The 66402-nt window shown below is 41.3% G+C and overlaps 3 protein-coding genes across 16 annotated transcripts; 2 read left to right on the top strand and 1 right to left on the bottom strand.

Moving 5' to 3' along the window:
- Positions 1-3620: 3620 nt before the first annotated feature.
- Positions 3621-24607, bottom strand: TRA2A (transformer 2 alpha homolog). Of its 7 annotated transcripts, XM_070727959.1 has the most exons (9): positions 24405-24587; positions 19621-19925; positions 19217-19350; positions 18324-18483; positions 14688-14876; positions 11096-11211; positions 9183-9329; positions 4614-4681; positions 3621-4439 (listed from the first exon to the last, which is right to left on the bottom strand). In XM_070727959.1, exons 4-9 carry the CDS (start codon positions 18354-18356, stop codon positions 4429-4431), a joined length of 564 nt encoding a protein of 187 aa, XP_070584060.1. In that variant the 5' UTR covers positions 18357-18483; positions 19217-19350; positions 19621-19925; positions 24405-24587; the 3' UTR covers positions 3621-4428. The 7 variants fall into 7 exon arrangements, with proteins under 7 accessions (XP_070584060.1, XP_070584056.1, XP_070584061.1 ...); XM_070727955.1 differs by lacking the exon at positions 19621-19925 and having other exon boundaries at positions 24405-24607; XM_070727960.1 differs by having other exon boundaries at positions 4614-4678; positions 19217-19925.
- Positions 24608-27646: 3039 nt separating this feature from the next.
- Positions 27647-35710, top strand: CCDC126 (coiled-coil domain containing 126). 4 transcript variants are annotated; one of them, XM_070727962.1, is made up of 4 exons: positions 27647-27729; positions 27840-28044; positions 29879-30094; positions 32915-35710. In XM_070727962.1, the coding sequence occupies exon 4, from the start codon at positions 33601-33603 to the stop codon at positions 34618-34620; it is 1020 nt and encodes a 339-aa protein (XP_070584063.1). In that variant the 5' UTR covers positions 27647-27729; positions 27840-28044; positions 29879-30094; positions 32915-33600; the 3' UTR covers positions 34621-35710. The 4 variants fall into 4 exon arrangements, with proteins under 4 accessions (XP_070584063.1, XP_070584065.1, XP_070584062.1 ...); XM_070727964.1 differs by lacking the exon at positions 27647-27729 and adding an exon at positions 31805-32183 and having other exon boundaries at positions 27737-28044; XM_070727961.1 differs by lacking the exon at positions 27647-27729 and having other exon boundaries at positions 27737-28044.
- Positions 35711-37564: 1854 nt separating this feature from the next.
- Positions 37565-57939, top strand: FAM221A (family with sequence similarity 221 member A). Of its 5 annotated transcripts, none has more exons than XM_070729656.1 (7): positions 37565-38185; positions 43112-43285; positions 45645-45835; positions 47556-47762; positions 54841-54954; positions 55037-55125; positions 57415-57939. In XM_070729656.1, exons 1-7 carry the CDS (start codon positions 38121-38123, stop codon positions 57481-57483), a joined length of 909 nt encoding a protein of 302 aa, XP_070585757.1. In that variant the 5' UTR covers positions 37565-38120; the 3' UTR covers positions 57484-57939. The 5 variants fall into 5 exon arrangements, with proteins under 5 accessions (XP_070585757.1, XP_070585761.1, XP_070585759.1 ...); XM_070729657.1 differs by lacking the exon at positions 37565-38185 and adding an exon at positions 39253-39305; XM_070729658.1 differs by lacking the exon at positions 54841-54954 and having other exon boundaries at positions 37628-38185.
- The last annotated feature ends 8463 nt before the right edge of the window (positions 57940-66402 follow it).

A 66402-nucleotide genomic window follows, 5' to 3' on the forward strand; every position in this document is an offset into this window, starting at 1 on the left:
TTGGCCAATAAAGAATTCTATTCTATTCTATTGTTTTATTTATATTCATCATTTTTCCTTCGTTTTTCTGAAGCAAAAGCAACGTTGGTAAAAATTGGGTTTCTGTTGGTATGATGCATTTACAATTGCCAAGTAGCATGCAACAGTCATTGAACTGCCTATCCACCAAGAATTTTTATATTAAATAATTGCCTTAAGTCTATTTCATAAATATGTTGAAGTGACTGGGGCCCATCTTTGTCCATCTGTTTGGGAGGAGTTTAACCTGGTGACACCTGATGAAGTGGACAAGGCCATTGGAGCTGTGAATTCCGCCACCCGTTTGCTGAATCCGTGTCCCTCCTGGCTGGTTTCGGCCAGCTACGAGATGACACGGAGCTGGGTCCAGGAGATTGCCAACGCTTCTTTGGGGAGGGGATCCTTTCCGGATCCCTACAAGGAGGCACTTGTGCGCCCCCTCCTCAAGAAGCCTTCCCTGGAACCAGCCATTCTCAACAACTATCGTCCAATCTCCAACCTTCCCTTCATGGGAAAGGTTGTTGAGAAGGTGGTGGCGTTCCAACTCCAGTGGTCCTTGGAAGAAGCCGATTATCTAGGATATCAACAGTCAGGATTCAGGCCCGGCCACAGCACGGAAACTGCTTTGGTCACACTGATGGATGGTCTCTGGCGGGCCCAGGACAGGGGATTAGCCTCTGTCCTGGTGCTTCTTGACCTCTCAGGAGCTTTTGATACCATCGACCATGGTATCCTTCTGCGCCGGCTGGAGGGGCTGGGAGTGGGGGACACTGTTCTGCAGTGGTTCTCCTACCTCTCCGGGCAGTCACAGTCGGTGATAGTGGGGAGGGGGGTGTCAGAGGTCGATCTCTAGGTTACTCCCTTGTGGGGTGCCTCAGGGGTCGGTCCTCTCCCCCCTGCTATTCAATATCTACATGAAACCGCTGGGTGAGATCATCCAAGGGCATGGGGTGAGGTATCATCAGTACACTGATGATACCCAGTTGTACATCTCCACCCCATGTCCAGTTGGTGAAGCGGTGGAAGTGATGTGCGAGTGCCTAGAGGCTGCTGGGGTCTGGATGGGTGTCAACAGGCGGCTCAAGCTCAACCCTGACAAGACGGAGTGGCTGTGGGTTTTGCCTCCCAAGGACAATCCTATCTGTCCGTCCATTACCCGGGGGGGGGAATTATTGACCCCCTCAGAGCAGGTCCACAACTTGGGCGTCCTCCTTGATCCACAACTAATATTAGAGCATCATCTTTCAGCTGTGGCAAGGATGGTGTTTGCCTAGTGCACCAGTTGCTGCCTATTTGGACCGGAAGTCACTGCTCAGTCACTCATGCCCTCCTCACCTCGAGGTTTGACTACTGCAGCACTCTCTACATGGGGTACCTTTGAAGTGTTCGGAAACTTCAAATCGTGCAGAATGCGGCCGCGAGAGGAATCATGGGCCTTCCCACATACAGGGGTGGACAAACAAATGGAAACACCTTGCAGCTCTTCCGTGGAATCCAAATTTGTGAAGCTCCCTTCGAAGAGTTTTTGTGGAAACTGGGTTCTGTATGTGTCTATTGAGCTCTGCAGTGATTTTAGGAGCTGCGGTCTTGCAATCCGCTCTAACAATTCGCTTTAGAGTCCAACGGTCTCGTTCAGACAACTTCGACTTTCGACCAGAACTGTGCTTGGCTGAGGACTTTTTCTGTTCTCTTTCAAAAGCAGTCATTACTTTTGAGACATTACCTCTTGAAACGCCAAACATTCGGGCACTTTCTGTTACACTAGTGCCTGCCATTCGAGCACCAACAATTTGGCCTCTTTGAAAGTCTGAGAGGTCTGCCATTTCTAGAAGGTTATAACCAATTTCCTTAATTTTTTTTTAAAAGGTAGTTTAAAAAAACATATCAAATACCAGAATTAAAAAACATTAAAATATGTCAAGTTTTGATCGATTTGAACATGTTCAAACATTCCATTTTTTTGTCCACCCCCTGTATGCCCATGTCTCATCAACACTTCGTGGCCTGCACTGGCTGCCAATCAATTTCCGGTCACAATTCAAAGTGTTGGCTATGACCTATAAAGCCCTACATGGCATCGGATCAGAATACCTCCAGGACCACCTTTTGCCGCACGAATCCCAGCGGCCGATTAGGTCCCACAGAGTTGGCCTTCTCCATGTCCTGTCAATTAAACAAAGTTGTCTGGTGCGACGTAGGGGAACAGCCTTCTCTGTGGCGGCCCTGGCCCTCTGGAACCAACCCCCCCAGAGATTAGGACTGCCCCCACCCTCCTAAGTCATTAAAAACTCATCTTTGCCGCCAGGCATGGGGAAATTGACACCCCCCTAATTGTCAAAGTTGGTGTATGGTTTGATTGGATTGTGTGATTATTTTATTATAAGCATTTTAAATTGTTTTTTTTTAAATTGGATTTGTACACTGTGTTGTTGTGAGCCTCCCCAAGTCTTCGGAGAGGGGCGGCATACAAATCTAATAAATATTTATTATTATTATAATTCCATCTGGAGTTGCAAGTTTGCCCTGTTTCCATGCTCTATAAACCTTGATGGGTATAGGCTAGGGGTAGGCAAACCTTTTTTTTGACCGCATGCCAAAAGTGTGTGTGTGCACGCCTGCAATATCAGCCGTGCCTGCCGGTACTCACAATGCAATGCATGCCCCACCTGTGGATGCACGCATGACTGGCTCCTCCATCCATGCATGCTTTCACACACGTGCCACCCGATCATGCCACCCCTGCCTGTTTTGGGCCTGGAAAGCCTCCTGCATCAAACTTTGTCAGTGCAAAGGGTCTGTTGCCACTGCTCCCCATTCTCCTGCTAACTTTGCACTCAAAGCAGCGTTCAGCATAGCTGTTCATGCTGGCAAATGTTAGTGCTTTAGAAGGGAGCATTCCCAGCCAGCGCGCCTGTATTACCATTTACCAGTCGCCAGGGAAGTGGCGAAAACTGCCGTCGCCACGTATGAAGGGGTGAGGGCGGGAGGAACAGCAGGCTATGGTTTCCCTTCCTCCCGCCAGCAATCTTTCTTCTTTCCAAACCAGCTCCACATAAGTGGTGTACACACTTCAGATATAATTTTCTTTAATGTTACACAAGAATAGGTCTTCTTATTTAATTCTTCTTTTTGTTCAACATACTGTCCTATTTCAGGAAATGTCAAATCTGAGTATACCAAGGCCTGTTCTCGGTTCAAAAGCAGTTCAGTTCATGCTGATTCTGTAAGGATTAAAGACTGCTTTTTACCATCATAAAAATACAGGCATTCATAAAACCTCAGATTTTTTTCCCAATTAGGGGACCTGCACTTTTTCTCTTATTTTTTTCTTGTAACAATGTATGATTAAACTTTTAATAATACAGAAAGTGATAAGAATCATATTCTTAAATCCACTTTCATATGCTGAATTTTAAGAACTTAATTTTTGTACTGTTTTTCAGTTCAGTGTGTATTCAAGTGATTTTTCCTTGGAATGTCAAGATAGACACAAGCAGTTTGCTGTCAGCTTATCAACATGTCTAATTATTTGTTACTTTGAATTATCCATTCCTAGCTTCAAATCTAAAAAACTCTTGACAAATGATATAAATACTGAACAATTGCAATTGTACAATTTAAATTTATTTTGAAAACTCAAATAATTACAATTTCAGATCATACTACTAAATAGAACCTGCTTCTTCTTATTTTCTGTATCATATAAACTTGTAAGAACAGATCAAATATTTCTTATATCCAGTCACTTAGGCTTATCCTGATTATGGGGTAATAAAAATAGGAGGAATACTTCGCAGGTCATCTTGATATTTAACAGAAATTTCAATTTCCTCTCAGAAGCACTTTTACCAAAGCCCATTAAAGAGAGTGTGTTGGCATAAAAAATTTTCAACTTCCAAGGGATAGTCCTTCTAGTCCATTATTATTTTAATTATTAAACTAAAAGATACAGGAAAATTCTGGCTTCAGATTACATACCAAATTGGATTAAAATGAAATAAACTGGACAAGAAGATATTTTTGAAATAAAAAGATGAAGTCTTATAAAATAATAGTTTTCTACTGAAAATACGATATGCAAACATCAGCACATACCAGTTTTTTCTCCATGTTCAACAAAAATCCACTTATTTAAAAAACAAACAAATTCATGAATTACAAAATATTTCACCATTGTGGGAATCCCATTATTTTTTGTTTAAAGATATTTAAGTACATAAAATTACAACAATTACACCTGGAATATTACAGTAAGAAGAGATGAAAATGGGTATTTCAAAAGTAAATAAATCTTAATGAACCAGGAACATTTTAATTGGATACAGGATAATGGTAGGGAACCAACAGGAAAAGCTAAGTTTGGAACATGCTGTTGAAAAATGGTATTTGCTCTGTAACTGACTTCTGTTCTTAATAACGCCCTGAAAGAAAGAAAAAAGAATCCTGTAACTATTATTATTATTACATTCATATCTCCATATCAGCTCCTACATTAATTTAGTTGTCTCTGAAAGAAGAGTACATTGTATTAGCATTTCCAATGCTACTCTTAAAACCTCTCACTATATTATTCTTTAATTAATAGTTGTACTTACTTGGACTGTAGGAACGAGATCTTGATCTTGATCTGTAACGACTATAATATGGTGAAGGTGATCGCCTTCTTTGAAAGAAAATACAAATTATTTTGGTTGACAGTGGCTGATTTTCATATTCATACATTATTATACCAGTTCATAGGTATATACATTAAAGAGGTTTGAAAATATTAATTGAAAAATTGTTTGTAGGGTTTATAATGTGGAAACAGAAAAACATTTTAAAACATTAAAAAAATGTATACGGGTTGACTTATAATCTTTCATTTAGTGACCATTTGAAGTTAAAACAGCACTGCGAAAAATGACATGACCATTTTGTATATTTGTGGTTGCAGCATACCCATGGTCAAGCAAGCAAAACTGGTATGTATTTATGCCAGTTACAATATCCTGGATAATGAGATCACCTCTTGCGACTTCTGACAAGCAAAGTCAATTGGGAAGCCAGAATCACTTAACAGTCATGCTATTAACTTAATAGCCACACTTAATTCACTTAACAACTGTGGTAAGAAATATAATAAAATAAGGCAAAACCATCTTAACAACTATCTTGCAAATTTTTGAGTCAATTGTGGTTGCAAATGGACTATACACAAATAGGTAGTCCATTACACTTATTTACTATCTCAATTAGTGACCATTCAAATGCTGTGTCCTCACAATTACATAACTGCAATTTTGGCACTTTGTAACTGGCATGCATTTATGATGGCTGTGATCATGTGGATGCCATTTGTGATCTTTACAGTCCGTTTCTAACAAGCAAGGTCAATGGGGAATGCAGCAGGAAGTTGTGGTTATGTGATATTAATGAGATAGTGATCTGCTAAACAACTGCGCCGGAACTGAAGTTGCTAAGTCCAGTATAGTCATGTGATATTGTCACTTAGCAACTGCATCAATTAAAGACAAAGTTGCCAGTCCCAAATGCAATTGGTAATGTGAACTACCTATGTTGGTTTATATAACATCTGTAGGTTACTTAACATAAATGTACATTCTATTTTTAAATAACTTCCAAACATGTAGATTGATAGGATCAGGACTTTTGTGTAAAACTTCCAAATTACCCTATTTGACATCTAAGCACTTCCTAGGATATTTTCTTCCCAAATCAACTTTCTTCCATTTCTAATTTATTATTTATTTTTCACATTGTATATCTTTCCTATGATTTTGAAGTGATTTAATTATACCAATGAAAGAATATTACAATAAATAGCATTAACTATTTTGTCACAATCTAATTAAGCCTTTACACTAAACTGTTATCCATTAATCTTTATTTTTCTTTTCTTTTTTAAATGTTTGGCAGAATCAAGAACATAGCACACAGAAAATTTAAAATAGAAAATTCATTCCCTATTTATTTTGCCTCTTTCATGGGATAGAGAGTACAGTATTGTAGGCCATTAAAGCTGACTGTAGATCTGCAGGTTAGTGGTTCAAATCTCATCACCGGCTCTCCAATTCTTATCATGGCCAATGGCAAGTCGGGGTGGCGCAGCAGGTAGAGTGCTGTACTGCAGGCCACTGAAGCTGACTAGATCTGCAGGTCAGCGGTTCAAATTTGACTCAGCCTTCCATCCTTCCAAGGCGGGTAAAATGAGGACCAGGATTGTGGGGGCAATATGCTGGCTCTGTTAAAAAGTGCTATTGCTAACATATTGTAAGCCGCCCTGAGTCTAAGGAGAAGGGCTGCATAAAAAAAAATCAAATAAATAAATCCTGATAGCATCTGATAAATCTATTTTTCCTTTTAAAAAGTACAAGAGCATTCAATAAATAAGCATTCTCTTATTTTTTCTTAGAAAATAACAAAGACTGCTTGACTGATTATTTTCTATCTAACAAGGAACAAAGAATGTTCCTTGTTAGAAAATGTATCTGCTATTACCAGTTTGGATTTTAAACATGGTAACAAAGGAAAATAGTTTATATATCTGTTGGGTACAAAGTAAAAAAGCTATTCCTTCCCCTCAATCCAAATTACAAAGATTCATTCATTTTTTATGAAATGTTGTATAATATTCACCATTATGCTCCATTTTTTCACACTATTTTATTTAATTACTTTTATTATGGTATTCTGAGTATTTTAATAATATTCACTATACTGTATATCATATTAATAGCAGCCAATAAAATGGCTAAAACATTGATTGTTTCTATTCACTTCAAACATAATACAAATGAAATTTATGAGCAGCTACTTGTCTGTAAACTGTCTACTTAGATAAGGCAGGCATATAGAAATTTAGCAAATAAATAAACTCAAGTTTTCCCAAATTCTTTCTGGTAATGTCCTGGAAGAGGTAGGTCTAAACATTTTGGGCATATTTTTCACACATTTTGAGATAAATTTACAGATGATATTTAGCTTATGCAGGTTATATACTTCTGTCACATTAAATCTGCAGTGTAGATAATTGAGATTTGTCTCCCAAATTTAGTTGTGTACTGTTAGGATGGTCTAGTGTCCACAAATGGAAATTAGGGGACTCATATGATTCTTGAATTGTCCATCTTTGCTAAATGGAGAAGTGTGTCTAAGCTTCAACAAAGGAGATTTCTGAGGACCTCCAGAAAAGATGTAGATTCTTATTGGGGTGTAAAAACTTACAAAACTATTTTCTAGCAATAAAGACTACACAGCTGCAACCCAATAATTGTGTTTGCTCCCAAAATGGTTATCACTTCCAGGACTCATCTCAAATATTGCTTTAGGGAAACAGAACTTGGTGACCTCCCAAATGGCCATCCTATACAGAGGCTGATTTGTGATATCCTGGAATAAAGCCTCATTTGGGGAATGACTGCTTTTGAGAACTGTGACCACTTCCAAAATGGCACGTACAGTAATACCTTGTCTTATGAACTTAACTGGTTCTGGGACGAGGTTTGTAAGGTGAAAAGTTTGTAAGACAAAACAATGTTTCCCATGAGAATCAATGGAAAAGCGAATAATGCGTGCAAGGCTAAAACTCACCCCTTTTGCCCATTACTGCCGGCATTTGGATCCTTGTTTGGGGGCGGGGGGGACGGTGGTGGTGGACGTGACATTCCCGGCGATGCTGCTTCTCAAAGGGAAACCGCCACCGCCACTCTCCTCTTGTCCTGGCCAGAGGAATGAATCCGCCGGGACGTGGCAGCCCCGAGCGGCTGTGAAGGGGCTGGCTCGGTGAAAGCGCTCCCAGCGAAGAGGCTGTGAGAGGGTTTCCTCTGAGTGCTTCGGGAACGCCTGCCCCGCTCCTCTTGCAGCCCCTTCGCTGGGAGTGCTTTTCATCCAGAGCTGTCAGCGAAGGGGCTGCATGAGACGGGGCAGGCGTTCTCGAAGCGCTCAGAGAAAGCGCTCCCAGTTGCGAGGGTTTCTTAAGACAAGGTATCACTGTACTTCCAAGATAGTATGAAATGACCACAGAATAGATGTATAGCTTTCAACATAATTTCTCTCTCTCTCTGTCTCTCTCTCTAAAAAAAAACAGCAGAGATGGAGGGAAAGGAACAATGGCGGTGGAGACTGATTGCTTTGCTTTCCTAAAGGCAATCTTTGAAAAAGGTAAGTGAAACAAGATGGGGGAGCCCAAGGAGTCTGGGGGTCATGAAAGGCCTGGGGAATCTTAAGCAGGTCACATAGGAGCTGAGGAGGAACTGCAGTGATAAGCCTGAGCCTGTGTTGGTCTTCCTATGGACTTTCCCACCCTGAAATACCCCTTGCTCCTCTTAACAATTGCAATGAGGAGATTAGGGGGGGGTGGCCATTAGGTAAAACAATTATGTTGATGCCTTACTTAACAGCCATCACAACTTACGACCATAAGGAATGGTCGTACCTGATACGTTCTCTTTTTCAGTCATTGGCAGAAGTTCATGTGTGGGTATTTGATTCAATAGTGATTGTAAAGTAAGGACCATTTGTACTCTACAAAAATAACAATTCTGTCCATCTACCATCTATGAAAAACAACCAGTGTAAACTGAAAGGTTAATGAAAAATGTTCTGTACATGGAGGAGAGACCAAACAGAACTCTGAAAATTTGTATTTGTATTCCATCCTTGTTATTGAACAAACATGTTTAACATGCCTTGCCCCCAGTGAGCTGGGAAAGAGAGTATCTGGCCCAAAGTCACCCAGCTAGCTTTCATGGCTAAGTTGAGGTTTGAATTCACAGCCTCCTATTTACTAGCTTGGTGCCTTAATCATAAGAGTACACTGGTTCTCTAAAAGTGGAAGCATTATGAAAACAGGAATGAGCTAAAATTCTTCAGCAGTGGAACATTTAATTACAGTTATATTTAATTGCAGTTATTGTTGCCCAATGGAAACAGCCATTATTGAAATAAATAACAAATAAATGAAGAGGTGTATTTTAAAAACTGCTTTATAATTAAATTATCTATTTAATTAGGATCCATGAAGAACAGATCATGTCTTAGGTCATATTTATGCAGAAATACTGAACATTCAAAAGGTTTTACAAACTTTTAAACATCACTATCTGAATTTATTGCTTGTGTTAAAGTTTTTCATAACTTTCACATATAATTTGAATACTTACCTATAGCGATAATCATATTCTTCATATCTGTCATATCCTCTATCATACCCTCTGTCATAATAGGAATCACGTCGACGGCCAGTTCCTCCTCCTCCTCCTCCTCCTCCACCACCACCACCTCCTCCTCCTCCACCTCCACCTCCACTGCTATTTATTAAAAAGAGAGTTCAGACAGGTTACGCTGAAAGCTATACATCTATTTAAGATTTTGTATCAAGCATCAAGACAATAATTCTAATTGAAGAACTGAAGATCCATAATTGACTTAATTTCAGCAGTTATTCTGCAGTTATTATTTTCAAACTGGCATATTGAAAGTTATTTACAAAATGTGCTCAAGTCTTATCCTAAACTTAGGAAAAAAGAGTGAATAAGTATGCTTCAGGAAAAATATTGAAATCCTTAACATTTTTTAAAGCAAGCTTTCAACTCCAGTTACCTGATATGTGGTCATCCCTCTATATGTATACATTCCTGTAATATTTTAAATTGGCTTTTATTCTATAGTTTAATTTTATTCATTTTAGTTATTCTGTTGTACACCAAAAACCCAGTGGCACAGTGGTTAGAATGCAGTATTGCAGGCTAATTGTGCCCAGATTCTGGAGTTCAATCCTAATCAGCAAAAAGTTTAGAGGTTAGTAAAATGAGGTTCCAGATTGTTAGGTGCAATATGCTGACACTTTAAACTGCTCTGAGAGTGATGTAAAGCACTATGGGGCAGTACTGTAAGTCTAAGTACCTAGTAAGTCTAAGTACTATTGCTATACTGCTCAGAGTTGTAAGACTGGGGCCACGTAACAAATATAATAATCTCTGAAGCTCTTGATTAGATAGAGTGAAAGGAGGAGTGTGTTCTTCTGGCAGTTGGCAGATAGAAAGCTGTTCATGACATGCTAAAATTTTCATCTAACTATGAAAAGTACAGAATGTTGTTAAACTTGGCAGGTAACCCTGTACACATGTATTAAGAAAGCTGAAGTCAATCATTAAGGAGGAATACTATTCATGGCTTGTCCTTAATTGAAAGTTTCTTAACTGAATTAGGTTCTGAGCTATATGTCAAGAAAAGCTCCAAAAAATGCATACCACTATTGCTTCATTGAATGTTAGAACGTAAGAACATCCATGCTGAATCAGGCCAAAGCCCATTGAGTCCATCATTCTGTGTCACACAGTGGCCCATCAATTGTACATGGGAATCTTGAGGAGAAAGAGAAGGCAAGACCTCCCTTTCCCTTGACCCCCAACAAATAGTACTCAAGGGAATCCTTCCTGCCTCAACCAACATAGAGGCGGCACATGGACATCCGTTTCAATAACCATGGATACACTTGGCATCCATGAATCTGTCTAAGCCTGCCTTGAAGCTATCAAGGCTGTCAACTGTCACCACCTCTCCTGGAAGTGAATTCCACAAACCAATGACCCTCTGGGTGAAGAAGTATTTCCCTTTATGGAAATGCCATGTTATGGCAATTTTAAAAATATTTATTTATTCTTCAGGAAATAGCACAGGCTACAATTACACCTATTTCTGGAGCCCCAGGACCAAGACATAAAAGGGAACAATGGGCTTATTTTGAGTTGCATTGGATTCCTATAGCAAAATGTTGGAACTATTTATGTTGTATTGGAACCCAATCTTTTGAAACATTCTGATGGAACACTCTAGTGAGATAAATTGTTTGGAATTTGAATAAGCAAGTTTGTGTATGTTTACACCTATTCATTGGGCCCTGAAGTCTCATTTAAAATGCCAACTAGAAAATATATTTGTAGAAACAAGAGTAAAATAAAGCAGTCAAACATTGGAACATGTTTAAAGGAACTAAGCATTTTACTTAAACGGCAAATGCATTTTTCATAGTAATAGGGTTAAGACAATCTTGAAATAAAAATAATTCTCTTACTGAGTTGGTCTGCCCATATAGATGCCAGGGGTAGGTGTGTGTGCTCTCTTTGTGATAGAGTAATCCACTCTGATTCTTCTACCATCCAGCTCCATTCCATTTGCATGTTCCATTGCCTACAAGAAAGTTAAAAAAATAAAAACCCCAAACTCTTATGTCTTTATCTAGCAATCCTCTACAAATTAACTTCAACAAAGGAAAATGCTAATACAGTCTTCATATTTTATTTCCAAGCAAAGCAAAAAATGGGAGATCAGGCGAAGGAAGCGGCAGGCGAGAGGGGAATTTTGGATGGGATATCGGACAAAGAAAAAGGGCAAGCAAGTGGGGATCTTGGATGGGAGATCGGGCAAAGAAAAGGGGCAGGCAACGGGGGATTTCAGATGGGAGGCCACTTCCTTTGCCCTATCTCCCATCCGAAATCCCCCCTCGCCTACCGCTTCCTTCGCTGCACGATCTTGCTTCCAAAAATCACCTCTTGCCCGCCGCTTCCTTCGCTCATGGCCTTTTTTTTAAACCTTAAAGTTTTGGATTTTCCTAATGGGTTTGCATGCATTATTTGCTTTTACATTGATTCCTATGGGAAAAATTGCTTCTACTTACCAACGTTTCTGCTTAAGAACCTGGTCACCGAACGAATTAAGTTAAGTAGAGGTACTACTGTATTTTAAAACCTCATTAATTGTAGACTATACTGCCACCTAGTGTTTCTTTTTATTCCACAGAAATACAGTGAAATCTCAGCTAAAGACCACAATCCGCCCTGGAAATTTGGTCGTTACCTGAAATGTTCATTATCCGAAACAATTTTCCCCAAAAGAAATAAAGGAAATAGATTTAATTGGTTCCCAGCCTCTGTTGACTCGCGAACCAATTAAAAGTATTTCCTTTATTTCTCTCCCCCCATACACAGTCCCTCACTCCCCCCCCCTCTTTACCTTTCGTCTCTCTGCCTTCCTCTTTCTCTCTCGGGAAATCCTCACCAGGGGCTCAAGGAGGCTCCGCATTTTTCCTCAGTGTGATTCCAGGGCGACTTGGCAAAGCAGCTATCACAAGATCTGAGGGGACGGGATGAGATGGGAGTCGAGATCCGCCTGCTTAACAGCCTCCCAGTCTCTACCGTCTAACCACTCCAAGCTGTGAGAAGGGTGGGGCAGCGGCAATACCCAGCAGCTTTGGGGACTCCTTTCCCCTGTGGTTCGTTTTCTTACCTCTAGACAGCTACACCAACTTTTTGCTTCCCGGTGGTGGTGGCAACTGCTGAGGCAGCTCTGGCGGCTTCCCTTCATTCCCAGCGCTGCTGCTCCTTGAAGGGAATCTGTTGGAGCTGCCTCAGCAGTTGCCGCCGCCGGGAAGGAAAAGGTTGGTGTAGCTGCCTAGAGGTAAGAAAACGAACCACTGAGGAAAGGAATCCCCCGAAGCTGCTGGTATTGCAGCAGCCCCCACCTTTCCAGCAGCGTAAAGAGGTTAGACGGTAGAGACTAGGAGGATATAAGGCGGGTGGCCAGAAGGGGCGTGTCGGATCCCGACTCCCATCCTGTCTCCTCAGATCTTGTGGCAGCTGCTTTGCCAAGTGACCCTGGGATCACCCTGAGGAAAAATCCCGCTGCCAAGGGAAATGCCTTCACCCTCTGCTACTGTGGCTCAGAGCAGGGGACTCAGGCCCCCCATGTTGCTGAGAGGAGGTGTAAAACGCAGAAGGCTCACCGCAGTTCCTCGGGACATCCAAGTTACAGCTGAGCCCGCTGCTCTAAACCAGCATAGACAGCAGCGCACTTGCCTCGTGTCAAAGCGACACTTTGCTGCTGTGTATAACATTTCGGAAAATAACCAAACATTTCTGCGGCTGTTCGTATCCAAATTTTTGTTTGGTATCTGGTGCAATTTTTTACTGAAATGTTTGGTTGTTATCCGAAATGTTCGCTATCCAAAGCGTTTGCTAACCAAGGTTCCACTGTATTATATCATAAATCTTATACAATTGTGTTGTTTCAATACCTTATTGTCTGTATAACGCAGTGTTTTTCAACCTTTTTTCTTCAGGGGAACCCTTTGGTGTCGTCAGATTTCTGGCGGAACGCTCGTTGAAAAACACTGCATTAAGCTGTACATCCTGAATGTACAAGAAATAGAATTCTTTTATTGGCCAAGTGTTATTTATTGGATTTGTATGCCACCTCTCTCCGAGGACTCGGGGAGGCTCAAAGGACATACAAGGAATTTGTCTTTGGTGGAATATGCTCTCAGTGTACATAAAAATAAGATACATTTGTCAAGACTTATGAGGTACAACACTTGATTGTCATGGGGATCAAAAAAGCAATAAAAAAACAATCAATATAAATCATAAGAATACAAGCAACAAGTTATAGTCATAGTCATAAGTGGAAGATCGGTGATAGGAATGATGAGAAGACTAATAGTAATAGTAATGCAGCCTTAGAGGATGGAGGCAGAATCAGCAATTGCTGCTACTGCGTGGGGGTCTGTGGCTGCAGTGTAGCAAAGAGGGCGAGAGAGAGAGAGAGACTGCACCGTGTACCCTCGCAGGGAGTGCAAGGCCTGAGCGGGGCAATAAGTGGAGGCCGTTTGCTCCATTCCATCAAAACTACGACTTGCCAAGATTAATAAGGGACTCTATGATGCACATGCCAATGATTCTAAATAGAAATTTAACATCTTGCTCTATGCTGATATGATATTATCATACTCATAATCCTCCAGGAAGGAGAGCAGCTCGTCGGGGAGACGACACTCCCCCGTCACCCGCTTACCAGTCTCCCCAATGAGCTGCTCTCCTTCCTGGAGGATTTCTTCCTGCTGGTGGCTCGTGGCCGGGACTGACTGCTGCCGCGCCTCGCAGGACCCAGACCTGCAGCCACATCTGCATCAGCGTGCCCCACACTGGCCAGATGAGCACACCACTTTCTGGGCCCACATAGTGGGGAATGCAGTTGCTGCTGGCTGGGGCGGTGAGATTTGCAGAAGCAGAATCTTGCGTGCACAGCCAGTGATGACAGAGCTGCGCAAGCAGCTCCATTTCCACCGGTGGAACAGCGTTCCATGCCTTTCCACTTGCTGCCCAACCCTGGCTGGATGCCCTGGATTTATACTCTGAGTTAGCAATGTTTTAGCTATCACGTTTTAATATAAAAAGGACACATACTACAAAATTATGTACACTTACAAATAAATAATACGGTTAATGTTGTGCCAAGATAAAACTATATCATTCGCAATGTTTTTTGTACACCCACCAAGCCACGCCCACAAAAACGGTAGTTAAAAAAATGGAGTCAGGGACTTTCTGCATAGAATAGCCCAACCCACATCCAAGATGGATCCTCTGCTCCTCAGAATAGTTATTAGCTTTTATTGGATAAAACAATAAAATCTGATATAAGGTTCTGCTTTAAAAAACATAATCAAGATTAGCCATATATCTAGGATCCTACATAAGCTAAACTATAAAGTCCTCCAAAGAAGCCATTTATTTCATTATATGTGATTACAGAAATTTATCAGAAAGTTTGAAAGTTAACAAATTCCATTTTTTTGGCAAAATAATCTGATAATTTCAGATTTTTTTTACCTCTTTAGAATCGTCTATTCTTTCAAAGTAAACAAATGCAAATCCTCTTGATCGCCCAGTCCGTTGATCATACACCACGTTGACTCCGCTCAATGGCCCGTAACGGGAAAAGACTTCTCGAATATCCCTCTCAGTAGTATATAAGCTGAGGCCAAACACTCCAAGACATGTATTAGGATCTGGATTAGCCTAAAATGTACCAAGTTAAAATATTAAGTATCTTATTCTCAGTTGAACCAGTTATAGGCAGTCCTTGATTTATGACCACAATTAAAGCCAAAAAATTCATTGCTAAGCAGGAGTTTTTCATTTCATGATTTTTCTTGCTACTGTTGCTAATCATTGCAGTTAAGTTACTGGCACAGTTGCTAAGTGAATCTGACTTCCCCACTGACTCTATTTACCAAGGGTTGCAAGTGATCAAAGGGTCACTGCAACTGTCATAAATAAATTGTTTGCCAGTTGCCAAACACCCAAATTTTGCTCACATGACCACAGGGATGGTCCAATAACCAAGTGACAAATGGTCATACTTTTTCAAGTGTCACTGTAATTTCAAACAGTCACTAAACAAAATGGCTGTCAACTGAGATACTTTATACCTACTCTTACCTCAGAAACAGTGATAGCAAAATATTTCAAGAAGCTGCATACTGAGTAGCTTATAAAAAGAACATAAATATTCTGTTTAACCATCACTAAATCAAATTTCTTTCAAAGAATTTCATTCAAATTATTAGAGGCATTAGAAAGGAATCTACTGTGAAATTTCACTACAGTGATCCCCCGTTTATTGCGTCCCCAACCATTGCGAACAGGGTACTTCGCTATTTTTCAACCCGGAAGTCAAAAATACCATCTACGCATGCGTGCCGGGCACGCATGCGTAGATGGCAGCGGCTTCCCTGGGTCTTCCCCCTCTTGCTGGCGTCAGCGAGGAGTTTCCCCACCGCCCACGCAAACTCCTCGCTGCCGCTCGCCCGCCCTTCGCCTGCCCACGCCGTTCGCTCCCCCCTCTTGCTGTCGGGAGGGCGAGAAGCCCTCCCCAGCACCCGCTCGCCCGCCCTTCGCCCTGGCGGAGAAATTCCAGCCCCCACCTGGTCCCGCCCGATCCTCCTCCCTGAGGCAGCTCGCCCTCCCATGGCCGCTTCCTCCACCCTCTATTGCAAGCCCTCGCCACCGCAGCCAACGCGCGCTGCGATCTTCAAGCCCGGCTCCTTTCGGCCCAGCATCCCGGGCCAAGCAGCTGCCTTCCGTGACTGAGCCTGGCTGGCCCGGAAGATCGTAGCGCGCGTTGGCTGCACCGGCGGCGACATTGCTGCCGGCTTGGCTTCGCTCGCCGCTGCAGCCAACGGGCGCTACGATCTTCCGGGCCAGCCAGGCTCAGTCACGGAAGGCAGCTGCTTGGCCCGGGATGCTGGGCCGAAAGGAGCCGGGCTTGAAGATCGCAGCGCGCGTTGGCTGCGGTGGCGAGGGCTTGCAATAGAGGGTGGAGGAAGCGGCCATGGGAGGGCGAGCTGCCTCAGGGAGGAGGATCGGGCGGGACCAGGTGGGGGCCAGATCGTAGCGCGCCGGACGGGGGTCTCCCGGGCTGCCCGATGCGACGGCCGCCCAGAGCGCTTGGCCAAGGGGGCTCCGCTCCTTCCTCTGCCAAACAGCTTCCCCCTTTGCATCCCGGGCCAAGCGGGGTCGCCCGGTAGTTTCCGCGCAATTAGCTCCAGCCGATTAGGCTAACGAGGGGGACGCGCACAGACACGCACCGCGCAGGCAGGTAGCGAAGGAAGGAAGCGAGCGAGCCGGGGGCAGCCCAGCCGGAGCTCCACTTCAGGTGCCGGCGGAAAAGCCCGGCAGCCAAGCCGGCGTCTTGCGATCGCCGCCTGCCTGCTTCGCCCGGCTCCTGCGGGTCACTTCGGGGGCTCTTCCTCCCTCGGGGCGCAAATAAAAAACCCCCAGCCCTGGAAGTTCGTCGCGTCTGTCAACGCTTCTCTTCCCCTTCCAAGCGCCCGATCGCAGCCTGGCAAAGCTTCTACCAGAAGCCGGGTTGGGGGGTTCCCATGTCGGCGGGGATGTTTTAAAACACTCGCGCGACTTTCCAATGAGTCCCGAAGACAAACGCGTTGTCTTCGGGACTCATTGGAAAGTGGCGCGGGTGTTTTAAAACATCCCCGCCGACATGGGAGGCTCCCTAGCACACCCCCAAACCCGGGTTGGGGGTTCGGGGGTGTGCTAGGGAGCCTCCCATGTCGGCGGGGATGTTTTAAAACACCCGCGCGACTTTCCAATGAGTCCCGAAGACAAACGCGTTGTCTTCGGGACTCATTGGAAAGTGGCGCGGGTGTTTTAAAACATCCCCGCCGACATGGGAGGCTCGCTAGCACACCCCCAAACCCGGGTTGGGGGTTCGGGGGTGTGCTAGGGAGCCTCCCATGTCGGCGGGGATGTTTTAAAACACCCGCGCGACTTTCCAATGAGTCCCGAAGACAAACGCGTTGTCTTCGGGACTCATTGGAAAGTGGCGCGGGTGTTTTAAAACATCCCCGCCGACATGGGAGGCTCCCTAGCACACCCCCAAACCCGGGTTGGGGGTTCGGGGGTGTGCTAGGGAGCCTCCCATGTCGGCGGGGATGTTTTAAAACACCCGCGCCACTTTCCAATGAGTCCCGAAGACAAACGCGTTGTCTTCGGGACTCATTGGAAAGTGGCGCGGGTGTTTTAAAACATCCCCGCCGACATGGGAGGCTCCCTAGCACACCCCCCAAACCCGGGTTGGGGGTTCGGGGGTGTGCTAGGGAGCCTCCCATGTCGGCGGGGATGTTTTAAAACACCCGCGCGACTTTCCAATGAGTCCCGAAGACAAACGCGTTGTCTTCGGGACTCATTGGAAAGTGGCGCGGGTGTTTTAAAACATCCCCGCCGACATGGGAGGCTCGCTAGCACACCCCCGAACCCCCAACCTGGGTTAGGGGGGTGCTAGCGAGCCCCCCATCTCGGCGGGGACGTTTTAAAACACCCGCGCCGCCCCCAAGTAAAAACACCATCTGCACATGCGCAGAAGGTGTTTTTACTTCCGCAGCGCTACTTCGCGAAAACCCGCTCGTTGCGGGGGGTCCTGGAACGGAACCCTCGCAAAGAGCGGGGGATCACTGTATGTATCAATCTTCCTTATTTCATCACGAAGTTCTGATTACAGGATTTAAGTTATCCTACAGTTTAAATTATGCTATTTAAATATCTCCTCATAGGGAAAGGCTTTAAACTTGTATTCTCCATGGCCAATCCAAATATTTCTCAAAAGAAATATCAGTATAAATTTTCAGCAGAAATGTTAGGAGCAAGCTGCTTTGGTTCCTTAATTCCTTCCACCAGCTACCACTTTTCTCATGGTTTCTAATCCACACCCTATTGTTTGCATTCATCTTGTTTACAAGAGGAATAAAGAACAAGTTTAAATAGCAAACACACATTTACTTTTTGGGGAACGTCTAGTAGCGAAGATGAATGTAACTGTACATACATATTAAGCAGAAAATGCAAAGATTTGTCTTTTTTCTTGACTACAGAAACTGTGTTATAGCCAGCCAGCTTAAAATTGATTTTTAAAAAATAATAATATTCCTACAAGCTTACACTACATACTCTGCTTCCAGTGTGCCTTCTTCGGTTAGACATAGGAGAGTGGCTTCGACTCCTTCGACGCCGATATTCTGGGGTATATGATTTACTTCGTGATCGCCGCTTGTGAGAATGGGATCTAGAACGACTGTATCGTCTGTGAGAATGTCTTCTGGATCTAGATCTTTAAATGGAAAAAATAAAGTTTCATATAAAAACTGCAACAAGCCATCAAAATTAATATTAAAAGTTATTAATAGCCATTTAAAACAACTGAAAGCATTTATGTAACAACTGATAAAAACATTAATTCTAAACTAATGGACAACTTATGGAATAAGATCTGCACCTGACATGCTGTTAAGATGCTGGAATTACAAATCAAACAATGTAATACTATAGGTCTTAATAATATTTTAAACTGGAGTAGTAAATGGCAGAAAGACTCCCAAAACTGCATGATCACTGCCATTCTAGGTGGTGTGAAATGAGTAGAATTTTGTATATTTTTATTTGGAACACAATTTGTCATGGAAATCTTTTAAGTTCTGTTCAAATAGTTTTTATATATTCCTTATATATTTTCATATTTTTCATAACTACATGTAGCAATGAATTTAAATAGCTTACCTGTATTTTTTTATTTGCATGTGCATACTTACATATTGTTAACCTAAATCACAATTGGTTGAAAACATGCACAGTACAATTATGCAGATGGGTTCTATAATGTCATAATGTTATCTTTTTATTTTTGCCATTATCACTATATGACTACTTATGAAGTTTCTGGGAATTTTTCAAGCCCTGACAAAAATCTTAGTTTTATAATGTCTAAATTTTCTAGTGAAAGATCCAATCAGCAAGTGTACAAATAAAGTTTAACATATTCAAGTTTTTAATAAACATAAACATACCTGGATTTTGATCTTGATCGAGAGTGTGATTCAGAATGTTTAGAAGCTCTTGATGGGCTACGAGATCCTGACCTGCTCTCAGATTTTGCACGAGCAGGACTCGCAGCTGGAGATTTTGACTGGGAGCGTGATGCCTACCAAAAGAAGCAGTATTACAAATGGTATTGGTTGCACAAATGCCTACCTTCTAATGTTAAAAGTAACTATATTTTATTGATTGTGCCTGAAAAATAAATGGTTAGGCATACCCTCCAGGGCAAGGTTCTCTTTAACCCACTATTTACACTGCGCAATTTCCTCAAATAGTTCCTTACATGAACCAGATGACCAATGTTCTATTAACTAAGTAATCATGCAAATTCATCTATAACTTGATCATACAGACACTGGAACATAAGCCATACATTTACTTAACCTAGGACCCATTCATTCTTCCAGATTCTTTTAATGCTACTTCACTCTTGCTTTCTACTTTTCTTCATTCTTCATTTTTCATTTTTCATACTTCGTGTATTCTTCCCCAATTCAAACAATTCATTATAGACTTAAAAATATTCAAGTGCTTCTATCTGACCAATCTTCTGTTCAATTTTTTCCCCCATTCAATTTTAATTTTCTGATCTTTAACATTTTTCATTAGCCTTCTTTTATCTTGATTTATCTTCCACATTCTTGGAAAAAACTCTTCCATTTCTTCACGAACATTAACCTTAATGGAAAAAGAACATTTAGTATATTTAAGCATGTGGGGATTATAAAATCCTGCAGGATTTTCATAATTTTATTGACTAAAATGGAATAGTCAGCAGGTGAAATGCAAATAACTAGTTTATAAAAGCAATTTTTAAAAATATTTTAATTGATATAGTAATATAGGCTCTACTAATGAATCCACTGATTCTGTTGCAGTATTTGCCAAATATTGTACCCCTATTCTGCTTGCTAACTTCAGTAATTTTCAAGTCTGTAATATTTATCAAGACTTGTATTATTAGACATGTACACACACACACTCTCTCTCTCTCTCTCTCTCATACACACACACTCTCTCTCAAATATATACTTGTCTGAGGTTAAAAAGTGAAGTAGACTAATAGGCAAAGATTCAAAGAATTACAATGGCATAGCCATTAAAACAAATACAAATAACTTAACTTCTGCTTTTTAAACATAAATATTGCACAATTTATTATAAATCTGATTCTAAATTACATATTACCTTGCTGTTTATTCAAGTTCCAAATCTCTACTTAAAATTCAAATTTGATTTACAGTACTTCTTTGAATCTGAGCCATTGCTATATAAATTTGCTATCTTTGTTACCTTTGCTGTATAAATCCTAACATTCATATCTATTAAGTGTGATTATTTTATTCAAGATACAAATATTTGTACAGTAAAATAAAAATAAAGCTAAACTATTTATTAGTATCAGTATGGTTTAATAATGTGGGTAATGAGTTAACTAACTGCCTGATTAAATGTCTAGTTTGTACTGTAAGAAAAAATATATCAGGTAAGGCAACATAGAAAGAGCAAGTTGTGTGTATGCATATTATATTTTAAAAAGATAATCATTTGTTCTCACAAACTTTCAGATCTTTTCCCTATCATTTTTAAAATACTGAATAAAGTTGCAAAAATCTCAAATATTTTGTATTTTTAGCAAGGATCTGAAAATGCTTGGTGGCTTTTGTATAATTCAACTTTTATGTACTATTCTCTACAATACTTTCCCACAATTAAATCTCATGTAATCTAACCACTTCCAAAAAAAATTTCTAAGAACAGATGATTTTTAATGGGAGAAAAAGGGATAATAAATTTAACACCAGAAAATGCACAAGACTATAGATAATGGTAGATAGCTTACCTACAGATAGTTGCAGATTTACAACCACAATTGAGCCAAAAAATATTGTGCTTAGTGAGACTTTTGTTAAAGAGAATTTTGCCCATTTTAAGACCTTTCTTGCCATAGTTGTTATGTAAATCACTACAATTGTTAAGTTAATAAGATTGTTAAATGGGGATCTGGCTTCCCCATTGACTTTGCTTGTCAGAAGATTACAAAAGGTAATTCACATGACCCAGGGCCACTGCAACTGTCACAAATATGAGTCAGTTGCTAAGCATTTGAATTTTGATCATAGGACTATGAGGTGCTGCAACAATCTAAATGTGAAGTCACTTTTTTGATGCTGTTTAACTTCATAAAACAAACTGTTATAAGTCATGGTCTACCGTACTAATTTTTGACAAACACTATGAGTCAGTCACTGGGACCAAAGGTTTTGTCTTCTAAGCTGGACTCTATTTTCAGGGAACTTCTCTCTAGCTAGAAGATGGCCTCCATAATGAGTTTGAAAGCTTTGGTTCTGGTGACTGACCCATATTGGATCCTGCAACATTACCCAGGGGTCACATTTATTCACCTTCATTTGTGAAACTGTGGTAAGTTAAATTATGTGTACTAATTTTTGAAAAATATTTTCTGATTCAAGCTGCCCAAATAAAAGGTCTCTTCTTGTGGAATATCACATTTTAGCAGCTCATAATTCTATAAAATGGCTATTTAACAGATAAAATCATCTTATATAATGACTAACAAATAATTCCAATTTACCAGACTGAGATGCAAGATTTTTTAAGGAATGTTTTTTTTTTCTAAATGATGAATTCCTATAAAAGGAATTAAAGTTTTCTTTACTTGTTCAACTGGACTTATATTTGGAGATTGCATATCCTATTTTTCAGACTACAAGAAGCACCTGACTATAAAATGCACTTAAATGTTGAAAAGGAAAACACTGTACACCCCATTTTTGGGCCTTTCCCCCCGCCTGTCTTTAAGCTTTTTCCAGCCCATTTCTTAAGACTGTTTTCAGGCCATTTTGGGGGGCATTTTTCCTGAAAAAACTTTTGCCAGCTGAAAAAAGCCACAAAGTGGGGCATGCTAAAATTGGCTGTCAGATGGACAGGGCTTTGGCAATATTCATTTTGTAAGATTTACAGACATTATTTCCCTTTTGGGAGATAAAAAAGTGCATCTCATAGTCTGAAAAATATGGTACATTGTTACATGACTAGGATTTCACAGACTGCAGTTTATTAACACTGATGGACCCATATAAATGTAGTGCTTTACTACCACTGTTAATTTTAATATTAAATTTAAAATACCCATTTCTGTACTATATTGATAGCGCACTGTACTTGAATAGAAAAGACAGATATAAATCAAATATGTAATACAGTATACGTTATAATTTTAGTCGGACAGCCAATAATTGGGATACCATAAATTCTAGCCCTGACCTAGGTATAAACCACTTTTGAAAAACCTTTGAGATAAAACTGCAGGCAGTTCTTGAGAAATGGCACAACTGAATAGAAGGGAGGAAATTACATATCATCAACCCTTAGGAAAGACAATGAATTAGTTATATTAAGTATTTTTAAACTTATTCATGTGGATTTAAATTTATGATTGATTCATATAAATGCCTAATTTCTTAATTGAAGGAAGTATATCTCAGCAAAACACAGCAAAAAAAATGTACTTCAATACCAGAAGGAACTATTTTTAAAGTAACAAAGAAGATTCTATTGCACCCAGATTCTTAATCTGATTATACTGGGCAATTTATTCTTTTTAAATATTTAAAATATAGTTTCAAATGGTTTCATTTTTTTATTTCTTCACAACATGCTTCAATATTAAGACAAGTGTTACTAATTTTTGCATAGAAAATCATACAATAATCTTAAATATATTGAAAAAGCTTTATATTTGGTTTGGTTGTTTTTCAAGATTTAAAATATGTGAGAATAATAAGCTTTATGAAACATCATTATTAGATCCAAATGAACATTAATTGTAAAGGCTGGAATATGATATTCTTATACAAGGATAGGATTTGCACTGAATCACACACTCCTGTTATGATTTTTGAGGAAAGTAGTAACATGCCAGGTTTTTTGAAAAATGAGTTTCCCCAAATTTTTAAGATAGGAGATGCACAAAATTATCTCAAAGGTTTTTTATACTGTAATAGAACACACACACAAATCTAAAAATACTGTTACCACTCTTCCCAGACAGCGCGCTACTAAAAGTATGTTACTATACTCTCTATATAAAAATTAAAAATCCTTTTCAATAATTAAAATAATGACCTGATAATTATTTAAGATAAGGCAAACCTAAAATTGAAACAGTGGCAAGTAGCTTCTAATTAAATCTTTTTATTATTACTGCCCACAATAATGCAGAAAATTTCCACTAGTACTATACCTTAAATACCTTATGGTAATAAAATGTTGACACTGTCTTCTGGTACAAACCTAATAAATAATGCTGGAGGCTTAGCAGCATTTTTACCTGAAAAAATCCTGACGCCATTTTCAGCGTATTATTTATTAGAAACGATCCTCAACTCTCTCCCAGGGGCTTCTTTAGAGCCAGCCCTCCCGATTTCTATGTGTATAGGGTTTCCTTCCCTATACACATAGGACAGTAGCCCTGCATACTGTCTATTGGGATTTGTTGGGGGGGTGGGGTATGTTTGTTAACGTGAAAAGGGCATTTAAAACGATAGGGGATGAAATGAATGAATGAATGAATGAAATTAATGCTTTTTAAAATGCTTTTTTCTTTTTAATTAGAATTTTAAAGACTGTTTTTAATGCATTAATTGGATTGCTATTATTCTTGTTTTTCTGTGAGCCGCCCCGAGTCCTCGGAGAAGGGCGGCATACAAATACAATAAAATAAATAACTTTCAAAATGGCAAAAATAAAATAAAATAGGAACAGGCAAATGGTTAAAAACGCGAGGGGGCGCCAAAACCCAAACCCATTGAAGGGGGCGGATGGCGCCAAAAGAGGAGTCGGGGATCACGGTTTGTTAAGTCCGAGGACCCTTGGTCCGGAAGGAGGTAAAGCAGGGACGATTCGAAACAGGCAACGAGAGCGCGGTCCCTGCGAGCGGGATACAGCGTAGCCCCACCTCGGAAGAAGGAACCATTTTGGTAAGGAACAACGAAGTCTCTCAGGATGACTCCGCCCCGCTCAGCGCCCGATTCGGAGGCTCCTTTTTTATCCTCCTCTTCGTCCACTTCTCGCCCTCAGGGCCAGGCCAGACCTCCGACACCTCGGCCTGAACAGAAACCGCTCACTACTCACCCTCCCCTCGAAGTTATTCTCCTCCGCGTCGCTCATGATGGCGCGTGTCTAAGGCGGCAGGTGGCCAAAGAAGTGGGAATCCAAAGGAAGGAGCGCCGAGCCCCGACTTTCTCCTGCCACTGCCTCCAATTACCTAACTTACACGTTGTGGCGACCGCAACGCAAAATGGCGCTTCAGTCACTAAGGTCTGCGCCCGACACTCATGGAAGGGGCGGGACTCCTGGTGCCACGCCCAGATATGCCACAATGTAGCAACATACCGGTAGTAGGCTGAGCGGAGTGGCGCACGCGCAGTTTGTTGGCTCTAGGCTTTTGCACGTGTTGGACTTATTGCAATAGCATACTAGTTCTTGCTTTGCGGTCTTTATTCGTTACTTTTACTTAATTTATATGTTCATTCAACTGCAAAGTGACTCTGGATAGTTTACAATTGGATACAAACATAAAAACGGAGAACGAAATCCAACAACCGTTCATTACTTAAAAAATACACCAAAATGTGAGCACTGGCAGCTGATAGTCCTCGATTTACAACAGTTCATTTAGTGCCCACTCAAAATTACACTAGCATTGAAAAATGTGACATGAATATTTTTTGACACTTATGACCTATGCGGCATCCCCATGATTATGCGATCATAATTCAGATGCTTGGAACTGGGTCATATTTAAGACTTGCTATGCAGAGGCACAGTGCCATTGCTGCCACTACCGGTGTGGTGTGCGCACAGCTTCAGTTCTCTTGCGTGCATTTGTGTGCGTGTCACAGCATGCTTTTGCTTCTGCACATGTGCAGGAAGCAAAATTGTGCTGAGATCTCCTGAGGGGATGTGTGCATGTACCAGTTTTTGGCGATTTTTTAGCTCCCATGCATACGCAAAAGCAAAAATTTGCCAAAATCTCATTGGTGCAGGTCCCCTCACAAGATTTTGCTTCTGCGCATGCGCACAAAGCAAAAATATGCTGGGATGCATGTGTATGCATGCAAGAGAATGAAGCTGTGTATGCAACACACTGTTTGCTACCGGTGCACCATCCTCAACCCTACAGGTAGCAATCCACTACTGTTGCTATGCCTGAAAATCATGGGATCACCTTTTGTTACCGGACAAGAAAGTCAATGGGGGAAGTCAGATTCACTTAACAACTGGCAACTAACATCAGTTACAGTGATTCACTTATCAACTGTAGCAAGAGTCATAAAATGGAGTGAAACACACTTAACAACAGAAATTTTGAGTCTCAATTGTGGTTGTAAGTTGAGGATTACATGTAGTTGCTGGAAAACCTAGATACCTTTCTTTCTTTCTTTCTTTCTCTCTCTCTCTCTCCTTCCTTCCTTCCTTCCTTCTTTCTTTCTATGCCACCCAATCCTGAATGACTCAGGACAGCTTACAAACAATATAAAAAAAACCAGTTAATAAAAAGAAGTCAAGTAAAAATTAAAACAATAACCCCAGTTAAAACCCACAATTCAGCAATCCAATCAAAACATATATATCATTCAATACGATTTGTCCATGAAAGATGTACAATTCATGGCCCCCAGGCCTGCCGGTAAAGCCAAGTCTTCGTAGCCTTTCGGAAGGCCAGCAGGGCAGGAGCAGTACAGATATTGGGGGGCAGTTGGTTCCATAGAGCCAGGGCAGCCACAGAGAAGGTCCTCCCCATGGCCCTGCTAACTTGCATTGCATAGTTAATGGGACCTGGAGAAGGCCAACCCTGTGTGATATTATTGGTGTCTGGGAGGTATATGGCAGGAGATGTTTATTTATTTATTGGATTTGTATGCCGCCCCTCTCCCGTAAATAGTTCCCGTAAATAGCCTGTCCCTAAGCCATGTAAGATAATAAGCCATGTAAGTCTGTCCCTAAGCCATATTATAGATAATAACCAACACCTTGAACTGTGATCAGAGACCAATCGGTAACCAATGCAGCTCGCAGAGCATAGGTGTTATATGAGTGTACCGAGGTGCACCCATGACGGTTCTTGTAGCAACATTCTGTATTATTTGCAGTCTCCGAACACTTTTCAAGGGTAGACCCATGTAAAGCATGTGGCAATAATCAAGACTATTATTATTGTTGTTGTTATTATTACCAAGAATATTTATCAGAACACCTTGGTATATACCCGGTAAATAAGGATAGTTTGGGTTATTGCTCATAGCCTTGATCTTAATTAGGATCCTCACACACCCATAGTAACTTCTGGCCAGCATGGCTAAAGAGGTATTGATTAAAACCTATTTTAGAAGAAAATACCTTCATCCATCTCATTGGTAATGTTGATGCTCTTGGTGAATCTATAATAAAATATTTTATTAATATAATTTATATATAAATTATCTATATTGTATATAAATTAAAGGGTTCAGGAACCCCCTTTGATGTATGTCTAGGTATGTTTACTTTGGCCCAGGTAATCAATTTATAAAATTCTACTAAATAAATCACTCTACTAAACAAATAATTCCCTCAACACTGTCAGACTTTCTACTAAATCTGCACTTCTATTCTACTAGTTTTTCTCATCATTCCTATCATCCTTTTCCTCCCACTTAGGACTGTATGACTGTAACTTGTTGCTTGTATCCTAAGATTTTTATTAATATTGTTTCTTCATTGCTTATTTGACCCCTATGACAATCATTTAGTGTTGTACCACAGGATTCTTGACAAATGTATCTTTATCTTTTATGTACGCTGAGAGCATATGCACCAAGACCTTGTGTGTCCAATCACAATTGGCCAATAAAATTCTATTCTATTCTATTCTATTAAGCTATAATAATCATGTGTTTGAACATACACAACCAGAGTCCTCGAGCTGTTTATCTTTTTAGATAACTCTGTCCAGTTTTGAAGTGTTTTATTTGTAACCTCACATACCGTTGAAAAGGGGTACACCACGTGTCTACCATCCCTGTTCTAATATTTCTCTATTATTAGATGTTTCTCTACTATTATCAATATCGTGTATATAAACATTGTTATCTTTGTATACTATCAATACTTACTTGACTAAATAAATAAATAAATACTGAAAAGATAAAAATAGATAAAAATAGCTAAAAATTAAAAAAAATGAAACTAAGTTAGAATTCATTGTAAATTCAGTAAGTGTACTAGAAAAAATAATGCACAATAATAAATCAAGGTAGTTTTAAAATTAGGAGCAAAAATCAGCATTTCAAACATGAGGCTTCCGTTCCTTTCTTTTGCTCCACTCAGCATATGGTAATTTTACCCTCTTTTCACCAGCAGCCGGAAGTGCGGCCTGGATATGATTCAATTGCTGTTTTCTCTATGCACTGCGCAGGTAGGAGGTTCTGACTGAAATTTATGCCGGGGTGTAGGGACGCTTCCTCTCTGTGTGGTACCGCTGGCAGGATGCGTGAGGTTCGGTGGCAATTTATCGCTTGCATTTAGGTTTAAAGAATACATCTGATTCTGAGGAAAGGGAAGAAAGAGATCGAGTGCCGGAAGGGCGGACGGGGTTTTGGTGACTGCCCGCTGCCAGCTTTTCCTGCGCCGTAAAGAGAAAAAACAACTGAGAGGCGACGAATGGATTTGTGTGAGTCGCTTGGTGAAAAATATCTGTCTTTCTAAGGCACAATTCGGGATGTGTACGGAGGTATGTTGACATACACAAAAACGGCAAGCAAAGTTCTAACCTAGCGCCTGGCGCGAACTCAATTCGTGCCTCTAGTTTTTGGTTCAATACGGGGGTTAAGTAAATCGCGGTTAAGCTATATGACAGTCACGTGGGTGAACATACACAATCTTTGTTTTGGTCTTTGTTTTGTTAAGCACCATAGAGATTTTGCTTATTCTTTATGCCTTGTAAAGATTGTTTTTTTAATAGCTTTCCTGAAAATAAGGTACTGTATTAGTATTTAACTTCCTTGCTCCTTGAACCATCTTGTGCCTTCAGTCAAGCTTCCTACAACTTATCTATATTGCAGATTTTGAAATAAATAAGTACAGATAGTGAACAGGATTGATTTTTTTTTAAAAGACCTTTTCCTCCTGGTAGAATTAATTTTATATGGTAACATTTTTAAAAGCATTATGTTGTATAAGTACAGTACTGTACTTGAGTTTAACTTCATTAAAAATATGTAATTTTATAAATTACATTTTTATGTAATTACTTTTATGATCTCAATGGGACATGTGAACTTAGATGGACACTAACGTTGCAGATTTTAATAGTTGTGTTTTTGGTTTTGCTGGTTGTTTTAGTTTTAATAGTAATAGATTTTGGTTTTGGTTTATTATTAATTTCTTTTAATAAAAGAGAAGGGAATTTTTTTTCTCCTATTAATTAGGAAAAAGTTGTATAAAGGCTTTTTGTTTCTTTTAAGAAGAATGTATAAGGAGGATTAGGCATGACAGCCTATCTGGATTTCTAAGAGGATAATGATATTAATTGAAATATAAAATAACAGAATAACATAGTGGGAAGGGACCTTATTCTGCCCCAGCACCGAGCCCCAAATAATTACGCAATAAGTTGTCTTGAGTGACATCTGTGAAAAAAAATCAGGCGCTCAGGCATGAAAATTTATTTATTTATTTATTATCTATCTATCTATCTATCTATCTATCTATCTATCTATCTATCTATCTATCTATGCCGCCCAGTCTCAAAGGGACTGCTGCTCAGACACTATAATTTTCCACCCACACCGGGAAAAAATAGAGGGAACATTGATTGGGGTTTGGACGGTTTGGAATATCTGATTTTTTATGTTTTGGCATCTTTGATATCTTCCTGATTATACTAGGGCAGTGATGCGAACCTTTTTTCCCTTGGATGCCTAAAGTGTGTGTGCGCACATGAGTGAATGCCCACACCTATAATGCTACCCCCCCTCTCATCCTGCCCCCTACACTCCCCCCCTCCCCCCGTTTTGGCCTCCCATGCCAAACAGTGGTGGGAAGGGGATAACCTCCCATCCCTAAGCAGACCTGGGAGGAGGGAGATGCCTCCTTTCCCCAAACAGAGCTGGGAGAGGGGAAGACTGGGATGGGGAAAGTCTCCTTTCCCCAAATGGGGGCGGAAGAGCTTCCTTTCCCCAAATGGAGCTAGGAGGTGGGGGGGAAGCCTCCTTTACCCAAATGGAGCTGGGAGGGAGGAAAAGCCTTGTGTGCCCAAACAGCATTGGGAGTGGAATCTCCAGAGATCTGGGAAAATACTGGCTGCAGAAAGTTAGGAGCTAGCATGCTTGTGTCTGATCTGAAAATCAGCTGGCCAGAGGGGGGCATGGGCCAATGTGCGGTGGAGCTGAGCTGGTCAATGGCTTGAGTGACTACAGAGAGGAGTCCGTGTGCCACTTTTGGGGATTATAAAAATCCATGCTTGACGTGCCAACATGCCTTTTAAAATTTCTTCTCATGCCTACATTTATAACAATAATAATTTGAACAAGTTTTTAATATTTTTAAACATTCTTTTTCCTCAGATGTTTCTCCCTCTCCTAAGTGCTTATCATTTGACCAGCAAAATGTGGTACTCTTAATTCTGGAAAAGAAGAACTGCATTAGACCAAATAGTCCTTGTGATTAAATAGTCCTTGTGATTACTCAAAATGATATTGAGCTGAGTATGGATGCAAATGTTGTCTTGGAATATTGGTTATTGAGGATAGCTCCAACTACAGCAGCAGGATTATAAAATGGTAGGTGTTTATTATCTTGAAAAGTACATATTTTATGTGTTGGCAATATGCAACCTTTGCAATATGCAATATTAATCTGCAGTTGAAAACTGTCAGATAAAACACTGGTTAGCTGCAATTCTTACATAAGTAGTTCTGGGTTGTTATTTTTTCTAATGGGGCTTGTTCTAAAGCAGGCCTTTCAAATTGGTGGCTTTTGGACCAGATACAACCCATGCAGGCAGAGCCCACTCTGGCTCCATAAAGGCAAAAAAAAAAGCCAAATGTCACGATAAGGTCTGCAATGTGAGCGGTTTGACACCCCTGTTCTCAGTGTCTGGATGCAGCTTTTCTCACTGTTAATCAAGCTCCCTGAGGTTTTGGGGTTTGAAATACAAAACCTTTAGGGAAGTCACAAATTTCTCACTTGCACATGGTTTACAGGTAGCCCTTGTTTAACAACTCTTATTGGGATCAAAATGTACATCCCTAAGCAAAACAGTTGTTCAGTGAAACATCCTATTATTACACTGCTTAGCAGCAGCAATTCCTATACTCCTGGTTGCAATTTTTAGCTGAAGATCTCATGTTACTCCTTTCATTCCATCCTGACCTCTTCTTTAAATCTCTCCAACCGCTACCTCCTCCACCTCTGCCCTTTTACCTGCCCTGCACTCTGCTGAATTGTCTGCCATCCTCAGATGACCATTGCCATCTTCCTTCAGCTATTGATCAGGTGCACCTGGCTGAGGAGTTGCTAGTTCTGGGGAGACATTGTAAAAGACCAGCAGCTGCCTTAGTCAGACATACAGTACCTCTTCAGCAGCAGGAAGGAAAAGATGGCAAAATCAGTTGGGGCAACCTGGTAGAGATGGTGGCAAGTACAGGATGGCCAAAAGAGCAAAGGTCAGGGGAGACAAGCAATTGATGTACACATTGATGTGCACATTGCAAACAAAAATATGAGTGGACTGCCAAACACACAAATTTAGATCATGAGACCACAAGAGTGTAACAAATGTTATATTTTAGGCAGCCAGTCATTACTATCATTTATTCAGCACTCTTGTAATTTCAAATGGTTGCTGAATGAATGGCTGTTAAGTGAAGACTAACATTAAAGCACTTTTGTCTATCTGTTCAGAAAGCAGAATGCGAGGTGGGGGAAAGAAATGACAGTCATGGATAGCAAACTTTCAATTTAAAAGACACCATAGAAAATTTAGACATAATTGCTTAGGATTTCATATTATAATTTATCAGCAAGGTATAGTTTAAAGACAAAAAAAAAGCTTAATAGTTTATCTACAGGGCTGATGAAATGACTTTTCACCTTACTGCTGATGCTTTTTCTAATATAGTTAGCATTTAATCAATGTAGCAATCTTTTTAGATAATGGAATTGGAATTGTTGTTAATAATGGAACCATTCTCATAGCACAGATGTAAAGCTGAATTAGAGAGATTAAAATTTACACAAAGACACTAACCAGTTCAGCGCTGAAAGGGTATTTTTACCAGGGATTTCCAATTCATGAATGTATTGCTATTGTATACAGTTATAATTTGGAAAGTTACTAGATTTTTGTTCTTATATTGACTGTATTCTCAGCAGTCATTTTACAGGGTTTCAATAATAATGCTCTAAATTATATAACACATTCCAAATTAATACTGTAGTTTACAAAAAATAAACAATTTTGACACAAGTTTTTTGATAAAAAATTTCAGGAAACAAATGGAAAAATTAGACAAAATAGTCTCCCCCGAAGACCAAGCATCCTGTGAAGATGTTTTACAAAACAACTTACCTTGAAGATACTGTGACTTCACACTTACTACCTTCTACTGACATATTTAGCCTGCTCAGAAATGGTTTTTGCATTTTCTAGAAAAAATGTGTCCCAAAAATTGAGCTTATTGTTGCTAGTTTTTGGTTTTATCTGGGGCATAATGTTACTGCGCTACACCTTTCAGCATCCAAGACAACAGAGCAGTGCTGAATTGCGTGAACAAATTCTTGACTTAAGTAAAAAATACGTTAGAGCCCTAGCAGAAGAAAACAAGAATGTAATAAATGGTGATAATGGAGTTGCAATGGCGGGATATGGTAAGCCTATATAATCTCTGTAAATTCGTCCTCCCTTTAGTGTTTTAAAATATATAAAGCAATATTATGTAAAAGTAGCATAAGAAGTTTTTATATTTATAAAGTGGAACTTACGTTTGATATATATTCAATGTTCTACTGAAGTGGGACATACTGTATAATAGTTTTCATTTTGTAAGAAATATTCCTGGTTTTAATATTAAAGAGCTGATATACTGGCATTGGATATGGTATGTATGGAAACATTTTGCTTTGAATAATATAGGTATTTGTCTAATACTATAAATATAAAATTTTCAGAACTTTTAAAACAATGGAGGATTTGAAGAAATTCAAATACAATTGTTTTACTGATTATTATAATGAATGACTTTCAGTGTATTGTTATGAAGGTTTACAGAGGTACTGTATATTAGATAAGAAATTGTTTATTTAGACAACTCTAAATTTATATGGTACATTTAGTATTTTTGTTACAAATGAAAGTTTAGAGTGTTGTACTCTAAGGAGTATAGCATTTATTTAATTTGTTTAAGAAAAGCAGAGAAAAAAATTAAAACTGAAAAACTGAATATAAACAGTACATTAAAAAAGTTTGCATATTTTTCAATTACATTAAACAGATACAGTAAAAGTTATACCCAGAAAAACAATGAGAAAATAACTCTTGAGATTTTGCCTGCGCAATTCAGTCTAACTTTCTGAATGTACTTTTCTCCCCCCCCCCCCAGCTGATTTGAAAAGAACAATTGCCGTTCTTCTAGATCACATCTTGCAACGCTTGGTCAAACTGGAAAACAAGGTTGATTATATGGTTGTAAATGGTTCAGCAACAAATACTACAAATGGGAACTTAATGCCATCAACTACAAGCAAACGAGTAATTGCAGCACACAATATAAGATAATAGTCAAAATACTTTGCACAAGTGGAGCAGTTTCAGGAGAGAAGCAAATAGTTGACTAAAGGCAGTCTATATCCAGTTCAGCAGAAAAAAATGAACACATAGAGACCCAATTTTTTTATCTAAAAATATTTGTGTTGCTTCATAAAGCAACATTGTGCTGTAACTGGAAAAGGTGTATGGGTAATAAAACTTTTGTAGGAAGGTAAGTACACACACAGACAGATACACACACACAAAGATCCAGCTACCCAGAAAATTCCCTCGCAACACCACCACCAAAAACAAAAAAGAAATCTAACAATAGGAAGAAAAAATGAAGAAATTTATGGAATGAATTGTAAACAATACCTACAGCAACAAACCAACCAGCAGAAATTTTCTATATGAAAACCAAATCTTAGAGCAATCATAAACCGAACAATATTTCTAGGGAAGGATCTCTTAGCAAAAGAAAACATTTTCTTCTGAGGTTGCCATTTAACAGTAACAAGGTATTTTGCTCTCTGCCTCATGGAGAGGCTGCTCTTACAAACCAAACAGCTGCCCACCCTTTTGGCAGCTTCCAACTCACAAATGGTACAAAATTGGGATCCCACAACTCTAACACGAGCTCTAAATAGGGGGCACTCCTTTCATCAACTTTACAGCCGTCTTCGAGCTCAACCAACCCTCCGGAAAGCTTTTAAGCAACAGCTAAAAAAAAGAGGTTTAGTCAGGTTAAGACACTTGAAGCACTGCCCAGAACTTCTGGGTTTGGCACTACTGGAAAATCCAGCATTATCTTCTACCACCCGTCACAGCCTTTTCTGTAGCTTCTTGATCCCAGCAACTGGTAGAGCAGAGCCTTTCATCAATCTATTGGCAAGACGTAGAGCTGCCTCTCAACTTCTTGGTTTCTTGGAATCTCCTATAAAAAGAACAGCTGGTATTGATCAATGGGAAGGACTGCCAGTGAGAGTCCAGGCTCAGATGCTACTTTCACAGCTACAAGGTGAAAGAGATGGTGATGGGAACCAAGATCCATCTTCCTCAGCCTTGTTAGACTGTTTGCCCTGTAGTTCCATGCTGTACAGAGTTGTGGCTGCGGCATTGATGGAACCTGGTTGGGAAATGGAGGCCAAGGTGTTTCTCCTCCCTTGGTTGCTGTTCGGAGACCCAGCTCGTCTCTTGTCCTTCTGCCGCTTTTTGTCTCCAAGATGTTTGGCTTCACTTTGTGCCCATTACTCTGAATTACTTGCTTCCTATTTGAGTTTCCTCTCAGCCTTGGGAAACTGCTTCAGTTATGATCCTCTGCATGGGAAATGGCAAACTAGTGGTCTAAAAGAAAATGAAGTATCTTGGGAGGAAATGCAGGACCGTGTCTGTTGCCTTTACCAGGAGTCAGAGCCTCTGGCCAGTGCAGTCCAGACTTGGCTAAGACAGCTCAAGGCCCAGGATGGGAACTTTGAAGTCCAAGGTCTGAGCATTTGGACTGATCTTTTGCTGGATATGGAGATGCCTCATTTTGAAAGGAAACTTAACTCACATTAATTAAAGATATTGAATAGAAAAGTTTAGTATTATACAAATCAAGTAGAAAATTCTATTATAGTTACAGAAAAGGTATAGATTTAATATCTAAATAAATTTAAATATGAAATAGGCTTGATTTTATGAACTGGTTTACTAATCCACAGTGAAGAAGGAATGCCTTTAAAGTGAGCGGTGTTAAGTATAGATAGGTTAAATATTTTAAAATTACTAGGCAGTTTTTTTGTTCCCATTGAAATTTGTTCCATCTCAAAGATGGTGGTCCAAAGAGTGTCTTCTTTTTGCACTGTGAAATAGCTTGAGAAAGAATGTTTTAAAAATAGTACACTTGAGAAAATTTTAAGTAGCAATGTGTGCCAAAGTGTAATTTTGCTACAGAATTAGAGCAGTTGATTAAAATATTGTACTGTATATAGCTATTCCAGAAACATTTAATACATGTATTTAGTAATTGAAGATATAACCTGTGATGGAGTCACATTAATTGGATGTTGAACACTATTAGCTTCTTATTCATTGCTTTCCTATTCAATATATTTTACAGCCAATGATACATGGGGCATACTGTATCTTAAGTTACTACTGAAATAAAAACAAGAGGAGTGGGTTGAACTCTGCGGACAGGGGCGGCATACAAATCCAATAAATAAATAAATAAATAGATTATTGGAGGCGAGGCATTTTGATGTTTACTGAAAATCTATGCTAAAGCAGTAGTCTGTTATGCACACAATTCTCGTGAAGCAGTAATAGCTGGGTTTATAACCAGGATCTTTTCAAATGAACTTTAAATGGGAGCAGAGAGGTCAACATTGCCTTATATCCATGTTAGCCTTATGGTGGAGAATTGTGGCGAAGGTGCTCTATAGTACAGTCTATATTCTGCATCATAAATTACAAAATGAAGTGCCAGTTATATAAAATGATTTGTAAAAGGATTGTTCTGCTATTTTTGCTTAGAATATGCTATATGGTTTAAAAATATTTAGAAAAAGAACAAGATTTGTGGTTCTACATAATACAGTTACAAATTATTTCCTTTTCACACGACTGTAACATCTGGAAAGGTTAAATAAAATATATGACCATGCTATGAGTCCCTATTAATCTTTTAACTTACTTTTTCAAAAGTTTTAATCTCTCATTTTCTCCACCATTTTCTCATTTTTCTTTGTTTTTCTCCCCTTTTCTCTCATTTATCTCTCTCTTGCATGTGTGCATGCGCTTACCCTCTAAGTGAATGGAGCGATGCTGCCGGTGGCATTGACTGCAAAGCATCCTCAGGTGACATTAGATCTCTCATGGCAGATGTGTAACCCAGAGGACACTTTTCAATCAATGCCACCAGTGGCCCTGTTCAGCTGGAGGAGTATAAAAGTTCAGGGCAGCCGAAAAAGGGGCTGGCCCTGCCAAACATTGAATGCCCACCCCAGGGATCAGGCTCGGAGAAAGCTGAAGCACTCTGGCCAAAGATTAGCCTGTCAACCTGCCCATACAATGCATGTTCGCTGTGCTTTGGCCGAGCCTGGTTGCTCACTTGAGGAGGATATCACCACTTGTGCATACCCTCCCAGACTCTCAACAGCTGGCCAGGAGATTGCATGATGAGACGGAAGGTTGTCTTTTGGGGAAGCCACCACCATGGCTCATGCTTGCTCAGCTGCAGGCCTATCCCACTTTCTGTTGTACCTGTCTAGGTCCTATTCCCACTTTGCCAGTCCTTCTGTTAGCGTTATTGGCATCAACTACGGCTAGCTTTGGCCAGTATCTCTGGACAAAGACTAGGCCATGTGACTAGGTCAGCAGGAAGCTGCAGGGGAGGAATCAAAGAGCCATGTGCTCCAGAGCCCAAAGGGTTGCTGACATCTGGACACTCAAATGACTTATTTGTTTATTTATTCATTTGTCCAATACACAAATACATAGGAAGAAAAATAGACATGTAGTAATATATATAAGGGTAAAGTGAACTTAGAGGAGAGGATATACGACAGAAAGAAAATATATATGATAAGTGAGAGAAAGGAAAGACAATTGGACAGGGGACGAAAGGCACACCAGTGCACTTATGTACGCCCCTTACCTCTTAGGAACCTGGAAAGGTCAATCATGGAGAATCTAAGGGAGAAATGTTGGGGGTTAGGGGTTGACACAATTGAGTCCGGCAATGAGTTCCACGCTTCGATAACTCGATTGTTGAAATCATATTTTTTACAGTCAAGTTTGGAGTGGTTCGTATTAAATTTGAATCTGTTGTGTGCTCTTGTGTTGTTGCGGTTGAAGCTGAAGTAGTCATTGACCAGTAGGACACTGCAGCATATTGCACTTGCTCCATTTTACAACCTTTCTAGCTACAGTTGCTAAATGTATCACCAGTTTTAAAGTTAGTAATATGGTTGTTAAGTGAATGTGGATTCCCCACTGACTTTGTCAGAAGTTACAAAAGGTATTTTATTTTTTTATTTATGTATTTGTACAAATAAAATAATTTGTACAAATAAAACATTAGATAAGTAAAGATAAAAAGTAATGATAGAAGACAATAGAACAGTAGGACAGGGACAGGTAGACACAATGGTATATATACATGTATATAATGTACTGTATACAGTATATGTAAATATACGTGTATAAATAAGTCAATATACATGCACATGCACACAAAGTTTTGTGTATATACTGGTAATAAATAAAACCCAAGGCAAGGAACCTACCTAATGGCCCTGCTTCCTATTGTAGTTTCCCCATAACTGAGGTGGGTTGGGTTGGGCTGGGCTGAGAGAAATGGACTGATCTAAAATCATTCAGGCAACTTTTATGGCTACGGCAGAACTCAGTTTCCTGATTTGTATGCCAGCGTTTTATATTGTTTCTTAGCCTTGGCAACTTGAAGAGGTGGACTTCAACCTTAGAATTTTCCAGAGCCTGCTTCCTGGGGAATTCTGGGAGTTGAAGTCCACATACTATCAAACTACCAAGTTGTGAAATGCTGCTTTCCTATGGCATCAAACTGGCTAAGTTTATATAAAAATATACGTAGTTACTGAATCGCCATTCCGGCGATTAGTTCATATGACATACTAAAGCAGTAATCGCCCTGGCTAGAGAGGCAAAGTTTGTGGCTCTGGCAACTGCAGACTCAATTTCAGGAGGGAGGGCGGCCTAGCTAGCGTTTCTTTACTAGCTGCTCTTATTGCAAAATCCTTAAAACTGTAATTTTGTCGCTGAAAGGGTTGACATAGCAACGGAAAAGCGGCAGTTTCAACGAAATATTTTCAAAACCGAGGCGGGCACTGAAGGAGTTCTGAAACCGCTGCCTCCACAGCAGCGTCGAATCCTCCCGAGGGACACCGCGGCCCAGCCGCTCCTTCTAACAGTGAGACACCTCCCCCCTTCCCCGAGGCCATCGCAGCGTGTCTCGAGTTCCTCTCAGAAAGGCTTCGCGGGATCTGTGAAAGGGAATCTGTGCTGCGGATAGCCCCTAGGCTGTTCCTGAAGTAATGGAGCGGCTGACATTTCAGTCCGGGGCTGCCGCGGCTATAGACGACTATTTGGAATATAAGAGGTAAGGAAGCCAATTGAACGAGCGATTCTTATTCACCGAAAAGGGAGTGGGAAAGTCGTTGCTAAGTTGCCCGTACGAAGCGTGGGTAACCCCATGTCTTAAAGACCTGCGGTTATTAGATCATGTTTGAAGACCTGCGCTGTGGTCTTGTGGCGGTTCGGATTTCTGTATGCCAGATCTTGTAGCCTAGTTGCACTGTAAACTCTGCAACAGACTTAGGGTTGCTCACCTGAATCAAGAACAAATGTTAGGGATTGGATAAAATGACGGATTTATTCCACTCAACCTTAAGTATATACTGACAAATAAATAATATTTCTAGCATTCTAATTAACTGGTAGGCCGTAGTGCCTCCTATTTCTCTTCACACATTTTTTGTAAATCTAAAACCCCCTATGAATCAGAAACATTGAAATTATTAAAATTATTAAAAAAGAAAAAGAAGGAAAAAGAAAAGATAGAAAAAAAATAACCAATTCTATACATTTTTTCCAGTATCATAAATCATCTATTGTTCACTAATTAAAGTTTTATAAATCTTTCAAAACCATCTTTATTCTTATACGCCAATTTTACTTATCAAGTTTGATTTGCTTTATTAATATACTTCTTTAAAAATATCTCTATTCTTACATTCCAATTTTATTTATCACTTCTCTCCTGAACCTTATTTAACCCTTTAACATATTTAAATGTTTCAATCATGTCCCCCCTTTCCCTTCTGTCCTCTAGACCAGTGATTTTCAATCTTCTTTGAGTCGCGGCACATTTTTTACATTTACAAAATCCTGGGGCACACCACCAACCATATATAGAGATTTGAGCTCTTTAAGAAGATGACCCTTCATGAGGCCATATACAATATAGATAACATTGTGATGCATTGCAATGCATTATATATCACCCTCTGCGTGGGCCTCTTATAAAAAGAAAAAGATCAAGTATCTATATACACCATCAAGATAGACATAACCAGCTGACGCTGAGACTTCATCTAATGGTGGCAATATTTACCTCCAGTACTGATCAGGATTAGAAATCGGGACCATGGAGAGGAGTAGCAGCTTCAACTACTCGCCGCAGCCACACAATGACAAGTGGTCAGGATGAATCCTAGAAGGTGATTGGTCAGTGAGCGTTCCCTGTGCCTCCATTCTTCCTGTCGGTGATAGGTGGAGGGATTATGAGGGGAATGTTTATGTTCAGGTGGAGGCGGCTGGCAGCAGGCCAGATAAATGGCCTCCGCAGGGCGTATCCAGCACGTGGGCCGTAGTTTGGGGACCCATGTTTAATTTCCCCATGGCACACCTGACCATGTCTCATGGCACACTGGTTGAAAAACACTGCTCTAGACTATACACATTGAGTTCATTAAGTCTTTCCTGATAGGTTTTATGCTTTTCCACCATTTTTTTAGCCCGTCTTTGGACCCATTCAATTTTATCAATATCTTTTTATAAGTGAGGTCTCCAGAACTGAACACAGTATTCCAAATGTGGTCTCACCAGCGCTCTATACAGGGGAATCACAATCTCCCTCTTCCTGCTTGTTATACCTCTAGCTATGCAGCCAAGCATCCTACTTCCTTTTCTTACCGCCTGACTGCACTGTTCACCAATTTTGAGACTGTCAGAAATCACTAGCCCTAAATCCTTCACTTCTGAAGTTTTTGCTAATACAGAACTGCCAATACAATATTCAGATTGAGGATTCCTTTTGCCCAAGTGCATTATTTTACATTTGGAAACATTCAACTGCAGTTTCCATTGCTTTGACCATTTATCTAGTAAAGCTAAATCATTTACCATATTACAGACGCCTCCAGGAATATCAACCCAATTGCACACTTTAGAGTCATCGGCAAATAGGCAAATCTTCCCTACCAAACCTTCCCCTATGTCACTCACAAATATATTATAAAGAATGGGACCCAAAACAGACCCTTGTGGCACACTGCTTATAACCAGTCTCTGCTCAGAATACTCTCCATTAACAACAACCCTCTGATATCTATGCTTCACCCAGCTGCAAATCTACTGAACTATCCAGGCATTAAGTCCAATCTTCAACAACTTATCTATCTGCTCTTTATGTGGAACCGTATCAAAGGCTTTGCTGAAGTCCAGATAGGCAATATCCATGGCACCACCTTCATCCAACACCTTTGTGACATAGTCAAATAAATCAGTGAGATTAGTCTGACATGATTTGGCCTCAGTAAAGCCATGCTAGTTTGGGTCCAATAAATTATTGGTTTTTAGGTGTTGATTTATCATCTTTTTGAGTATCTTGGGCATTGGCATACTAATTTGAACATTTCTGAACACAATGAAATGAAAACTGAAATGGAAAAGTTAATGCTTATTTGTTTATTTTTCTCAGAAAAGCATCCGGGTGTTTATAGGTAGATTAGCCTGCAAAATCCATTTTTTCATTTCGTTATGTTCAGAAATATTCAAAGTAGTATGCCAATGGCCAAGATAGTCAAAAAATTCTGATTTAGCAGGCTAATCTATATATAAAGTGAAATAATTGCACACAGGCGGGGAAGGCCCTTTTCTGAACAAAATAAACAAATAAACATCATTTTTTTCATTTCATTATATTCAGAAATGTTCAAATTAGTAGGCCAATGCTAAGATAATCAAAAGGTTCTGGTTTTGCAGGCTAATCTATCTATAAATTGAAAAAATTACACAAAATCGGGGGGGGGGGGCTTTTCTGAGCAAAATAAACAAATAAGCATTAATTTTTTTCACTCCTGTTTTCATTTCATTGTGTTCAGAAATGTTCAAATTAGTATATTAGCGAAAAAAGTATTCAAAAAGACAATTCCAGTAGCTAAAGCCAACCTTTTTTTAGTCTGGGTCATATATGACCTGAGGATCACAAGTGTATAGTAAAAGCGAGGAGAACAGCAGGGTTAATATGTGCTTTCATTTATTGACTAAATATACATTCCATGCTAAAGCCATAGAAGCTATAAAGTGACCTATAGCCGTATTAAGATTGGGGATATGAAATTTGAAAGGTGATATTGGTTGATGTTATTAATCCTTGTATTTATTTTTAACATATGCATGCTGCTGTTTTTATTTCTGTCTGTTTGGATTTTATTTGCTTTTTCCATTTTGACGTTATATACTGTACATTGACATTGAATTTTGGAGGGCAACTCAAACTCAATGATTGCAGACTTTCGTGGGTCCGGCTGTTGCGGAAAGGCTATACCACGGTTTTTCAAAAAATATTAATAAAAAAATACTTCGCTTTTTTTTTGAACATTTGAACATTTTCCCGTGGCTTCCCGATGTACAATACTGTGCATTTTAACTACCCCGCCCCATCCCAGCCGTCCTGCTTCTTTAAATTAAAGCTCCGCTTCCGCCCCAGCCGCCCAATCCCTCCCCTCTGATTCTCGGAGCATTGGTACACTCCACTTGAAGCCGAGCCTTACTGCCCCCTGCCGTCATGCAGTAAAGCCCCCAGCTTGCCGCCCCATTGCCCCTGCGGGTTCTGGGGGTAAGTAAAACCAGGAATGGAGGAGGGAGGGGGAAGAAGGAAAGAAGGAAATTTGACTTTGCGGACGGTCTTGGAACGTATCCCTCACGAAAGTCAAGGAACCACTATATTCTAGACTTCTTATCTGAATTTGCAGAACATGCCAAGTTAAAATATAGTTGGCTAATTTGTGACCTACTGTGTTATGAGAATCCAGCCAATATGATTAATTTATGATTTGGCATGTTGTACATATATGGTTGTCTGAATTAATTTCATATATCATGTTAGAAATGTGAATATAACTATGGTTTATAGCCTATCCTTTGTCCAGGGATCACTCACTTTTGTTGCATACCATTTTCTTCCTACTGCCCAGACAACAATTCCAATAATTTCTATTTCTTAGCTTTTATTGTACGGGTAGGAAGTGAGAAAATAATATGCCTGACTTAAGGAGAAGAAATATCTGACTGAATATATGGAGCTGATGATCATAGCACAGTGAAAAGCTGTGTAGACCGATTCTTCCTCTCCAGAGAAGGAGAGGACTTAAGATCACCCACATGTGCTTCTGATAGGAGCAGCTGAAGAATTCAGAAGATATAATTCTCTGGCAATTTTAAAGTTCGGAGAGATTAGGGAATACTGTAGTCATCTTAGTCACACTAAGTCTGCATACTACTTTTTCTATTTTTTGAAAATTGTTCATCAGCTATTAGGAACTTTTGGATTGAGATTTTTTTATAGCACCTGTAAGTTTTCCTCAATCCTTAGTGAAAGTTTTAACTAAAAAATTAAAGAATCCTTTAAAAAAACAGTAAAAGAAAAGTAAAACTTTGATTTTAGAAAGTACAAATTGATTAAGGCTCCAGATAATTTAGAATTAATTATTAAAAATAATTCCCATAGGAAAACTCTTTTGTTTTGAAACATAATAATATAACATTTCAAAAATTGGACATTAGAATGTGTCTAAAATATGTTATTGAAGAGGAATAAGTTTTCTAAGACTGAGACTGAACATGAATTTTTACACAAATGACATAGAAAAAGATGCTACAGTAGACATATAAAAATATTTGCTGATATCTAAATATATTCACAAAGGGATATATACACAAAAAATCACGAGAGTAACCTGGATACTTTTCTTATATTGGATCTGCAAGAGGGTTGTTAAAATTCTGAAAAGTTTTGTGAGAAAAAATAACAAAAGAAAAGAAAAATCAAATTTGACATTATTTAAAAGATTATTTTTCAGATTTAGAATTCCTAGATATTCCTGTTTTCTGTCTAGTTCACTTATGATATGACAAGTTCCCCCTGTATTCTATGTGCATATTATTAAAAATGTTGTTGGTTACAATTTTAATTAAATACAGTATATAATGTAAAGTATTACAGAAATCAACACTTTTTCAGAATTGTAGGGGAAGATGATGGTGGAAAACTGTTTACCCCAGAAGAATATGAACAATATAAGAAACAAGTATTACCAATCAGGTTGCAAAATAGATTATATGTGAGCTGGAGATCACCAACCGGCATTGACTGTAAACTTGTGGGTCCAGAAACACCTTGCTTTTGTTCTCACAGGTGAGGCATTCTATATTTGTCCAATGGATAATACACTAAAATTTATCTTAGATTAAAAAAAATGATTAGAGAATATGTGTCTTTAATAGTTATATACAGTGTTCCCTCAATTTTCGCGGGGATGCGTTCCAAGACCGCCCGCGAAAGTTGAATTTCCGCGAAGTAGAGATGCGGAAGTAAATAAACTATTTTTGACTATGAACAGTATCACAAGCCTTCCCTTAACACTTTAAACCCCTAAATTGCAATTTACCATTCCCTTAACAACCATTTAGATTTTTACTCACTATATCTATTTATTAAAGTTTATTAAAAAATATTTATTAAAGGCAGACGAAAGTTTGGCGATAACATATGACGTCATTGGGTGAGAAAAACCATGGTATAGGGCAGTGATGGGCAGCCTTTTGAGCTTGGTGTGTCAAAATTCGCCAAAAAACTGAGCATAACTCGGGTGGTGTGTCACCTTGAGAAAAAAACTGGGCGGCATAGAAGTATATTTTATATATATATATATATATATATATATATGTAGGTATGTATGTATGTAGGTAGGTAGGTAGGTAGGTAGATAGACAGATAAACAAACAAAATATAAATATAAATATAAATATAAATAAATAACAAATCCCTTCTTTTTTATTAAAAGAAATTAATAATAAAACAAAACCAAACTCTATTACTATTAAAACTCACTCTCTCTCTCTCTCTCTCTTCCTATCTTCTCTCTCTCACTCTTTCTCTCTCTCTCTCCCTTCCTTTCTTTCCTTCTCTCTTCCACTTTTTTCTCTTTCTCTCTTTTCCTTCCTTCCCATCTTCCCCTCCCTCTCTTTCTCCCTCTCTCCCTTTATATTTATCTCTTCCTTCCTTCCTTCCTCTCTTCCTCCCTTTCTCTCTCCCTCTCGTTCACTTTTCTCTCTTTGGCGAACCCCCAAACTGTTCAGATTCAAGAAAAAGCTTATCAAGGGGGGTGGGGGGTTGTAAAAATCTAGTTATGAGCCACCAAAGGAGGAAGCAAATGGTGCGACGTCCACGCAGGGTTTTTTTTCAGACTCTCTTTTTTGTGAGCCCAGCAAATTAATAACCCGGTAAGGGTTTACCTTAGCACCGTCTCCTGTAACACCGTTCTGGAAGGCGAGCAGGGAGCAGAGGGGCGAGGGCGAGGGGTCCAGACCCTGAAATAGGCCTGCAACCCCTCCCCTCACTCCCAGCGGCCCCTGCGAGCCAACCACCGTTCGTGGTGGGCTCCGATGCTTGGTGCCGCGCCAATCAGCTGGGAGGCGGCGCCCCCCCCCAGCTGAAACTGACGTCCAGCCGGGGCGATTCTTCCCCCGGCCGGACAGGCATGCTTGTGCTGCCAAAGGCAGCGTGTGGGCGAGCCTCCGCTCCGCGCAGGCACGCCCAGCTGGGAGGCGGTGTTCTCGCCCCTCCCAGCCATCGCAAATATCGGCCGGGCGAAAATCGCCCGGCCTCTTAATTAAGGGGAGAGGAAAAATAATAATAATAATAATAATAATTGTGGTTGCAATTGCACTCCCTAAAGCTCCGTTTCTCTGGCGGCCGCGTGTCACCGAAAATGGCTACGCGTGTCAGTGCTGACACGCGTGTCATAGGTTCGCCATCACTGGTATAGGGGAAAAAACTGAAGTATTTTTTAATTAATATTTTTGAAAAACCGTGTTATAGACTTTTCGCGAAGTTCGAACCCGCGAAAATCAAGGGAACACTGTATATTGTATATTTATAATACAGGTGAAACTTGAAAAATTAGAATATCATGCAAAATTTTATTTAATTCAGTAATGCAACTTAAAAGGTGAAACGTAAAAATGAGAGTGATTCACTACATGCAAGGCAACCCAAAGTAAAATAACCAAGATTTTAAGACAATACCCGTTTTTCCTAATAAGACGAGGCAACAAATGCAAAACCACTCTTTCGTTTTAAAGATAAAATCATTTATGATTGTCTTAGTCTTTCGTTTGAAGAAATATTGTACAGGTCAAACTCGAAAAAATAGAATATCATGCAAAAGTTCAGTTATTTCAGTAATGCAACTTAAAAGGTGAAACATAATATAGGAGAGAGACTCATTACATGCAAGGCAAGATAGTTCAAGCCCTGATTTATCATAATTGTGATGATTATGGGGTACAGCTCATGAAAACCCCAAATCCAACTTCTCAAATAATTAGAATATTACCTGCCATCAATAAAACAAGGATTGCACATAGAATAGTATCAATGCTGCATTGAGGCAGTAATTGCTGCAGAAGGGGCCCAAATCAAGTTCTGAGTACATATGCATGAGAATAGTAACTAAACAGTGCATCTGCATTTTTTTTGAATTTTTTTCTAGATATAAACAACACAAAACAGATTTTGAAGTGATTCCAAAAGAACGTCCTATTTCTATACCTTGTAGAGTGAGCCGGTGCCCCTGCAAATCTTATCATTTTGTTCCTCTTAATGGTACTCAACCCATCCGCTGTAGATGTAAGCATTTTGCAGATCAGCATAGTCCAGCAACTGGATTTCTATGCAATATATGTAAGTGTACTTAGATTAAATGAGTAATTTATATTTAAAAGTAATTGCTATCTATAGATACCTTTCTTTCAATACTGTCTCGGTATCATAACAATGTACAGTAGTCCCTCGCTATACCGCGCTTCACCTACTGCGGCTTCACTTCATCGCGGGTTTCTGAGGAAGTCGATCGGCAGATTTAAACAGCCCGCCGAACTCGATCGGCAGGTTTAAAAAAAAAAATATATCTAAAATTGTAAATACTGTATTTAAATACTGTATCTAAAATAAATACTGTGTGAGAAGGGTTTATAAACACTTAAAACAATGAAAACTTACCAAACAATTACAATATAAATACTTAAATAAGTACTATCAGTCGATAAATTTCCCATCACGGATTTCACCTATCGCGGCCAGGTCTGGAACGTAACACCAGCGATAGGTGAGGGACTACTGTATATCTATTGCTTTGGAAGTAACTAATACATTTCAAATTCTGCAATCAGGAAACTAGTTCAAGATTCACCATAAATATTTTTTATCTAGCTTTAGCCTGCCTGATTAGATTTAGTCCAGAAACTGCTGAAAATTACATACTGCGGGAGGTTCAGGGAGTTGAGATAAGGAGGTGCTGCTTTTCTGTTGCCGCTCCAATATTGTGGAATAGTGTTCCTGAGAAGATTTGGCTGGTTTTTCTTTATTGATTTCTATAAGCTTCTAAAGACTGGATTTTTTGGAAAATCTCTGATTTGTGTTGTCACTATCCTTTATTCTCTATTTTTGTTTTGATGCTTTATTTTTAATTTAAATTGGGTTACTTTTATATTGTATTTTTATGTGAGTTGCCCAGTGTAAATTTTGATTGAAATGGCAAGCAAATAGGCTAAAAAAATAAACTTTAAATCTGGTTAATTTGCATAATGATATAAAGAATTCAAAAATAGGACTGTGAAAATATTTACTGACCCCTCGCATCCTGGACATAAACCGTTTCAACTCCTACCCTCAAAACGTCGCTACAGAGCACTGCATACCAAGACAACTAGACACAGGAACTGTTTTTTCCTAAAAGCCATCATTCTACTAAACAAATAATTCCCCCAACACTGTCAAACTTTTTACTAAGTCTGCACTTCTATTTTTACTAGGTTTTTTTCCTTATCATTCCTTTCACCGATTTCCTTCTGCTCAGGACTGTATGAGTGTAACTTGTTGCTTATATCTTAAGATTTTTATCAATATTGATTGTTTCTTCATTGCTTATTTGACCCCATGACAATCATTAAGTTTTGTACCAATGTTTCTTGACAAATCTATATTTTATTTTATGTACACTGAGAGCATATGCACCAAGACTAATTCCTTGTGTCCACTCACACTTGGCCAATAAAGAATTCTATTCTATTCTAAAAAATATGTGCTGTTTCTAAATAGGAGATCCTCAATGTGATCATTGTCAACATGTCCTACTCTCATATAACTCTTTGCAAAATTAGAACTCACCTGCAAATTATTATCTAAGCAAGGATAGTAGTATTTATGATTCCAGGTGTAGAAGTAATCATCTTGTAGTTATTACTCTTTTTGTCATGTCTGTCTTATTTAAATAATACATACAGTATATGAATATTAAAAGGTTTAAGTTGTTTATATCACCAAGGCTACAGCAAGCAAAATTGACATTGAATGGAAACCTTTCAAATAAATTCTGACTTTTTCAAAATACGTTTTGCATTAGGTTCCAAATGTGCAGGGTTTCACAGTTGCTTTACTTGTGGATGTGGCCAGCCAGCATATTCTCATGAAACAATAGTGGAAACAAAAGAGGAACGTTTAGCCCAAGGAAAGCCAGTTGGGCACGATGTCCCTTATGCTGCAATGGGGGGACTAACAGGTTTTAGTTCCTTAGCAGAAGGCTACATGAGACTTGATGATAGTGGAATAGGTAAGGATGAAATTAATTTTTTAAAAAAATTATGTCTGATTGCCTTTGTATTTCTCAGCCAAATATTCTAGGGCTGTGATGGCAAACCTATGGGACATGTGCCGCAAGTGGCATGCAGAGCCCACTCTGCAGCTACTCAAGCCATCACCCAGCTTAACTGCACCGTGCATGCACGCGCCCCCTGCTAGCCAGCTGATTTGGGGGTATTTGCTATGCATACACGCAGGGCTGGGTGCATGCGGAAATTGAGCCAGCACGTACGGGACAGGTAGAGGGTCATACATGCATGTGCGGGGAGGATGTGGGGAGGCAGCAGCTCCCATAGCCCATTTTTTGGTCCCAGGAGGTTGCAGGGAGGTTTGCTAGGCTCAAAACAGGATATGGGAGTAGTGTAGTACCCCACGCATGGCCCATTTTTGGTCCCAGGAGGCTGCAGAGAGGCCTGCTAGGCCGAAAATGAGGTGGCGGAATTGCGTGCGTATGCAAGAGGGAGATGGGGTGTAGGAAGGTCACACATGCATGTGCGGGGATGGAGGGAGCAGAGAGGGGGGTCACACACACTTGCGTGGTGGAGCATGCAGGGGGGGTGTCATGCTTGCATTGCATTATGGGTGCTGGCATGTGACAAGAAAAGGGTTAGCCATCACTGTCCTAGAGTGTTTGGGGGAAGATAAGTATTGGTTGTACTACCAGTATATATTTTACTTTGAAATCCATGAAGAAACGGGTGAGGTAGAGATGTTGAACATGCATTGAAGTAACAACTGTGATAGCTTAATTGCATGACTAGCAAAATCAGTGCTGTTTCAAATAGTAATGTCTGATTATGAAATGTATTTTAGTACTATCAAGACTTATAGTTTAGTACAAATATGTTTGAACTTTTTAAATAAATGAATATTGTCATGTTTTCATTCATACAGAATTACCTTGAAGATCACTTGAAACCTAATAGCAGGGTGTCCAGCAAACCTGGAAAACAGGAAAATCAGGGAATTATTAGGGAAATCGGCGGTTCGGGAAATATCAGGGACTTATCAGGAAATTAGTGAAAAAAACATAATAAATCAGGGGGAAAACCCAAACTGTATTAAAATGTTTAAAAGTTGGGAAAATCATGTAAAAAACCCCAAATGGATTGCGCTGCCCAGCAGAGTCAAGCAAAAATGAGCATAACTCTGGCAACAATTTGCTTCCTCAGCTACCGATATTTCTCCATGCCTTAGCCATTTGGTATGACATCATCTACGAGCATGTCTTAACTAAATCACAAGTTGCAGAGAAATTTCAGGGAAATATCAGGGAAGTTCAAAATGATTTCCCCCTGGACACCCTGTAATAGATTTAAAATTCTTCTTCCTGATTAATTTGAAGTTATAATTCTGCATTCCAATAAGAGCTTGATTTAGGTTGTTATCTCCTTCAGCTTTATAAATCGATGAACCCCATCATGCTCATGCGCCAGGTCATCATGGCCTCCAGCATTGTCCATTAGGAGAAACAGTTTGAAATTGAGCCCTTTCTCAGCCAGATAATCCTTCATCTGTGGGATAAAGCACTGATGAAACCAGTCCTGCGTGAGGGCTTTCGTAATCCATGCCTCAGGATTATGCATCCAGTGTACTTAGTGTATATAGTGCAACACATTCTTATTTCTGTTCTTTAGGGCTCTGGGATTTCAGGACTTATAAATGAGACCTGGCTTGATCATGAAGCCGGCCGCATTTCTGCACATAATCAAAGTTACCCGATCTTTCTGGGCCTTAAAACCAGAGGCTTTGGCTTCCTCTTTCATTAAGAAAGTGCGCAATGGCATCCTCTTCCAGAACAGGCCTGTTTTGTCCATGTTAAAGTCCTGTTCTGGAAGGTAGGCCCCTTCTTCAATTATCTCCTTAAACGTGCCATGGACGTACTCCTCGGCTGCACTTATATCCGCTGACGTAGCTTCTCTGTGCAATGACACACTCCTCAGGCCATAGCGCATTTGAAAATTATCAAACAAGCCCTTACTTGCCGTGAATGTGGATGTGGTCGGAGAAGCAGTTGATGTTGATGGCTGGGGGTCATCTAAGTCATCAGCACCGTCATCAACGTCTTCTTCCTCAGCTGCATCGCCTCCTTTATTCGCCAGATGGGTGTAGAGTTGTTGTGCCTTTGTCCGTATCTTATTGGTATCCAATACAATGCTCTTCTTACAGCAGTCTTGTACTCATACAGACAAAGCAGCTTTCATTTTCATAAGCCGTTTATTTCTAGGCGTCACCATCCTTTTTGTTTCCTTGTTGAATGTGATCACAGCTGTTTGTCTTATCTTCTTTTCATCATTTCGAATGTATTTCACACTCGATTCGTTTATTCCATAATGCTGCCCAACTTCCGCATATGAGCGACCCTCTTTTAACATATCTAACAGTTCAATCTTCTGTTTAATCGTCAGCATCTTCCTACTCTTTTTACTGTCGCTGCCTACACTCCACGCAGAACTTTTAGGAGGCATCTTGAACATGTCTTATAATAGTTTTAATAGTTGTAAAACTATTCACAAATAACGCACACTGGGGTAACACCGCTGATTGGCTGAGATTTTGGGCAATCAGCAATGGTGGATGAAAGTTGGGCGATGACATATGACAGGGGTCCCCAAACCTTTTACACAGGGGGCCAGTTCACTGTCTATCACAGTGTTTCCCAACCTTTTTTGAGCCACGGCACATTATTCATATTTTCAAAATCCTGGGGAACACTGAACGGGGGGGGGGGGGGGGCGCACGGGGGGGGGGGCTAAAGAAAAGTTTGGACAAAAAAAAATCTCTTCCTCCATTTCACTCTATTTCTCCCTCCCTCTTTCTCTCTTCCTTCCTTCCTTTCTTTCTCTCCATCCCTCTTTCTTTCTCTCTTTTTTGCTCTTTCTCTCTCCCTCCTTCCCTCCCTCTATGTCTTTCTCTCTCCCTTACTCTCTCTGCCTCTCTTGCTATCTCTTTCATTCTCTCTCTTTCTATCTCTCTTGCTATGTCTTTCTTTCTCTCTCTCTCTCTCTCTCTCTCTTTCTCTCTCTCTCTGTCTCTCTCTCTGTCTCTCTTTCTATCTCTTTCTCTCTCTCTCTTTCTCTGTCTCTCTTGCTATCTCTTTCTCTCTCTCTCTCTGTCTCTCTCTCTTTCTCTATCCCTTTCTCTCTCTTTCTCTGTCTCTCTGTCTCTCTTTCTATCTCTTTCTCTCTCTCTTGCTATCTCTTTCTTTTTCTCTCTCTTTCTTGCTATGTCTCTCTTTCTCTCTCTCTCTGTCTGCCTCCCTCTTTCCTTTCTATCTCTCCCTCCCTCTTTCCTTTCTATCCCTCCCTCTTTCCTCCCTCCCTCTTTCCTTTCTATCTCTTTTCTTTCTATCTCTCCCTCCCTCTTTCCTTTTTATCTTTCTCTCCGTCCCTCAGCGGCGGCAAAGAAGAAGGAAGGCACGCTGCAGAGGGCACCGAGGACAAGAGCGCTCGCTCGCTCCCTCGCCCTCTGACTTCCCTCCCTCACTGCTGAAGGGACGAGTATGAGGGGTTTTTTGCTTTTTTTTTCCTTCCCCCACCTCACGGGAAAGAGAGAGAGAGAAAGAGCAGCGAACTGCGGGATGCGGCAAAGGACTCCTTGCCAACCCAAAAAGGGGTGGGGGTGGCAAAGGCAAAGTCTGGGAGGCGGGTAAGGGAAGAGCGGGAGACCCCCAGACAGAACGGCTGAGGGGAAGGAAAGACAGAAGGAGGGAGGGATTGAGAAGCGAAGCCAGGGAGGGCTGAGAGAAAAGGGGAGCGGCGCGCGCGAGAGAGGGGGGGCGGGCATTACTGAAACGAACGGAGAAAGCCCTCTCGCAGCGAAAGCGCTCCCAGCCAGGGGGCTGCGAGAGAGGGCTTTCTCCGTCCGTTTCTTTCCCGAAACGGACGGAGAAAGCCCTCTCTCGCAGCCCCCTGGCTGGGAGCGCTTTCGCTGCGAGAGAGGGCTTTCTCCGTTCGTTTCAGTAATGCCCGCCCCCCCTCTCGCGCGCACACCGCTCCCCTTTTCTCTCAGCCCTCCCTGGCTTCGCTTCTCAATCCCTCCCTCCTTCTGTCTTTCCTTCCCCTCAGCCGTTCTGTCTGGGGGTCTCGCGCTCTTCCCTTCCCCGCCCCGTCCCTCTCGCAGCCCCCTGGCTGGGAGCGCTTTTGTCCCGAGGAGCTGAAGCTGCAGCCGCCGCGAGAGAAGTCGCGCCCCAAGGCAGGGGGCGGCAGAGGAGGAGAGGGGGCAGATCGGGCGGGGAGCGTCACAGCACACCTGACCATGTCTCGCGGCACACCAGTGTGCCGCTGCACACCGGTTGGGAAACGCTGGTCTATCAGACTGTTCGAGGACCGGACTTTAAAAAAGCCCTGCAATTTTCTTAACGCCGCCCTTGGGGAGGAGGAGGAGGCGAAGTGAAGCAAGTCCACAACTCCTTGCCGAGTTTTCTCTTTCTCTCTATTTCACTCTCTTTCTTATATATATTTATATTTATTAGATTTGTATGCCGCCCCTCTCCGAAGACTCCTCTCCTTCTCTCTCTCTCTCTCTCTTTCTTTCTCTCTCTCTCACTCTCTTTCTCTCTCTCTCACTCTTTCTATCTCTCCCTCTTCCTTTCTGTCTCCCTCTCTATCTTTCCCTCTTTCTCTCTTTCTTTCTCTCTGTCCCTCTCTTTCTCTATCTCTCTCTTGCTTTCTCTCTCTCTCACTCACTCTCTTTCTATCTCTCCCTCTTCCTTTCTCTCTCCCTCTCTATCTCTTCCTCTTTCTTTCTCTCTCTCTGCCCCTCTCTTTCTCTCTCTCTTGCTTTCTTTCTCTCACTCACTCTCTTTCTATCTCTCCCTCTTCCTTCCTCTCTCTCCCTCTTTCTCTCCCTTTCTTTCTCTCTCTCTCTCTCCCTCTTTCTCTCTCCCCCCCTCTCTTGCTCTCTCTCTTTTTCTCACTTTCTCCCTCCCTCTTTCTTTCTATCTTGCTTTCTGTCTGTTGCTCTCTCTCTCTCTTTTTCTCTCTCTTCCTTTCTTCTCTGCGGAGGTCGGCGAAGGTTTTTCTTATTTTGAATGTTGTGCGCGCATGCTCCCCATCCCTCTGCCAGCCGCCGGGGGGGGGGCAGGGAGACTCAGCACCAGCACATCCGTGGTGGGCGGGGGTGGCTCCCTTTCCTTCTCCCACCACCAAGCCGATGGCCGTAGAGCTGAGCGAGAGGAAAAGGCACGGTGACCATGGTGACTCCCTGAGTGGAGGCACAGGTGGCAGCAATAAGGAAGGGGAGCCGCAGCCAACCCCACCCGCCGTGGATGGGCCGGTGCTGAGCCTCTCGGTTGTGGCCTCCCTGCCCCCCACTCTGGTGGGCTGGCAGAGGGATGGGGAGTGCGTGCACATGCGTGCACGACATTCAAAATAAGAAAAACCTTCGTCGGCCTCAGCACTTTAGTTGCTTCCCGCCCCCAACTCCAACACCCGGCTCTGTTGCACAGCCTTGGAAAAGGCTGCGCGAGGGGTTGTTTTTCGTGGTGAGTGGACGGGAGATTCGGGAGCTTATTGTGTATGTATAAAATCTTGTGCGCTACCTAGGGCCGGATAAATTGCCTTAGCAGGCCGCATGCGTCCCACGGGCCGTAGTTTGGGGACTGCTGATATATGATGTCATCGGGCAGGAAAAACCGTGGTATAGAAAAAAACCCGTGAAGTATGTTTTAATTAATATTTTTTTTAAAAACTGTGGTATAGACTTTTCACGAATGTCGGAACCGCGAAAGTCAAGGGAACACTGTATGAGGAAGCTATCCTAACTATCCTGAGTTTTCTTTTTTTTCTATCATTGAATCTGTTGGACTCTCCTGCTGGAATGACTCTAAGCTGAGCTTTATCTGTAACTTATCAATACATTTCAAATAAATTCTGATATAGAAAAAACTATTATTCTTTTCATACTTCATCCCTTTTACAGAGATGTAAGAAGCTATCTTAGGATACATTTTAACTGTTGCTTCCGTAAATATATTTGATTGTTTTTTAAACTTTAATACAGTGGTACTTCTACCTAAGAACGCCTCTACTTATGAACTTTTCTAGATAAGAAGATTTTTTTGCCTCTTCTCAAGAACCATTTTCCACTTACAAGCCTGGGTCTTCGAAATTGTAACTGGAAAAGGTAGGGAGAAGCCTCTGTGGGGCCTCTCTAGGAATCCCCTGGGAAGAAACAGGGCTGGAAAAGACAGAAACCTCTATGGGGCCTCTCTAGGAATCTCCTGGGAGGAAACAGGACCTCCATCCTCCCTCTGGTTTCTCCAATCGCATGCATTATTTGCTTTTACGTTGATTCCTAGGGGAAAAATTGATTCTTCTTACAAACCTTTATACTTAAGAACCTGGTCACGGAACGAATTAAGTTCATAAGTAAAGGTACCACTGTAATACCTTAATCATTGTTCTTGTTAAAATATATTTCATACTTATTCCCAAATGAATAGCAGTTCTCATTTTGCAACAAAAATGTGGTGCTTTAAAGAAATGTGCTACTTCATATTTCATGTTATATTTTATAAATGTATTTGTTATTTTATTTATTAAATTTTTGCCATTCATCTCCCTGCCAAGTGACTCTAAATAAATATAATTTATATTTATAAAATAATAAATTTTACTTTATATTCAAATGTTCTGTGAATTGGACTACATTTTTTCTGATAAGTGGGGTATTATCTTAAGCTGGAGGTTTATATTGATATTTGGGATAGGGCGAACAAAAAAAGGGAAATGAACTGCAGCAGTTTGTAACAGTGGCCATTTCCAAGATTAGGTTTTCATGTTTAGGTTAATACATGTAGTATGATTTACATTTTTAAAATTTCAATGTGACTTGCAAAAAATGGAATCAACCCTTTTGATAAGTGTTGATTCATCTTGATTATCCTATTTTATCCACACTATCAACTTGCTCATTTTATATTACACCATCAACTAATAGAAATGCTGTTCAATATCTTTGGTGGTCTTAATCAAACAAATATTTAACCTAGAGACTTTATTCAAAAGCAGTAGTACTTTAATTGTTAATATTTGTTTACTTTAAAGGAGCACCTTCTACTCAGTTACTAGACGCTCCTGTAACCAACATGGATAATCCATTTTTAAAAGCATTCCAAGGTCCATCTAGTTCTATGCAGGCCTACTCTCAATTAACTGATGGTAATGATTTTTACATTTTTAAAATAGTTGATTATATATATTTAAATGTATTTTAAAATCTAACAAAATTATTGTGTTTAAGGAAGTACAAGTACAGCAATGCAAGTTTCCAGTTTAAGGAGATCTGAAGAAGATGATATGGCTTATTTTGAAAGACAGTATCAGGCAAGGGTAAGTCCACAGCACACATTATTTAAAGCAGAAACATCTTTCCGTTTAAAAATAATTTGTTCAAATGGCACTTAGCACACATAATAATGTGTTGACAATTTTAAATAGTACATTGGGAAACTGTAGGGATATCTGAAAATCACATGTACTTAGGTGGGAATATCAGGATTATTGAGACAAGCAAAACAAAGAAGAGTGTTTATATAATTTATATTGAAGACTAGTGACTTTTTTCAAAAGCAATAAAAGATTTAGAGGCAGCACATTTGCCTATTATTAGTAGAGTGGTACCTCTAGTTAAGAACTTAATTTGTTCTGTGACCAGGTTCTTAAATAGAAAAGTTTGTAAGCAGAAGCAATTTTTCCCATAGCAATCAATGTAAAAGCAAATAATGTGTGCAAATCCATTAGGAAATAAATAAAAGCTTGGAATTTGGGTGGGAGGAGGAGCAGGAAGAAGAGGAGGAAGACAATCGCTGCTGAAGAAAGAAGGTGAGATGAGGGGAATCAAAAAATTCCAAAACTTTAAGGCTTAAAAAAAAAAAGAGGGACTCTGAGGCGGCAAGGAGGAGCACAAGCCTCCCATACACCAGGTGTGAGGCTGCCTCCCATACACTGCGCCAGAGAGAGAAACCCAAGCAGGGGGGGGGACATCCCGCCTCTTTGACCGAAAGGCTGCTGCTCCTTGCTTCCTGCTTCCTCTTCCATCCCGTGCTGAAGAGCTTCCCTTTCCTGTCGCTCGCTTTGTAGCCAGTGCCTTTCCTTCACTGTGGTGACTCCTCAGTTTCACTGAGCCCGATTTGATCTGGCCGGGGCGGAGCGCACCCTTTTGCCTTTCCGTGCCCAGAACCTCACGCCGAGTGTATGGGGGGCAGCATGAGGGAATCACCACAGCGAAGTGGTTTATTCCCTCTCCAAGCGTCCAGAGAACAGAAAACACTCCATTCGCTCTGAGCTGCCCAGAGTGAAGGGAGTGTTTCTTTTCTCTGGATGCTGGCAGAGGTTTATTCCCTCCAAGTGCCCAGAGAAAGGAAAATGTTTCGTTTGGTCTGGATTGCCAAAGTCTCCTTAAGCGCCATCAAAAGGCTGCTGTAAGAGCCCAGAAAAGCCTGAGATTAAAGGGGGAATGGCAAGAAACTGGCCAGGCCTTCGTACTGCTCTCAAATTTCCTGGGAAATTTTTCAGGGTTCGGTTTCTTAAGTAGAAAATGGTTCTTAAGAAGAGGCAAAAAAACTTGAATACCCAGTTCTTATCTAGAAAAGTTCTTAAGTAGACGCGTTCTTAGGTAGAGGTACCACTGTACTATAATTGCACAAATAACATTTATTGGCTAATGTATCTATCATCTACACCTCTATAACTGTCTGGTTTGGTTCTGCAACCCAACAAGACCGACACAGACTTCAGAGGATAATCAGAACTTCAGAAAAAACAATTGCTGCCAATCTGTCTTCCATTGAGGACCTGTATACTTCACAAGTCAAAAAGAGAGCTGTGAAGATATTTGCTGACCCCTCGCATCCTGGACACAAACTGTTTCAACTCCTACCCTCAAAACATCACTATAGAGTACTGCACGTTAAGACACAAGAACAGTTTTTCCCCAAACGCCATCACTCTACTAAACAAATAATTCCCTTCAACACTGTCAAACTTTTTGCTAAGTCAGCAGTTCTATTTCTACTAGTTTTTTCTCATCATTCCTATCACCCATTTCCTCCCATTTAATATGACTGTAACTTGTTGCTTGTATCCTAAGATTTTTATTAATATTGATTGTTTCTTCATTGCTTAATTGACCCCTATGACAATCATTAAGTGTTGTACCACATGATTCTTGACAAATCTATATTTTCTTTTATGTATACTGAGAGCATATGCACCAAGACTAATTCCTTGTGTGTCCAATCACACTTGGCCAATAAAATATTCTATTCTATTCTATTCCATTCTATTCCCTTCTAAACATTCTATAACTTGCTACAAGTTTTAAATTAGCATGATAGCCAATTGTCATGTGTTTCTCTACCTTCACCTTAGATCACAGCTATGAGATTTCCAACAATGGCATAACACATACATTTCAATTTGTGAGTTTGTGACAATTCATATGGGCGCTTGGATGTAGATTCATTCTGAAAAATAAATTTCTAATACTGTAGGATAAGAAAATGTAGCAATAATGGGACTAGATCTGAAACTAGAACTAGATGAAAGTTGATTTTTATACTTTGCAGGAAAAAAGTAGAACTTATGTTTCAACTAATTTTATTATTTTTTTCATTACAGTTGAAACAAGAGAAGCCGAGGGATCAGAAAGGGAAAAGACCTATGCCAACGAAGACGCAGCATCATTAATGATAGATTTGGGTTTCACTATAATTTATCAGCATCTCTGTCCCTATTTATCTGCCTGTCTATCTTCAGTGACTATAGTACATGTTTATTTTTCTATCCAATTTTGTTGTATATAAAATGATAATTTTTTTCAGGCATTGAAGCAAAATAATGCTATTTATTTAATTCTGCATACTTCAAAATCAGTAATGGAAACAATTCAGGTTTTCTGGCAGAAACCTATTGGATGAACATTGAGAATTACTGCTTCAAAGAATTTATTATTGTTAAAGATTTGCATTTTATGAAAAGAGTGATTTTGTTTTCTGTATTTCAAGATTTGAAAATGTTGAAAATCATCCTTATAGATGATAGCTGAAAATGGATCTTAATCACAAATAACAATAGCTTATAATAACTTTATTGTCATTTTAAAAGTATACTGATTAGCATATATTAAAATGAAATTTCATTGCATATACAAAGGGTCTCCATCTTCAATATAGACTATATAAACATGACAAATAAATAAATAAATACGCATGTACCCATATATATTATATGATCCAGGGAAATAATGCAATCTAGTTCAAATATATACATTTACATGGTGAGGAAAAATAAATCTAGTGAGTTTACCATATGGATGACATAGAGAACAATACTGTTAGAGAATCTGATAGTCCTGTACGAAATACAGTGATCCCCCGATTATCGCGAGGGTTCCGTTCCAAGACCCCTCGCGATAATCGATATTTCGGGATGTAGTGGTGCGGAAGTAAAAACACCATCTGCGCATGCGCGCCCCTTTTTCCATGGCCGCACATGCGCAGATGGTGGAGTTTGCGTGTGGGCGGCGGGGAAGACCCTTCGGCCGCCCAACAGCTGATCTGCTCCGCAGCGCGGGAGCAGCGAGGAGCCGAAGATGGGGTTTCCCCGTTGCCCAGGCAACGGGGAAACCCCATCTTCGGCTCCTCGCTGCTGCCGCGCTGCGGAGCAGATCAGCTGTTGGGCGGCTGAAGGAACCTTCCCTGGGTCTTCCCGACGCCCAGGCAAAGGGGAAACCCCAAGATCGCTTGCCGCTTGCCCGTCACCCGCTCGCCCGGCTGCTCGCTTGCTGCTTGCCGCTTGCCCGTTCGCCCGCCCGCCCGGCTGCTCGCTTGCCGCTTGCCCGTCACCCGCTCGCCCAGCCGCTCGCTTGCCCGTTTGCCTGCCCGCCCGGCTGCTCGCTTGCCGCTTGCCCGTTCGCCCGCCCGCCCGGCTGCTCGCTTGCCCGTTCGCCCGCCCGCCCGGCTGCTCGCTTGCCCGTTCGCCCGGCTGCCCGGCTGCTCGCTTGCCCGTTCGCCTGCCCGCCCGGCTGCTCGCTTGCCGCTCGAGAGCAAGAGGGGGAGAGATAGAGAAAGAGAGAGAAGGAAAGAAAGAGATGAGAGAGGGAGGAAGAGAGTGTGAGAGAGGAAGAAGCAAGATAGAGAAAGAGAGAGAGAAAGAAAGATGAGAAAGGAAGGGAGTGACGTCATCAGGTGGAAAAATCGCGATATAGCGATTCGCAATGATCGGGATCGTGAAACTCGGGGGATCACTGTACTTCAAAACCTCCTCCCAAAGTGGAGCAACAGAAATGGACTATAAAGTGGGTATATGGGGCAGCGGTGGGATTCAAAAAAATTTTCCCAATCAGCTGGGACTTGGGAGGCAGAGAATAGATGGGAGCATAGCCAGAGGTGGTATTTACTGGTTCTCCAAGCTACTCAAAATTTCCGCTACTGTTTCAACTATTCAAAATTTCCGCTAATGGTTCTCCAGAACTAGTCAGAACCACCCCCAAATATATAATAATGTTGACTACCTCTATAGCTGTATCCTTGATACTGAATGGAATATGACTATACTGGCTCTTCCTAAAATTACAATAATCTCCTTTGTTTTATTAACATTTCTAATCATACCAGTCCACCAATCACCTCTTATAAGCATCTTCATTATCATCCTACATTAAGACCCACCACTCCCATGTCATCCAATATGATTTGTAGCAGGTTTGGCACAGCAGTTATGGGTTATTAAGATGAACAGTAGTGGATTCAAGACACAGCCCTGTGGAGAACATGTACTCAAGGAGATGGAGTTGGAGACCTTTCTTCCAAGTCACACAAACCGGGACCTATCAATAAGGAAATCAAATGCCAAGTTACATAAAGGAGTATTAAAACCTAATAGGCCCAAATGCTGAAGAATGAATATGAATGCCAAACTAAAATCAACAAACAGCATTTGCATGAATATTTTTCTCCAGGTTTGCCAACCTAAAATGAAGCACACAGGAAAGTGTATTATCTATAAAGTGGTTCTTCTGATAGACAAACTGGTTAAATATAAGGGATAAAGACATAATGGAAGTGAGTGCAATCATTAAGCCACATGAGTTTTTTGGCACTGGAACAATGTTTGCAGTCATGTCTGTGAGAACAGTGGCTAGCTGAACAACACATTCCTTTAAGTACTGTTCAGGGATATTACAGGACCCAGAACATTGTTGACCTTTTTCCGTACCTTCTAAACAGCAATTATATTAAACCTGAGCACATACCGTGTTTCCCCCGAAAGTAAGGCAGTGTCTTACTTTCTTTTTATCCCCAAAAGCCCCACTATGTCTTACTTTCGGGGTATGTCTTATATTGTCCCGGGCAAGGGTTGTATAAATACATTAGTAAACATGAAATAACAAATGCTATCTTTAGAATCACTTCCCAAACATAATATACAAAAAAAAACCAAGCGTGTCACATAGTTCGGTTAAAAAAAAATTGACCTGTTGTGGATTTCTACCGTTTTTGCATATCTTTGCCAACAAATGTTACCACAACTTCTACAGGGATCCTACTAGCATATTATAGAGAGAGACTTTATTTCAGTATACAGAATGTAACTTTTTCCATATTCACTGAGCCATAGAGTTATCCATCAGTTTCTCCTAATGTTATTTAGTTCTAAACATTCTTCAAAAAACTAAAAAGCAAAAGAAAGTATGTACTGCTTGCCTATTTTACATAAATAAAATATACTCATTTCTGGCCAAAATGTAATATTTCCTTATAATACACACACACACACACACATTCACATATATATATAAATAAGCCTGCAACAATATTAAAATTATGAGTAAACAAATTTCAAATATTAATTCCAAGTTAATTACAGCAATAGCAACATGTTCTATAATTTTAATTACATTCAAACAGAATTTTAATTTTGATGGAATAGTAAACTTTTATAGCCCTATATTAAGAAAAATCATCAAAGCTCATTGTTTTATATTTGTTTGATCAATATATTTTTCCTGATTCTACTCTGCCACATAGCTTTCTACAGCAATTTTAAGTTATGTACCAGAGATCCAGTTTTATTATGAGTTTAAATGAGAAGTTATGTAGTCACTTTCAATTTATGGATAAGCCCTTCAGCATGAAACTGGATACAATGGATAAAACAAAATGATATCTTAGCAGGTAATTCGGTATTTCAAGGAATACCTTCTCTATTATGGAGGAGTATGAAACCTTCAGACATTTTCAACTATTTTCTTCCAGGTGCTTCCTATCCCACTCATGTTTGAGGGAAGCATGCATGGTACCCACATAAGACTACTTACGGGACCATATCCTGCCACATACCTCCCAGAGACCAATCAGATCACACGGGGTTGGCCTTATCCAAGTCCCGTCAACTAAGCAAGTGCAGGTTGGCAGGCCAGCGGGAGAGGGCCTTCTCTGTTCTGCCCTGGCCCTTTGGAACCAACTACCCTCGATATTCCTCCCTCCCCTCCCCACCGGCGCGCCTGCTTCGCCTCGCTAAATAGGGTCTAGCGCCTGAGGGAGGATGAGAAATTTAACGGCCATGGGGAAAGGCAACCGAGCGAGACTCGTGAGGTAAACTCGTTTCTCAGCATGGACCAGCAAAAGGCGGCGGGAGGGAATACAAAGAACAACTGGAGAGATGGAGCCGTACTGGGCTACCCAGGCTTCAAAGAAAAAAGTTCGCTTCAGGGCAAGGGGGCGCAACCGACGCCGCTTTCGTAAGACCCCAGAATCCCTCTAAGTTCCAGTTGCTAACAAAACAAGCCGCGGAGATCGGTCTGTACGCCCCACCTCCTGCCTTTCTGAGGGGACAACTCCGACACCTTCCCCCCTTCCCGGTCCCGCTCGCTCCCGCAGGTTTCCACTGCGGTCTCACCCTTTCGCTTGCTCTACCCGTTCCCCCTCCTTCCGAGGCCCCTTAACGAACTTTAACCGCTTCTTCCTCGACGACTGCCTCTCTTTCTTCGTCGCTCCCCGCGCCCCACCACCCGGCTTCAGCTTGAGGAGAGGCGAGTCCTTTTTCCTTCGGCTGGCTGCCTTTGCACAGGGCCCGACGGCGGGCAGCGTCGAAGTACCTTTTAAAGGGACAGGCCGCGGCGGCTGCTTTCAGAGTGAAGGGGGGGGAGTTCGGTGAAGTCGTCTCCTCCTTCTCCTCCCAGGCGCTCCGCATCCACTTGGCTTCTCCTTCTTCCCTCTCGCCTCGCCGAGTCAGGCGCAGAAGGCTTAGCGGGGGTCCCCGGGCGGCGGGACGACTCCTTTCCCTGCCCCCGCCGTCCCGAGGCCATGTCCACGGGCTCGCTGAGCGATGCCGAAGACCTCCCCGAGGCAGAGATCCTGGGCAGCCTGGCCGCTCCACGCCACAGCCCCGCGCAAGGCTCAGCTGGCGAGCGGGGCTCCCCGGGCAAAGGCCGGGGCGCGGCGGTGGGCAAGGCGCGTAAGAAAACCCCGGGGAAGAAGAGCCCTCCGGGAACGCCCCCCCCCGCAATACCCATGTGTTTCCCCGAAAGTAAGACATATGTCTTACTTTCGGGGTACGGCTTATATTAGCCGACCCCCCTGAGACCCCCCATATGTCTTACAATCGGGGGTGTCTTACTATCGGGGAAACACGGTATTAATCAGGAAGGGGAATAGCCTTCCTTGCTGGAATGTTGTTTTCTGCCTCAAACGATCAAAAAAAAATATTCAGCTTGTTTAGAAAATTTGTGTCACCCTTATGTTAGTGAAGCTGCCTTCTAGTCAGTAATAACCCATACACCTTGCCATACTAGGATCCATAGGATTTGAACGAAAGTCTCTGTGTTCTGACTTATAGGCCTGCTTTGCTGTTTTTGAAGTATGTCTCAAATCAGCTCTTGTTATGGTAAATGCTGCCACATTATCTGATTTGAAAGTGGTGTTTTTCATCTTCAACATCAAACTGACATGAGACATCCAAGGTTTCTCATTTGCTCTCAAAACAATAGTCTTAAGAACACTGACACCTTCCAGACATTTTTTAATATAAGCAGACACAGTAGAACAGGGGTGTTAAACTGACGGCTGGATGCATCATGCGCAGGCCACTCATCCCTGGCTCCACAAAGGCAAAAAACGTGGCAATACATCACGTGATGAGATTGAGTTTTTGACACCTGTGCAGTAGTATTCACATTTGTTCATATCAGTGTTGCCCAGTATGTTTGAGAAACATACCTAATTGTAAGCTTTGGATCCAAGACAGTTTGATAACATCAGCAAGTACTGTGGGCTGAACTGATAAAACAAAGTTCAAGACCATGTAGAAGAGGCCTTCATCCTCCAGTAGATAGACCAATATTTTTCATCCGGGGTTCTGCAGAACCCAAGGGTTCTGCAAGCACCAACCAGGGCTTCTGTGACTTAATGAGAAAAAAAACCCCGACCAGGACTATCATGCAGCAGCAGGAACCCTTGCCGCCCCTGGTCTGGGCTTTCATTGCCTTACTCCACTTTTGCCTCCCCCCCCCCCCTCAGAATGCTTATTCGTGGACTGCGTCGAAGTTGCGCTCCCTCCTCTCATTATGGATGCCAGTGGCCGAATGCCTCCCCCACACAAGCAGCATCCTGGGAAGTATAGTTTTAAGGAAGCTTTCGGAAGTGCACCAAGAAGCCCGCAGCCGCCTTTTCGCCGTGATTCAGCTTTGCTTTTGGTCACTGCTGTGGTGGCAGCAGCTCCGCCTTCGACAACCGTCGGTTTTACATTGCTTCTGATCTTTTCCCCAACTAACCTCAGATTGTGCCCATGCTGGTATGTCTGCCCAAATCTCGGTGACTCTGGGTGGTTTACAACATTAAAAACTACAACATAAAACTATGCCTCATCAATGCTAGCAACCACACACTCAGGTCAACTACTTGATTGGTTCCATCTCTATTCAAGGTCCCCAGACGAGCTGATAAAATCATATCTTAAGAGTCTTTTGGAAAAGCAACAAGGTGAGGGGGAATTGTATTCCTGGGGAGATGATGTTCCATAAAGAAGGGACCACCACTGAGAAGTCCCTTTTTCAAGGACGCATAGAAACATAGAAGATTGTAAGAGCTCATATTAAGAGCTCACTTGTAAGAGCTCATATTAAGACTTACAAAGTGGCGCTCAAGGCGGCAAGATGCGCGTACCATGCCGCCTTGATTGCATCAGCGGAATCCCGCCCGGCCGCTCTGTTTAGGGTGACCCGCTCCCTTCTTAACCAGGGGGGAGTTGGGGAGCCCTTGCAGAGTAGTGCCGAGGAGTTTAACACGTTTTTCGCTGATAAAGTCGCTCAGATCCGGGCTGACCTCGACTCCAATTGTAACACAGAGTCGACTGACAATGAGTCAGTCGAGGTGACTGGGGCACGTACTTGTCCACCTGTCTGGGAAGAGTTTGATCTGGTGACACCTGATGAAGTGGACAAGGCCATTGGAGCTGTGAGTTCCGCCACCTGTTTACTGGATCCGTGTCCCTCCTGGTTGGTCTCGGCCAGCAGGGAGGTGACACGGAGCTGGGCCCAGGAGATTACCAACGCTTCCTTGGGGAGGGGAGTTTTTCCATCACTCTATAAAGAAGCGCTTGTGCGCCCCCTCCTCAAGAAGCCTTCCCTGGACCCAGCCGTACTCAACAACTATCGTCCAGTCTCCAACCTTCCCTTCATGGGGAAGGTTGTCGAGAAGGTGGTGGCACTCCAGCTCCAGCGGTCCTTGGAAGAAGCCGATTATCTAGGTCCCCAGCAGTCGGGCTTCAGGCCCGGTTACAGCACGGAAACCGCTTTGGTCGCGTTGATGGATGATCTCTGGCGGGCCCGGGACAGGGGTTTATCCTCTGTCCTGGTGCTCCTCGATCTCTCAGCGGCTTTCGATACCATCGACCATGGTATCCTTCTGCACCGGTTGGAGGGGTTGGAGGTGGGAGGCACTGTGCTTCAGTGGTTCTCCTCCTACCTCTCTGGCCGGTCGCAGTCGGTGTTAGTGGGGGGTCAGAGGTCGACTCCGAGGTCTCTCCCTTGTGGAGTACCTCAGGGGTCGGTCCTCTCCCCCTTGCTATTTAACATCTACATGAAACCGCTGGGTGAGATCATCCAAGGACATGGGGTGAGGTATCATCAATATGCCGATGATACCCAGCTTTACATCTCCACCCCATGCCCAGTCAACGAAGCGGTGGAAGTGATGTGCCGGTGCCTGGAGGCTGTTGGGGCCTGGATGGGTGTCAACAGACTCAAGCTCAACCCGGATAAGACGGAGTGGCTGTGGGTTTTGCCTCCCAAGGACAATCCCATCTGTCCGTCCATTACCCTGGGGGGGGGAATTACTGACCCCCTCAGAGAGGGTCCGCAACTTGGGCGTCCTCCTCGATCCACAGCTCACATTAGAGAACCATCTTTCAGCTGTGGCGAGGGGGGCGTTTGCCCAGGTCCGCCTGGTGCACCAGTTGCGGCCCTATCTGGACCGGGACTCATTGCTCACAGTCACTCATGCCCTCATCACCTCGAGGTTCGACTACTGTAATGCTCTCTACATGGGGCTACCTTTGAAAAGTGTTCGGAAACTTCAGATCGTGCAGAATGCAGCTGCGAGAGCAGTCATGGGCCTACCCAGGTATGCCCATGTTTCACCATCACTCCGCAGTCTGCATTGGCTGCCGATCAGTTTCCGGTCACAATTCAAAGTGTTGGTTATGACCTTTAAAGCCCTTCATGGCCCTGGACCAGAATATCTCCGAGACCGCCTTCTGTCGCACGAATCCCAGCGACCGATTAGGTCCCACAGAGTGGGCCTCCTCCGGGTCCCGTCAACTAAACAATGTCGGTTGGCGGGCCCCAGGGGGAGAGCCTTCTCTGTGGCGGCACCGACTCTCTGGAACCAACTCCCCCCGGAGATCAGAACTGCCCCTACTCTTCCTGCCTTCCGTAAACTCCTCAAAACCCACCTTTGCCGTCAGGCATGGGGAAACTAAACATCTTCCCCAGGGCACGTTGAATTTATATATGGTATGCTTGTGTGTGTGTGTGTATGTTAGTATAGGGGTTTTTCTTAAATTTATAATATTTTAATTAATTGGATTATGTATTGGATTGTCTTTTCACTTGTTGTGAGCCGCCCCGAGTTTTCGGAGAGGGGCGGCATACAAATCCAAATAATAAATAAATAAAGATTGATGGCAGAAAAAGACCTCATGCCCCATCTAGTCTGCCCTTATACTATTTCCTGTATTTTATCTTAGAAACATAGAAACATAGAAGACTGACGGCAGAAAAAGACCTCATGGTCCATCTAGTCTGCCCTTATACTATTTCCTGTATTTTATCTTACAATGGATATATGTTTATCCCAGGCATGTTTAAATTCAGTTACTGTGGATTTACCGACCACGTCTGCTGGAAGTTTGTTCCAAGGATCTACTACTCTTTCAGTAAAATAATATTTTCTCATGTTGCCCTTGATCTTTCCCCCAACTAACCTCAGATTGTGTCCCCTTGTTCTTGTGTTCACTTTCCTATTAAAAACACTTCCCTCCTGAACCCTATTTAACCCTTTGACATATTTAAATGTTTCGATCATGTCCCCCCTTTTCCTTCTGTCT

The sequence above is a fragment of the Erythrolamprus reginae genome, chromosome Z, assembly GCF_031021105.1.
Source record: "Erythrolamprus reginae isolate rEryReg1 chromosome Z, rEryReg1.hap1, whole genome shotgun sequence".
Classification (NCBI taxonomy): Eukaryota; Metazoa; Chordata; class Lepidosauria; order Squamata; family Dipsadidae; genus Erythrolamprus; species Erythrolamprus reginae.

What these genes read in the sequence shown, in the direction of transcription:
- CCDC126 (XM_070727962.1), top strand. Translation starts at nt 33,601, where the DNA reads ATGGAGAGGCTGCTCTTACAAACCAAACAGCTGCCCACCCTTTTGGCA.
- FAM221A (XM_070729656.1), top strand. Translation starts at nt 38,121, where the DNA reads ATGGAGCGGCTGACATTTCAGTCCGGGGCTGCCGCGGCTATAGACGAC. An exon ending in TGGATTTCTATGCAATATAT is followed by an intron (nt 45,836 to 47,555) that starts GTAAGTGTACTT and finishes GTTTTGCATTAG; the next exon opens with GTTCCAAATGTGCAGGGTTT. An exon ending in ACTTGATGATAGTGGAATAG is followed by an intron (nt 47,763 to 54,840) that starts GTAAGGATGAAA and finishes TTTACTTTAAAG; the next exon opens with GAGCACCTTCTACTCAGTTA.
- TRA2A (XM_070727953.1), bottom strand. Translation starts at nt 24,440, where the DNA reads ATGAGCGACGCGGAGGAGAATAACTTCGAGGGGAGG. An exon ending in AGAATAACTTCGAGGGGAGG is followed by an intron (nt 19,351 to 24,404) that starts GTGAGTAGTGAG and finishes TTCTTTTGGTAG; the next exon opens with GCATCACGCTCCCAGTCAAA. An exon ending in GAATAGACGATTCTAAAGAG is followed by an intron (nt 11,212 to 14,687) that starts GTAAAAAAAATC and finishes ACTTTCTTGTAG; the next exon opens with GCAATGGAACATGCAAATGG.